The 72,089-nt window shown below is 38.6% G+C and overlaps 2 protein-coding genes and 1 non-coding gene across 3 annotated transcripts; 2 read left to right on the forward strand and 1 right to left on the reverse strand.

Moving 5' to 3' along the window:
• The first annotated feature begins 29,269 nt into the window (after positions 1-29,269).
• LOC130463348 (uncharacterized) lies at positions 29,270-57,055 on the forward strand. Its single transcript, XM_056832446.1, has 4 exons — positions 29,270-29,305; positions 29,377-29,442; positions 29,947-30,146; positions 55,423-57,055. The coding sequence occupies exons 1-4, from the start codon at positions 29,270-29,272 to the stop codon at positions 57,053-57,055; spliced, it is 1,935 nt and encodes a 644-aa protein (XP_056688424.1).
• Positions 55,934-56,040, reverse strand: LOC130464674 (small nucleolar RNA R71). Its single transcript, XR_008925036.1, has one exon. It is a non-coding gene; the product is annotated as a small nucleolar RNA R71 (small nucleolar RNA).
• Positions 57,056-57,091: 36 nt separating the features above from the next.
• LOC110787015 (uncharacterized) lies at positions 57,092-57,760 on the forward strand. Its single transcript, XM_021991596.2, has one exon. The coding sequence runs from the start codon at positions 57,092-57,094 to the stop codon at positions 57,758-57,760; it is 669 nt and encodes a 222-aa protein (XP_021847288.2).
• The last annotated feature ends 14,329 nt before the right edge of the window (positions 57,761-72,089 follow it).

The following is a 72,089-nucleotide window of genomic DNA, read 5'->3' on the forward strand; positions in this document are numbered from 1 at the left end:
TTCTGTTCCTTATTTTATCCTATGATTACATCCTCCTCCATTAATAAACTACATGCCCGTTCCACACCTTGTGTTTTTCTTTTGAGATATCCTTCAAATCATCGTGGTTATAAGTGTTACGAATTGTCCAATAATAAAATTATCATTAGCAGGCATGTCATATTTGATGAAAATAATTTCCCGTTTGCAAACTTACACACTCCGAAACCTAGTGATTATGGTTTTCAAACCAACGGTTTGTCTCCACCAACATTGCAGGCCCCTTTCCCTCAGCCCATAGCACCGCCTAATGAGCTCGTGTCTGGGAAGAATAGGTCGGCCGTTGGATGCTCCCGGGTTTGTTCAATCAGCCGTGGACCGCCAACAGTCTACCCATCACGGCTATTCTCAGGCTCAGCTCCATTCTCTATCCCCAACTCCTCATTTGCAACATGTACCACAATCCTCTACAACCCACTCTATCTCACCTACCGACTACACCCTTCCTTCTAGCCCATCACCGCAGTCCCACCAACTAACCCCAACATCTCCTACACCTTTAGAACAGCAGCCCCTGATGCCTTCCCCTTCCAGCGGCCCACTCAACATGACCTACCAACCTTCAATGGCTTCTTCTCTACATTAGGCCCAATCCTCTCAAGTCTCCCCTTAATGACTACTAGAGCCCAACATGGAATTTTTTAGCCTAAGAAACTTTTTAGTCTCCATACTTCAGTTACCAAATCCCCTCTTCCTCGTAACCATGTAGCTGCTTTGCTGACCCGAATTGGAAGTTGGTCATGCTTGATGAATTTTATACTCTAATTAAAAATGAGACGTGGGAGTTGGTGCCCTGTCGTTCTAATGTTGATAGTATTAGTTGCATATGGATTTTCTCTAACATAGAAAAGTCTAATGGTGATTTTGAGCGGCATAAAGCCCGTCTTGTTGGTGATGGAAGGTCTCAATAGGTTGACATTAATTGTGGTGAAACTTTTAGCTTGGTTGTCAAACCGGCTACGATTCGTACCGTTCTTAGTATTGATTTATCTAAGAAATGTCCTATCGTCAGTTGGATGTGAAGAACACTTTCTTGCATTGTAGGCTTAAGGAAACAGTCTACATGCATCAGCCAATTGGGTTGTGTGACCCAACTCATCCAGATTATGTGTGCTTACTGAAGAAGTCTGTATGTGGTCGCAAACAGGCAACACGGGCTTTGGTACAAACGATTTGTTGGTTTTGTTACCACAATTGACTTCTCTCATAGTACTTCTGATAACTCATTATTGTCGTGGGAACGACATGGCTTATTTGTTGCTATATGTGGATGAAATTACTTTGACTGCTTCATCTGATTCTTTAAAGCTGTCCATTATGACTCTTCTCAGTTCGGAGTTTTCCATGAATGAGTTAGCTCATATTAGTTATTTTTTGGGTATTGATGTCGCCCGTCATGCAGGTGGTTTATTCCTATCTCAACGGAAGTATGCCGAAGAAATTATTGAACGGAAAAATATGTTTCATGTCGTCATCTGCAAATCCGGTTGACACCAAGGCAAAATTGGGCGCAGATTCTGGCTCCCATGTTTCGGATCCATCACATTTTTGCAGCCGAGCAGGTGCTTTGCAATCTCACTTTTACTCGGCCTGACATTTCTTATATTGTTCAGCAGATTTGTCTTCATATGCATGACCCACTTGAGGGTAACATACTTGCGCTAAAGCGCATTGTGCGTTACATACAAGGGACTATCTCTTTTGGTTTACATCTGTACCCCTCATCTGTTTCTAGCCTTGTTTCATACAGAGATGTTGATTGTGGTGGGTGCCCTGACAATGGACGTTCCACATCCGGATATTGGGTCTTTCTAGGTGACAACTTGATTTCTTGATCCTCAAAACGACAACCCACATTATCTCGGTCGAGTGTCGAAGCTTAGTATTGAGGGGTTGCCAATGTTGTTGCGGAGTCATGTTGGATCGTTCAGTTAGAAGGCTAGTTTACTATATTGTGACAACATTAGTGAGATTTAACTTTCAAGAAATCCGGTACAACATCAACGCAATAAGCACTTTGAGATGGACATACATTTTGTACGTGAGAAAGTTGCACGCGGTCATGTTCTTGTTTTACATGTCCCTTCCCGTTATCAGATTGCCAATATATTCACAAAAGGGCTTTCGCGCGTACTTTTTGATGATATAAGGGACAGTCTCAGCGTACGACAACTTTCCGCTTCAACTGTGGGGGTGTAATAGATTATGTAAATAATCTAATTATGTATATCCGGATGTTTTGCATAAATTCTAATTATGTACAACATATCAATAGAGAATAAACTAGTTTTTGGGCCCGGACGATGCCACGGGTTACTACACTAATAACTTCATATTTAGTTAGATTGTTTTGCAAGGATAACATGAAACATTTCATGTCCTAGTGGTGAAAGATTTATTGTTTAAACTCAAGGTTGGGGGTTCAAACCTTATACAAACAATGTTTAACATTTTTTATGTATATAAAAATTACATGAAGTGAAAAACTCATTAACAGAGCGCCACGTGTAACGCATACTTTCTTACAAACGCTTTTTAATATATATTATAGATAGATTAGAGAATAATTAACCCATAATTGGCGCATAATTAGTGTGATTACTTCTTACACATGTAATATTTCGGCAAAATACTGCCTTGCCTTGTTGTACAAATGCATTACAAAGCTCTTGTGCCCTAGAGTACAGTTGGTTCTTCGTGATATCATCTCAAAGAATCAGGGGGCATTCATTTCAGACAGAAGCATCCTTCATAATGTGCTCATTTGTCAGGACGTGGTGAAGCACTATACAAGGAAGGGAGGCCCTAAAAGCTGTATGATAAGATGGACATTGAAAAAGCATATGATACAGTAGATTGGAGTTTTGTGGAAGAAATTTTGAAGGCCTTAAAGTTCCTTGAGAATTTTAGTAAGTTAATTCTAGTTTGCCTGACTTCAACCAAATACTCACTTCTCATTATGGGCATCTCTCATGGTTACTTCTCAGGCAAGAGAGCTCTTAGACAGGGAGACCCTCTCTCCCCCTTGTTGTTTGTGGTTTGTATGGAATACCTCTCCCATACAATGATGTATATATGCACCTTATCACAGTTTCATTTCCACCCTAGATGTGCTGGCATGGCTCTGAACCCTTTATGTTTTGCTGATGATGTTCTCCTTTTTTGCAAAGGAGATCACCAATCCATTTTCTGCATGATTCAAGGTCTGAATCTCTTCTCCACTTCCTCTGGTTTAATGGCAAGTAAGGAGAAAACAATTTTTTACTGTGTTGGAATGGAGGAAAGTGATGTTAATAGGATTGTTACAGCTTCTGGTTTCTCTCTTGGCTCTCTCCCTTTTAGATACCTGGGTGTCACAATCAGTTCAAAAAAGCTAAGAGTTGCAGACTGTGAACAACTGGTGGACAAAATCATTGCAAGAATTAGAGTGTGGAAATCTAGGCATATCTCTTATGCTGGAAGATTAGTGTTAATTAATGATGTTCTCATGAGTATTCATGTCTACTGGGGGCAAATTTTCATCCTCCCCAAAGCTGTTTTCAAACAGATAATCTCTATCTGCAGGGTTTTTCGCTAGTCAGGTGATGCTGCCAGTTCAAAGTATGGGTATGTGAGTTGGGAGAAAATGTCTGAGACTGAGAAAGATGGGGGACTTGGTATTATAAATATCATGTTATGAAACAAATCAACAATAGGGAAACTGGTGTGGAATCTTGCACAAAAACAAGACTCCTTGTGGGTAAAATGGGTTCATGAGGTGTATGTGAAACAAGTGGATTGGTGGGGATTTGAAGCTCTAAAATCTGCAGGCTGGAGTTTCAAATGCATATGCAAGGTGAAAAATGAACTTTTGCAAACTGTGGGGTGTAATACATGGCCTGTTGGCCAAAACTACTCCATTTCACAGGTGTATAAGGGCATGCCTCCTTACTGGTCTACACTAATTTGGATCAGGAATGTGGTTCCTAAACATAGATTTATATTGTGGTTGACAATGTTGCACAAACTCCCCACATGTGCCAGACTTCATCATATTGGTGGTGGTGCAGCTGACGATTGTGTGATCTGTGGGAGTGCTCCAGAAGATCAGGATCATTTTTTTGGATCTTGCATCTATGTTATTAGATGCTTCACTGCTATTATGCAATAGGTACATGTTCCTTACTAGGGCTTGATTACTTGTGCAGATGGATTAGGAATGGGTACAAAGCTTCCAAATGGAGGAGACATGTCATGTTTGTTGATGTTGTTGCAACTGTCTATATGATATGGCAAGTTAGGAACAAAGGGTACTGGGAGCACACAATCTGTGAGATTGACAAAACTGTAAAGCACATTCAATTCCTTGTAAAAAATAGATGCATTCATACAATAGGGAAGAAGATTAGTCGTGTAGATAAGGAGTGGACTGGCTCCTTATAGTGTCTTTTATGTGGTTGTTTTTTCCCCCAAGCTCTTCTTTAGGGTCCCTCCTAGAGGGTTCGTTTTGTAAGAGTTAACTTATAGGGAGTTTTGTTTATTACGCTTGTTAATATACTTTACTTTTAACAAAAAAAATATGGCCTTGTACATTGTGTATATACTCCTAATCTATGAATGAAAAGAGATACGGAGTTATCACTTCTTGCACATATTGTTTCATAAATAATTCGAGGAATTGAATAAGAAAGAGTAGAAATAAATGACTTTCTATTTGTATTGTTGGGTGTTCCTTTTTTGTGTATGGTATTGGTAGTACTACGTAGTATGGTACACTTACTGTTCATTAGGGATATACCTTTTGACAGAGGGGATGAAGTATAATATAATGCAGTTCTATGGGTAAAATTTCTTAAGGTACACCGACATGACCACATAAGTACATCACATTATGTATACGGAGTAATCCATATTAGAGGGAGGCTACATCGCTGGTAACCAGCGACACAATTACCCTATATCCGGGGTAAAATTGTAATTTTCGCTCAAGAGTTGAAAAGTCAAAAAAAGTATTATGTCTGGGCAACAATGACAGTAATTAGTACAACAATGACAGTATTTATGCAAACGATGACAATACTTATATAACACTTGTATACATACTTTTGCTCATTCATTTAATATGCAACACTTTTATCCATTCATTTAAGTGGTCTCTTTACTTTTTATATTTCATTACAGTTGTATACATAATTTCCTTTTTTTGGGTGATCGATTATGACAGTATTTTAATACAACAATGATAGTATATATACAACAATGACAATACTTATATTACCAATGACAGTATATACCAAGTTAGCAACATTTTTACACATTTATTTAAAGGTGGGCCATGTTTTCAATTTTTTTTTTTTTTTTAAGGTGGGTATGGGGTAATTGTGTCGCTGGTTACCAGCGATGTAGCCCCCCTCCTCCATATTACTCCCCCGTCTCACAATACTTGCTCCGCTTTTCTTTTTGGACCGTCCTTTTATATTTGCACCGCTTCTATAAATAATTTTTTAATAATACTATATTATTTCTCACAATTACCTACTAACCAATACCTACAAAAAATCATTTAAATATTCATAACCCCACTAATCCTTACACATTTTCCACTAACTATATTTAAAAAATATCCTACTATCAACTTCCACACATTAAATTAATAAATCAATTCAAGTATCTTAAACTCGGCACCAGTTAAACCGGTGCAAATATTAAGGGACAGAGAGAGTAATAACGTATCTCGTATTTCGTAAGTACGTTAAATTAAGCTAATGATCTTCCTTTTAGATGTGAATTAGCATGGTTTGCACCTTTAAAAAAACTAAGTTTTTAATATTCCGAACAACCGTTACTCTCTCGACACCCTAAGCTAATGTTCATATGAAAATGAAAGCCAATATGATAAATTATTACTTGTACAGTTGTACTTCCCGTTGTTTAGGGATTATATATTAATGATTATAAAACCTTAAAATAATCAATGCAACATTTATAACTTAAATTAGATAATCCTGAAACAATTATATTAACAACATTTATCAAATAGTTGAAATAATTTGAACTAAAAAGAAAATACACAGAATTTATATGTTTAGGAGGACTAGAAATTATAATTAATTATCTCAGGATGCAAAGAATTGATGGGTACTTACTTCTAACTTCTTTATGACTCAGAAACGTAGATTAATAATAATAATAATAATAATACTGTAATAATAATAATAATAATAATAAGACGTCATGCACGCAGTTGATTAATTAATCATTGTACTAATCAAATAATAATGGGACTAATCAAATAATAATGGGAGAAATTAGATTATTGAAGCAGTGGCGGTGCTAGTAAGGGTTCAGTGGGTTCAACTGAACCCTTACTAGCTAAAAAAAAATCAGGTAGATTTAATTAAAAACCAAAAGGGTTCAAGTATTATTTAACGCGCTACATGGCATAAACAATAAGGGAGCTGCAGCGGTTTTGGCTGTACTAATCAAAATAAAGGTCAGAGGTTCGACTCTCTATATTGTGTTTTTCGGCTTTTCCTTTTCTTTCTTTTTTTTTCCTCTAAAACAATAACTCTTAACAGCCCGCGACTCTGACTGCTGTTAGACTCTAACAGTCCCCAAAATCCCCGATTCCTAATATTCTAAATTCCTAAGTCTCCTCTCTTATTGAGAAAGATTTTATTTTTTTCTAGTTAAGGATGATGATGTAATAGATGGCTTTTAAAATATGAAAACTCGTCGAGTTCAATTGTAATTCTTTTAACGTTATTTTCATAGAATATGTGCCCCACGAATTATTAGTTGTAATTTGGATTTTGGATTATGAATTTATTATATGCGTCCGAGGATTTCGAACCCTTAACAAGAAAATCCTGGCACCGCCACTGTATTGAAGAATCATTTCCACGTGATATGCAATTATAATTGTATTAAAAAAACAAAGAAGAGGGAAGGCTTACAACTTGTACCGGAGAAGGAAGGACAGGTCCTATTCCTGGTTGATCCACTACCGTGCCCGGATACTCACCACCAACATCAGCAGCACCTGAATCTGGTGTTTGTGAAGGCGGACAAGTTTCCTCCTTTTCTTTCTTTTCTTCTTCTTCTTCACCGCTATTAGTAGTTATAGCGGTAGTCTCAGTAGAACCTGAGTCAGCATTAGAAGAAGCAACATCAATACCATCAGCTGAAACTGGTGTTTCTGAAGGCACACCAATTTCCTCTTTTTCTTTTTCTTTTTCTTTTTCTTCTTCTTGTTTTTGTTCTTGACCAGGAACACCATCAGTTATAGTCGTCGTCGTCGTCGTAGTCTCGTGAAAACCCGAGTTGTCAGAAGCAGAAGAATTAGAAACATGAGTAATAGAACAAGTTATAGGAGGAATAACGACGACAGACGACGAACATTCGTTGTCGTCTAGTCGGAGACCTAAACACCTTAGAATAGCTCTTACAACATCTTCGACGAATACAAAAGGACCTTGTAATAACATGTTCAAGTTATTTCCATACTTGTGTTGTTCTTCCTTGACCACAACCTTGTCCTCCATGGGGTTTGTTTAATTTCACTCTCTTAATTACTTTGATTTTTCTCAACTCTGCTGCCTGGCTTTAAATGAAAGGATTTATTATGGGGTTGTTGTGTTCAGTCTCAGCTCTTTAATGTCCAAGTTTTCCATATGCTACTGTACGTGTCACACCATTTTATACTATTTTATTCTATATATATATATATATATATATATATATATATATATATATATATATAGAACCAACAGCTGTTCCATTTGTTGGCAGTCAATTCCAGAGTTTCACTCTGTCGATAGTTTTCTAAAGGTTCACATTTACTCCCTCCGTCCCGGAATACTCGACCCGGTTTGATCGGCACAGAGTTTAAGGCACTTAAGTTGACCTATTTAATTTAATAGATAGTAGTTGATAGTGGGGTATTATTTTAATGTAGTTAGTGGGAAATGTGTAAAGGGGTGGGGTTGGGGGAGAGTAGGGGTTGAATTTTTAATTATTTTTTGTATGGAGTAGGGGTAGGTGGGTTAATAGGGGTGGAGTGAGAAATAATATAATATTGTTAGAATATTTTCATTTTTAGAAACAGGTCAAGTATTAAGGGACGGCCCGATAAGGAAAACAGGTCAAGTATTCCGGGACGGAGGGAGTAGTACGTTTACCACCTTCTTTTATGGTGAACAAGTATGTTACACCACGACCTTACTTAAACATGATATGTTCCTTGACCACAAAACCCCACCAACTTCGTGTAAATGGTAAGACACCGAAAAGAAGACATGTAATTAGAGCTGTCAAAAATCGACCCGACCCGAAAACCGACCCGAACCCGACCCGGAAATACTGGGTCCTGAACAAGATTATGTGACCCGTAACCCGATTTTATCCGAACCCGAACAACCCGAAAATGAATGGGTCAAAACCCGACCGAACCCGTTTTAGACCCGACCGATTGAAAATCATTGTATTTATAGTAATAAATGAGATTATGAGAAAATTTAAGCATAAAAGACACGTTGTTTTTACTATTGTTCTGTGTAATATGATTTTAATTTGAATTATACGCCATTTTATGATTGAATTTGACAAAATATAAACTTTCGTAGGAAAATTGTTAACTTGTGCCAATATTTTGTATATTTTTCACCTAAATTAATGAAAATATAATGCGCGTTTTAAAATCTCTCAACCCGTTGGGTCGACCCGAACCCGAAAGTTCTGGGTCTTGAACAAGCATTTGTAAACCCGAACCCGAAAGTGACCGACCCGATTCAACCCGAACCCGAAAGTAAATTTTTACAACCCGACCCGACCGACCCGTTTGACAGGTCTACATGTAATGCATAGTTAACTGTCACTTTATTTATTCTTATCCAATTTTAATTTAAAAGTGGCTATAAATAGATAGATAATGAGATCAAAACCTAGATGCAACATTCCGATTGTCTTTCTGCAACAAAGGAAAGCTGGTCGAATATTGATAACACGCGACCATTTTAAAGCAGGTAAAAAAAAATTCTTCGGTAATAGTATGGTTTGTTTGAAACATAAGAATTAAGTTTTCCAATGGCACAAGATGGCCATAGGTACAAAATTAAAGTGTGTGAATATTTGAATAAATGAGATATTAAGTCTTGCAGTATTTTCCAAAAAAGTCTCTAATTTTGGCTGAACTTGATTTGATATAATAAAATATTTGGTCGCTCTTTAAAAAAAATCTTGCAATATTAGGTTACTTTTCAAATTGTTTCGTTTTTAAGTATTAACTTATCATTAACAATTTATTTTATATAGGCATATAACGAGATTACTCATCTAATGTGGTATATGTTATATTTATATCTAGATGGAGACACCACGTCGAGTTATTGAACTTAATATGAAAACCATTTTGAACGAGATTTTGACACACTTAAACCCCCCACCTATTCCTTAGATGGAGACACCCGTAATGCAATTAAGTTCTTACAAGATTACTATCGTATTTACGTAGCTGATGTCAACTATTCCTTATTCAAATAGATGAAGGACAATTGTATTAAATTAATTAGACAAAATGCGTGAAGATTTGATAATGGACAGACTCTTTTTACCATTTCATAACACGTGTAGTAATTACAACAAGAATTAAGGGTATCATTGTTGTAATAATAAAATAAAGTAAAAATAGTTTGTGTGATACAATATAACATGCAACATCTTTATATTTACTTGTGTTTTATGTACAATATAATAATCAATGACATGTAGTATATTATATACCAGGTGTATACAAACTAAAGTTTATTATTATAATAAATCACGTCGTAATTTTTGTGTCCGTATCGTAATTCTTATTGTTGGGGCTGATTCTTTATATTTAGTACACACTTACATAATACTTCCTCCGTTTTAAAAAAATCTTTACACTTACTATTTGCACGGACTCCGGTGCAATGTTTGACCGTTATTATATCCAATTTTGTATGGAAAAAATTTATAAAAAATTAATATTTTCAAAATGAATAACGAGACCAATCTAACAAGATCTTACATGTAATATTTTGATGTATATAATAGTGGGAATTTACGGTCAAAGTTTTCATACTTTGGACACATTTTTCAAAGCGTAAAGAACTTTCTGAAACGGAGGTAGTATATACTTTCTCCATAATATATATAACAGTACCAATGTAATAATTTTGTTATGTATACATAGTTTTTTCCACACCCATTCATTTTACCTACTCCCTCCGTCCCAAAATTATCGTCCTGTTTGACTAAAAACACGAATTTTTAGAAAAGTGGAATATAGTGTGTGGAAAATTGAAATATAGTAAATTGATGTTGAAAAAGTAGAATATAGTACATGTAAAAAGAATAAAGTACGCAGGGAAGAGAAAATAGTACATGTAAAAAGAAATAAAGTATATTTTCTTTTTGTTTTGTGGTCCCAAGTGAGGGTAACATGGGAAATACTTCATGTTCAAATAAGAAAATAGGACTATAATTTTGGGATGCTCGTTTAGGAAAGCAGGACAATAATTTTGGGACGGAGGGAGTACATGATATTAGGTTTTGCGAGTGACAGGACTCCTCAAGATATAAAATGGAACTCCAAACACATTTAAACCTAAAAGAATCATCTTTGCTTTGTCTACCATTGGAGAAATCTGTAATGCTTTCAAACCATCTAGGGGAATTCGTCAGGGTGATCCTCTTTCCTCTTACATTTTTGTGTTATGCCTTGATAGATTATCTACTATCATTGAGCAAAGGGTTAATTCTCATAGTTGGAGCCCCATTGCTATTACTAGAAATATAAAAATTTCACATGTTTTTTATGCCGACGATGTGTTCCTGTTTAGTACAGCTACCAAAGAATCTTTAAGTAATATTATGGATGCTTTGACTTACTTTGGAGAAAAGTCTGGATTAAAAATTAGCATGGCCAAGTCAACTCTCATTTTCCCTTCCAATCTTCATCATTCTATCAGAAAAGAAATTGCTGGAGATTTTGGTTTCAAAATCTCATCTTCTTTTGGGAAATATCTAGGTGTTGACATTCGACCTCATAAGTTGAAAATTTCTAATTATTTAGGTCTCTTAGATAAATCAATGGACAGGGTGAGGGGTTGGCAAGCTAAGCTTCTAAATATGGCAGGGAGATGTACCCTAATTAAATCTGTGCTAAATTCCTATCCTCTTTATGCTATGCAAACTAATATTCTCCCTGCTTCCATCACCCATGCCTTGGAAAAATGTTTTAGGAAATTTTTTTGGAATAAGGTAGAAAGAAGTAGGTATATGTCTAGGCTTTCTTGGGACAAGATTACAAGACCAATCAATGAGGGTGGGCTAGGAATTAGGAGATTGAAGGAATGGAACCTTGCTTTTATGGCCAAATTGGATTGGGCGATTTTAACTAATCCAGATAAGTTGTGGGTGAAAGTTTTAAAAGAAAAATATCTCAAACATGCAAATCTTTTCAATTGTATTCCTAATAACAATCAATCTCCGTTATGGAGAGACATTCTCAAAGGTCGTCCTATTCTTGAAAAAGGCATCATTATTGGTATTGGGAATGGAGACACTACCTCCCTTTGGTATCATCATTGGATTGGGGCTCAACCATTGTATAAAATCGAAGGAGTTACAATTCCTGATTCTAAGGCTCACTGGTTGGTTAGCCATATTATTCGAAATAAAACTTGGCATCTTAATGATATTGAGCATCTCATTCCATCCCACATCAAATCCTTAATCCTTTCCTATCCCCTTTCAAATAACTGTAAGGAGTTAGATTTCATAAGATGGATTTATTCTAAAAATGGTTGCTTTAACATCAAGACAGCTTATCATTGTCAATTCAGTGCCATTCATTGCCCTACTTTAAATAATGTTTCTTGGCACAATATTTGGAAAATTCCAGGTCCTTATAAATACAAAATGCTTCTTTGGAACTGTGTCCACCAGATTTTACCTGTAACAGAGAGTCTACATCAGTTTTTACCCCAGCTTTCTCCTATTTGCTCCAGATGCCGCTTAAAGTCTGAAAATCATTTGCATCTGTTTAGGGATTGCCCCCAATCCAGTATTTTATGGACTTATATTTTTCAACGTGTTTGGTCTACCTCTAAGTTTGATTTTTATACTTTTTACAATTCTGATTGGAATGCTTGGATCACCTTTAACCTAAATAATTCTATTAAATGGAAAAGCTTGTTTATTACAGCTATATGGAAGATTTGGCTTTCCAGGAATAGGGTGGTGTTTGATCTCAAAATGAAATCTGCCTTTTCGCTTTATAATGATTTCTATGTAGATTGGACTTCTGCTAACAATTGTTCACAGGGTAAGGAGTTAGGTGCAAATCAGGTTCCAGGATTGACTAAGAAAACTTGGTTTCCTCCAAAAGATGGAGTGATGAAGTTAAATGTAGATGGTGCTTGGAAGTCAAATGCAGTGGCAGGAGGTGGAGGAGTTTTCAGAAGGTCAACAGGCTCCTGGTTTGTTGGATTCTCCAGTAAATTCACTGTTAGCTCCCCTCTTGCTGCAGAACTTTATGCCTTAAGGGAGGGACTAATTATTGCTAGAGATTTCAAGTTTGAGAAGTTGGAGATAGAAACTGATGCTTTAAACATCAAAGTGCTTTTGGGAAAGATTAAGGAACAAGATCATCATGAGCTGGGTCCTGTTTTGAGGGAGGTTGCCAATCTTCTTACTCAGTATTGGGTAGGAAACCTCTCTCACATTCCTAAATTTTGCAACAAAGTGGCTCATTCTTTAGCTGCTCATTCGCTCATCATGGCAGTGGGAAGCAAGCTGCATTACATTATCCCCTCCTGTGCAAGAAGTGATTATGAAGCTGATTTTGAAAACGCAAATCCAGAATATGTTGAAACAATTAGAAGAAAGGCAAGGGATGATGCAATCGCAATTGTGGGTGCTAATCCTTCAATTGATAATGCAGTTCATTTGAATCAGGGGGAAACATCAGGAGGAGCTGCGCAACTAGTGTTTGGTTCTATTGTTACTGACATCAAGGAAGCAAGAGACAAGTTGAAAAAGGTTGATAACAAAATTCAAGATACGGGTAAAGAGACAGCTTTCGTTCCTTTTGTTGTTGGTGGTTCAACAATGGATACAGCTATTGAAATTGTTGAAGTAGAGGAAGGGGAGATTACCAACAACTGAAGTGTGTGATTTTCAGCAGATTGATCACGCTTTTTGGTGGAAGATTTTGCAGATCATATGGAGATTCCTGCTTCCTTTGCTTGATGTTTCTTTATTACAACCTTGTTTTAGTTATTTTCGTAAGACTACTAAGGCTATGGTGTGTTAAGTTTTTAAGCCCTTTTTGGCAAGTTTTTGGTTCTCTAGGGGTTGCTCCAATGATGGAGGTGAAGTCTTTTCTTTTGCAACTTTGAAAGTTTTACCCTTGCTATGTAAGGGTTTTTTCCTATGTACATTTTAATATGTGATTAATATATTGACGTCGGCTTGAGTTAAAAAAAAAATGCTTTGTCTACCATTAACTAGCCTCTAGTCCCCGTTATCTTCCAAATTCGTACAAAATTATCTTATCTTTCTTTTCCTATTATCACAAACCCCGCTACCTCTTAATCGTTCCAAAAACATAAGAAGTTTTTATAAGGAAAATAAATCATGATTGAACATCATACACACCTTCTCTATCACAAGTATATTTCTTCCACGTAATGCGTACGTATATGATTTACACAATGAGTAACCATTATTATATTCTGGTGAATAAGATATTAGTGCCAGCAAAAAAACGACTTTGAGATGACATAATTTTAACAAAGAGACCATCTAATATGTCGTCATGAATTGTGTATATATTTTACATTAACTTGATTTTTTTCGAAATGGCAACTATTTATGTTAGAAAGAAATTTGATCCTCTACACTTATATAAATGATAAGAAAGACGAAATATAAATCTTGAAATGTGGTGGCAAAATTATGGTATTCTTAATATTGACATTGTATTTTAAGTCATAAAAACCTAGCATATGTTATGTGATTAGTTAATAATGTGATTGTATAACTTGAACATGATAATTTATTATTTGTTGAAGTTCAAGGAGAGTTCTCTATCTACTAATAAACTAATCCAGGTTATAGTTTTAGGATTGAATGTGTTAGGTTTTCGGTAAAATTAGGATTCACCTATGTGGAGTACCAACACTTTAGCAATGTGTTAAGAATGGTCCATATAATTTCAAACAATCACAAATTTTTAGTACTATGGGTGTGACTCCTATTTAAATACACAGGGAATACTTATTATTAACATCAAACTCTTTGAATGTTTACTTATTTAAGCATATGAGTTATTATTATTATTATTATTATTATTATTATTTTATTATTATTATTATTACTCTCAAAGTCAAACATTTTACAAATAATTAGTGGGCAACCGAGATACAATCTGGGCCCCCACTCCTCTGGCTATAGCAAAACCTGTCCTGGTGAAAATATGAGCAGCAGCACGAGCCCCAATGTCCTGTATTCTAGAAAACTTCTGAATCCGCTTCAGCAACGCAACAACATCTTATCCAGCTCCCCCAAAGAAGAGAAAGAGAACGGAAGAAAGCCATAACCAATGGCCCTGCAACGTGCTTCGTACTTGACCTGCTTCCGAATAGCCGCATCAGTCACAACCCGACCCGGGGCAAAGCCAGACAACCCAGACTGTGTCAAAGAAGAAGATCCCGTCAAGTCAACACACACATCACAGCCCTGATCCCAAGAGTAGAGCAACACGTCTGCTGGTCGGAGAGCTCCATCGTTCCCTCCAGATAGACCAATATCAATCTCTTTCCGCGCCAAGATCCCAGACCGATAACAAACATCAACAAGGGTATCCCGAACCACATTATGTCGATGTTTAATACCCACGATGCCAACACATGACACCGCATGATCACCAAAGATGTCTCCCGCAAAAACCCTGGAGCAAGCAGAACATGGCACCGTAGCAGAGAACAAAGGAACCCCCAACCGGTAACACAACACACATCGATAAGCCTTAGCATTCATCGTCTGTCCCAAGCCTGATATGGGTACCGCACGAAGCCAAACAGAGGTGTGATCTCCCTGCTGCGATTTCCACAAAGCCGACTGCCGAGACGATAAAGAGAAGGTGGATTCTGCAGATGCAGTAACCTTTGTGAAATATATATCTGCCAATTTCTTCATAAGTTTAGGAGCAGCGACCTCACTAGGGTTACTCATAATGTCATACTCCACCGTTCCACTGAATAGACTCAACGTATCTTCAAATGCTCGACCAGGACCAACAATATCAGCATACCGTAGAAGCTGTGTCTACAAACCAAAAGACTGCAACCGAGAACCAAGAAAAGGATAATGCCGAACATCACCCGCGGAATAAACACCAAGCCCGCCAAAATAAAAAGGTAAGGTGGCAAGTCGCCACTGCCAATCGCCAAATCCAGTCCCCGAAGCAGTAACAATACGCTCCAAAGAAGATCGAAGAGCCTCATCGAAAGTGCGCTGAGCAGCCTCAAAAATACCAGGAGGACAAGTACGCAAAGCAAAGTAGAGTTTAGAAACTCTTGTACATGCCCTAAGTAACAACAACTCACATTGAGGATCACCAAGCTGAGCAACCTTATCCATAAGCCCAATGGTCTCGATTACCCTCTTCATCACAAGATCACCACTAAAAATGGATCGGAACTAGAGGGACCACCTAGCAACTTAACACCATGCAAAGGTCGAGCAATATCAGGGGAAAGACTCCCACAAGCCTGCTACGAGGGTCCTCCATAGGCCAGAAAACCTCGGTCTTCTCCACATTAAGATGTAACCCGAGGCAAGGCCCGTCCTCCATAATCAACTGCAGAACCTTCCCCACCACCAAGGTATCACCAATAATAGTGTCATCATCCAAATACCATGCCTGTACACATACATCAAACGCGTCCCTGATTTTACAAGCCAGGGGTTGTAAAACCAAAGCAAAGAGCAGAGGACCAAGGGGATCACCCTGCTGCACACCCTGAGATGACCATAACGTATGTTCCCCATAATACAATCTGGCTGGAAAATAGTAGCAGAATTCAACCAATCGCGAAATGTCCGGACAACGAAGATGAACTTCACGCAACATGGCCACTCGATCAACTAAATTGAAGGCATTTTGAAAATCCACCAACAACATTGAAAGACCCACATCAGAGCCCCGATCCTCAATCACCCTATTCACAGCATGAAGAATTGCCTCACCACCCGCAGATACCGGCCCCTACACCAAATTGAAGACCATCAAAATAACTTCCCAAAGACGGACCAACCATTACAACACCAACCTTCGAAACCAGACGTCGCCAAACAGTACCAACAGCAATAGGTCGAATACCACCACCTGGCTTGACAAGAGGGGTTAGGGGAGCACTAGCAACATACTCACCCAAACCCATAGGGCATTTCCCAGCTAAAAGGAGATTAACCACCCTAGAAATGGAGTCAACTAGCTCATCAGAAACAGCCACAACAGCCCCAGTCAAGCAATCCATAAGGTACTGAGCTCGTAAACCGTCCCTCCCACAAGATGTGCCACGTGGAAAACTCCTAATCCGGTCCAAAACAACAGCAGAAGTAGCTATGAGATGATGGTCATCAACATGAATATTAGGCAAGGACGGAGCTAGAAACGTAGGGTGTTTCGACTGCAAATCCGCAAGAGTGGCCTCATTATAAGGCGCAACGCCAGAAGAAGAAAGAACATGGACTACAGCAGTGTAATGGCCATCACCAATCTTCCTACGACACTGCTTGATATTACGCTCTGCTAAATCAAGACCCTCATCAGCATCCATAAAAATAGGGGATCCAGCTGCCAAAGCTTCCCGCAAAAGAAGCATATCACCACCCGGCTCACTCCAAGTACGAATAGCATTAACAATGTTATCCTCCTGCCGTTGCCGCCTTATGGCAGATGTGCACTCACGATTACTTCGCGGACTAAAGGTCCTAAGGATACATAGAGGCAACACGAGAAGTTTAACCCAATAAGAGACGTCCTCAGGCCTGCAAATAACTCTATCAAGCGCACCTCTCAAAATCTGAGAAAAACCCAAACGACATTTAGGAGGTATGGATTTCACTGTGCAAAGCCGTCTAGAAAACAATCTGTCAAGAAGAGTGACGGTAAAACCACGATCCTGTTCTTGTACCGCAGTATCCATTTGAACATCAGAAGCAAGAGACGGTTTAGAAAAACCATAGAGCACAAACCGAAGAACACCATCCTCAACAACAGGCGGGGCCACAAAATCAGAACCATGACGACATTTAGCACGAAGAGCATGCGTCCTAAAACAATCCCCACAAAGCCAAATCACCATACGGCGGAAAGTCAACTCAGCCTCAGAATAAATAGCCAAGTCAGTGGTTAGAGAGTGTCATGTGACCACTTGAGCATCACCCTTACAATGACGATCACGAAGATGAGTGATCAAAGAGCTATTAGTAAGCCCATTTCCATCGTCGTCTTGACACCCACTAAGACCCACAAATGGACAATGAAAACGCACCACGCCAGTAAACATTAGAATAGCCCGCGGTAGCACAACCAGAGTAAATGACACAGAGCAACAATTATGCACCAACAACAAACTTATTGTTGCATGCAGTAGTAGTGAAAAATTGCCACTCAAAAAAAAATTCCTTTATTTTAATGAACCATGAAACCCACAATCACAGATCAATAACAAGCCTAACACATCAACATAATAGGACAAAACAGGGAAGAAGACAAAACAATATTCAACAACAACAACACTGTACCACAACAAAGCCAGCAACGAACTCGCAACACCACCACCACACACGAACAAGGCCACGAAAATGAACACTGCGGGTAACGGACCCTACCGGAAAGGAACACAACGAACACCACACTGAAGCTCCTTCCACGGTCGCTGGCCAAAAGAAACAGCCGACCAGAATCCCACACAGTGGCGTATCCAGGAGTTTTACTTAGGGTATGCAAATTATGAAGCCCAAAAATTAATGGTTGTTTTTAAGTTCTCAAAAAGTACTACAGAGAGGAATAAAGTGCAAAAAGAAAATTAAAATCAGTTTATGCTTATAGTTGGGTTCGAACACGGATCACTTGGCTCATAAGTATTGAATATTACCTTTAACCATCAAACCAAATCAATTCTATGATGCATAGCTGCTTCAAAATATGTTTAACCTGATGCAATCAGGGTATGCAATTACACACCCTTGGTGTATGCTAGTTCCGCCCCTGATCCCACACCACCGGAAATACCTGAATACCGCCGCAAAGACACAAAACCCGCCGGAAACTGATCAACAAAACACAAAACACACGCCTCGTTAATACCTGAATACCACCGGAAACTGCCCACGTTGCACTGAACCGACGTTGCCACAGCAGGACCAGAGACGCACCACCCCCCACGCTTGATAGTCTCCTGAAAACCGCACCCAAAAACCGTGATACTCGCCTGAAACCGCACCCAAAACCTCCTGCGAACTACACCAAAACTCCTGCAAACTGCCCCAGAACCACCAGCAAAATGCCCGGAAACCGCTGACGAACCTACTGCACCTCGCTGCCTTAATAGCCGCCGGATCTTGGACGTGTAACCTACGAACGTGGAACCCTAATTAACCATAATCGCCCCATAATCGCCCCTTTCCTTTGAGAGAATTTATTTATTATTATTGTCATTATTATTATTATTAATTTTACTATTACTATTGTTATTATTATTATTTTTATTATTATTATTTGTATTTTTTATTATTATTAGGAAATCAAGTTGGCTACCGCGTGCTTAGCATGCGGTTGCTCAACTAGTAAATATAAAGGAAATTCTCATCTGTAGCTCTCAACATTTGTTACTTAGTTTTGGTAGTCTAAAAAAATTGAATTTGCAAATATGACCCTTAACTATTGTTTAACTAATTTTATAGCATTAACGACGCTTATTTAAGTTGAATTCAATTAAATAGTTAACTATGGTTAACATTATGACAATTTCAAGCTTCTGGTAACCACCGAAAAGGTGTGAAGGGGGAGTTTTAAATTTCAATTCGATGTCGATAAACATCCATCATCCTTGCACTATCTTAGAATTTTCATTTTAACACTTTCCCAGGAGAATCAAAGTAGCATGATTATTAAACTTTGTATTTTTAGTTGTGTATAGAAATCTCCTTTTCTATTTGTCTTATATACTTCAGTTGAGAAGAAGACGAATGCTTGAATATGTAGATCCAGAATTATTATTTAATTAAAAATGGTAACATGTTAATCTGCAAATGATTTATTTGAGGAGCTCACAATGACACTCATTTAAAAACGAAGTAATTAATACGCATCTGGACCCATACATAGTACATATTTGAACACATTCATTATCTACATAAACTCTTACTAGTTACAATGGTGATATTTATAGTAATAAATTGAATATAAGTACTTCCTCCGTCCTCTTTTTGGTTTTTACGTTTTTCTTTGTGAGTTTCCCAAAATGTTCTTTACATTTCCTTTTATATCACACATAAATGATTTAATATTCTATCAAAATTTGTGTCTAATTATTATTTTAACCAATTAAATCCATTGAGTCATTTAATCTCTCACACTTTTCCGTTGGGACCATAAATTTTTCTCATTTTCCCAATAACAGAATTTTGATAAGAGTGAAAACATTATAAATAAACGTAATATTCCTCGTTTACATAAAAAACTCATAAGAATCATAATACATATTAATTAGTCGTTAAAACGCGTGTAAAATACCAAACGTAAAAACAAAAAGAGACGGAGGGAGTATATAACTAATATGCATGCGTAGGTTGCAAAAAGACAAGGTAGAAACCTCCATTCGGTTAAATGTCATGTAAACAGAAACATTTCTTTAAAAAAAAATAGTTGTAGACAGTAACATCCTCTGAAATTCGAGCTATTTGGTTAGCTTCCTATTGTCGTCATTTTTCCTATATTTTAGACGGAGTATTTTATTAACCTTGGTCACCCTAGTATTTTCTTACATGTTACATGATAAACTAATTGACTACTACGGAGTATATGTACCATTGCATGCTTCATGTAATGGTTTTGCTGTATAGTCTATAGATAATTTGCAGATTTATATTTATTGGTAGTCCTAAACGTTTGTTACTTAGTTTTAATAGCCTAAAAAAATAGAATTTTCAAATATGGCCTTGAATTATTAATTATTTAACTCATTTTATAGCATTAATAATGCATATTTAAGTTAATTTCAACTAGATGTCAAACTATGGTTAAAATAATACCTATTTTACTTAAACACCCCCACATTAATTTCTTTAATTACCTTACGATCCAATATCAACTTTTCTGATCAAACTTGAAAAATTAAAAACCATGGCATCACCTTCCTCTCAAAAATCCTAACATCAACTTACTGGCTTGCTATGACAGGTAAACTTGTATCTAGTATCCTCACTGTATTAGGTAATATACTATCTGGCCATCACCTATAACAAATCTAATTAGGGACTATACAAACTTCTACGATGTACTAGCTAGAATATCCGGGGCACACTCAACTATCGTGTTGGACTGCAGTCTGCATCTGATTATGAAGGATACATCTGCCACCGATTGGTCTTAGATGTAGTACGTATGAGGGCAAAGCATAACGCTGGCAATAATAGTCTCTTGTGTGCATAGCCTACATTGTTCTTGAGTCGAGATTTTTCTTATCTGTCAATTCCGTCAATAAGATTGAAACTTATTTGTATGTGGTATTTGTTTTTTGCCCATATTATGATTTCTTAATACCAATAAAAATATTCACAGAATTTGATAATTGTGTCAAGAAATGAGCAGTGTCACAGGAATACGTTGTCAAGTAGAAAGGTAAGTTAAAAACCTACTTAATGAAATCAAATCTATTTATAAAGGTGTTATCATGCATTGGATTCTACTTTCATGGTAGTTACTTGACTAATTTACCACGTTTTGAATGCATGCATGGTAATTACCAATGTATTTTCAAACTTTAGTTTCCAACAATACATGACTTCTTAAAAAAAGCACTGCAAAATTTATTAAAAGTCTTCAACAAGTTCATTTATTGAATTGAATGGTCATATTCCACTGTTTTCATGCTTGGTAGGTACCTGAATCATATGTCATTGATTGCATGCGTGGTAGCTACCTAGGTCTTGTAGTCTTGCAGTGTTTTGTTTCTCAATAACGCAGAAGCACTGAAAAGTTTCAAAGCATGACATTTTTAGCTAAGAATACATCTGACTGGTATTTATTTTGAATTCACACCTAAAGTTTTTAAAGTTACAGTGTTCACTAATGTAACTAGTCATAATAACAGTAACCAAATAAAACTAGTTACGTTGGTAGTGGTTACATGTATTAATCAAGACTACCACTGCTGGAACAATGGCATAGAGTATTAATGACTAAATTTTTATCCTTGGTTGTATCTGGATAGTGTGGTAATGGCCTATACGGAATACATATACTACCTAGAACAATCGAAACGTAAGTCTGTAACGTTGGAATTATATTTAAATTCACTAGAAAAATAAAATTATAATAAAAATAAAAATAAAAATAACATTTTGATGCATATTACATTATTACCTCCGTTTTAAAATGATCTTGGCGGTTGTTATTTGAACAAATATTAAGACAAATGAGAAATAGAGTGTCAAAAGATATGTGAACATAAAAAAATATTGATAAATTTAGATAAATGTGTATTACATGCGGGTTGGTGGTAGAAAAAAATGAGATAAATTGAGAAAAAACATATAAATATTGTGGGGTAAGAAAGATAAGATGGTTAATTTCCATGTTCGTAAATAAAATAAATCATAACATTATGAAACGGACTAAAACGATTAGTAAATTTGAAAAGGAGGTATTATTTGTTAAAATAATAAAACAATTGTTATTTTCTATAAATAAACAATATGAGTTTTCTGTATTAGTATTATAAATTGGTGAACATGTATGGGTAATTACCAATTATGCACATGGATTGATAACACCATATTTGTATACCATTTGGTCATTACAGAATGATGTCTTAGTAGTTGCCATCCGCAAACATGGTTCTAAATTTAAGTTATTATCTTTAGGTAATGACCAAGATATTTCCCGGTAGTATCCCACATAATAAGTCTTAAAGTGGAAGGTAAACTCTGTGGTACTCCCTCTGTCCCAGAATACTCGCACCGGTTCGAGTCGACACGTTTGCCAATGCACAATTTTGACCACCAATATCTTTAACTACATATTATAAAAACTTATGAAATATTAATATTTTGAAAATATATGTTAAGATGAAGCCAACAATATATTATATGCTAACTTTTGTTTTCATATACTAGAAATAAAATAGGGTCAAAGTGAATTAAGTGAATAGTGCAAAAATTCAAACCGATGCGAGTATTCTGGGACGGAGGGAGTAGTTGAGTATGAGATTTAGTTAAAATATTTTCATTTGGTCATTACCGAGTAATGTCAGGAGTTGTCGTCGGAAAAACATGGTTCTAAATTTAAGTTATTGTCTGTAAGTAAGGACCAAGTTATGTCTCGGTATTGACCCACATAATAAGTGTTAAAGTGGAAAGGTAAATATTGTGGTAGTTGGGTATGAGATTTAGTTAAAGGATTTTCATCTATAAAATAGATCTCCATATGTATTTTCCCCACCAAAATAACGGACATAGGTTAGGGTGAAGGCTTTCTCATGGGTAAACATTTTTAAGATTTATTTCTATTGCAATGAATACGTGTGTTGTATTTATTGGGCTCGTACGTAGTAAGTTATCATGTTACTTTAGCTCTAACTGATAACTCTTAGAGACATAGGTGTATTTACATTTGGTTTATTATTAATAAGTGGTCGGCGGGTTCATGTATGAAACTAATGGTTAAACTTAAATCAATATACTACTTAGTGGTGTTTTGCATTTAATTGCTTTGGATATGTAGTTGATTTTTGTTTTTACTAATAATAACAACAATTGAAATTGTAACGAATATTATTGTTTTAATCGCCACGTGGTAGAATGTTGTTACTATAGGTAACACACATATAATCAACTCCAATGCCCGATAAATGTTACAATAATCTTGATGAGGAAATAGACGAGTTATTTAAAACCTTTTTCGATATCGATCAATTACAAGTGACACGTGTTATTTAAAACCTCTTTCTATATTAACTACAATTGACAGAGAAAACACATTAATCTAATATTTATACGTTATTGAGAGGCTGCTTGGGATCAAACTCCAAATGAAAATTCAGCTACAATAGAATCTTACATAAATAAGAACAAGATATCGTTAACGGTTATTTTACATGTACAAGTAGTATGATTTGGAGATAAGAAAAATAGAATGGCTAAGACATCTTTAAATTAGTGTAAGAAATTGAGTAATGAGTTGATTAACACTATATTTAATGTTTATCAAAGTTAACTTGGTACGTACCTAGATAACTACTGGTAATTACCTTTAGTATATTAGTGAAATCATGATTAAAAATTCGACAAATAACGACAAAATAAGAACACATAATTGTTGGCGGGACCTTAAAAATTTAAAAAATATTCAGTTTCTCCTAAAATTTTAATTTGCGGGTCATCCGAAATTCCTTGCCAAAAGTTTGATAAAAACCCCAATATTTTATCTCTCTTCGAAAAAACTCTCTCTCTCCTAAACACCCTAAATCCCCTCCTCTTCCTCCCTCCAAAAAAACCCCTAAAATCACCCTCCAATATCTACTAAATTTTGAACTCCGGTAAGGTTTGTTCTTCGTTTTGCTTTGAAATTTCTTATTTTGCTTATATAATTATTGAATTACATAATTTCAGGTACTCCAATTAATTTTTTCGCGTACCAATTGTCGCCGACTACAATGATTATTATATACTTCCGTTCTCGTGTTCTGTTGGCAATACATTTATGATTTTGAGGTCAGTTCATCCAAAATACCAACTAATTATGTTTACGGTCTGAAAATTAGGGTTTGAAAACTAGAATTGGAAATTATTGCTGCAGATCTTGCAGATACTTTTCATTTTTACAATAGAATATTCGGGAAAAGGGTTATTCTTTTTCCTTTTATGTTGTAGGAAGAATTGTCCAAGATTAAATCTGATGTCTCACATGATTTTATACATTGATATTGGATTTCTCTCTCAATCTCAAGCCAAAAAAGTAGTAACTGAAATTATTGGTGGCCTGTGTGAATTTTGATTTGGAAATTATGGTTGCAGATCTTGCAAATCCTATTATTTTTAGAATAATTGGAGTTGAATATTCAGTAAAAGGGGTTTCCCTTTAGTTTTTGTAGAATAAATGTACTATAGAATTATGGTGTGATGGTATACCTTGATGCGCGTAGTATGTATTGTCAATCTAACATGATTTTAATTTCCCTCTCAATCTCAAGTCACGAAGTAGTTAGAAAGGGGAAATGTTGTTAAATTTGATGGCCTTTGTGGAAACATTTTGAATTGGAAATAAATGGTTTCTTTGGAACTAATTTATGCATACTGATTTCGTTTGCTTAACTACAGCAGAGGGGACTAGTCGAGGTGAACCTCCTTAGGAGTTATTTGTATTCATATTTCTGGATAGATCCAAGATTCATTACTTAAGGCGAATGCATACAAAGGGAATCACTCCTCTATTCTCTATATTGATGGTGGGGAGACAGACAAGGGAGAGAGGGAAAATGAAGTCCTTATGGATTTATGTTCACTTAATGATTTGTAAATGTATTAATTAATTCTATGGTGATATCATGTCTTAAGTTTGGAACTCTCCATCGTCAGGTTTGTTAGAATCAGATTTCTTAAAGTTGCTTGTAAGTTGGCAGTGACCAACCGACAGTGTGGTGACTACTCTATATGAACTACGTTGTTTAAAGTACAAGATACAACAATGCAGGGTTAAACACAAAACCCTATTACATTGATGATTTCATATTGTCGTAGTTTTTCTAATTTTGGTTCACCATTATTTTCGAAGAGGATCTAATTCAGGTTTATTAATAAGTAACATAGGCCCTAGAGATCAACTCGTCAATTATTCTAAATGTAAAAATTTATATTTGCAATTTTGGTACTTGAATCCCCACTATAAATACCTTATGTGAGTGGTTACCAACTAATGACTCGGTAGTCACCAAGGAGAATATATGGCTGTCACAAAATGTTAGGATCCCATTACATTTATGGTCCTTAGTAACAACTTGATTACCCACTATAAAAACTTTATGTGAGTGGTTAGTAATTAATGACTCGGTAGTGACCAAGAAATATATATGGCTGTCATGAGTTTATATTTGAGTTTGGTAATGTCCTGTTCATACTTGGTAATTGCCATAAACTTATGTTTTCAAATGATTGTGCAAAAGTTATGGTAATTTTTTGTACAAAATAAGTTGTGGTTCTTGGATATGATATTCAAAGACAACTTTTAATCTCTAGAACTAGGTCTTGGACATAATCGTTCTCGTATTTTAACAGTCGTATGAACAATTTCTATTGTAATGAATACTTGGCGTACTTATTGCGTTTGTCGTGGAATACTATTAGTTACTAAATAGTACATGGTGACTATGTAACTTTCACTCTCAATAGTAATGCCTAGAGACATTAGATTTTCCATTTGGTTCAACCATATTAGAAAATGGCCTGCGGGTTCACGACTTAAATGAATAGTAAACTAGTTTTTGGGCTAGGGCGATGCACAGAGTCATTACTTGGATAACTTTAACTATGTTTTGTTGCCAAAAATAACCATAATTAACTCAAACTCTTATTAACTTATTGATTTTTTCATCACATTATATTTCAAACACAAAAATATATAATGTAGCATAACATAGTTAGGTGGATAAGTGATTAACAACTGAATAAAGTGGTCACGTGGATAAGTCATTAGAATTTAAATTAATAATAAAGTTAAAATTAACTATATTCATATTAGTCACGTGTATTGCCTTTGTATGTGTAGTGGAGTGTTGTTGTTTTTCTAGATCTATGTTATACTAATGTTGATATTATAGGAAAAATATAGATTAACACCTCTAATGGTTGAATAATGTTCCACCAATAACCATAACTGGGAAAGACACATGTTCTTTAAAATCTATTTGGAAATCAACTAACATTAACACATTTACCACACATTCTTTGTGTTCACGTTATTAAGAGGCTGGCTGGTATAACGGTCGAATTGAATAATCGAGTAGATGTAACGAGACTTTACATAAATTTGAAAAAGATATACTTAATATTTATTTAAAACACATGTACAAATAGGATTCATTAGACATAAGAAAAAAAGGATCTTTAAGAGATCTACACTTCAGTATATGAGATTGTAAATTGAATTAATTTTTAATATTAATTGTCTATCGATGTAGTGTTGGTAGTGACTATTAATAAAGTTAGTAAGTACTGTGATAAAGTGGAATATTTTTAGGACTTTGAAGAAAACAAAACTTAAATTTTCCGCCCATGATTTAACATTGAAGCCCTTGTTTAATTTTTGTTTTCGCGGGTTAGACAAAAAATATCCACAAAATTTTAACTTATCCCGCAATTATTTTCTCTCTCCTCGCATAACTTCTTAACTTCTTTCTCTCTCATAAAAACCTCTCTCCTAAAAACCACTGCATTCATCTTCCAAAAACTTCTCAACCTCCACATCTATTACGGTAGTTATTCGACTTGCTCTTTTTTCCCTTTTTCATATTTCTTCTTTAATTTCTTTGCAAAATAGTCTCCTGTTTATTATTTCAGGTACCCCGGTCTTGATTTCGCGGAAATATTGTGGGCGACTACATAGCTTCTCAGGAAATTCGCTTCTCGTTTTCTGCTGGTATTACACTTGAATTCCACGTCAATTAAACCAAAGTATCATAAAATTTGTAATTTAAGGATTGAAGGTCTACCAATTAGGGTTTAGGGGGATAAGGGTGTACAGCTTAGGGTTGGTTTGTATTGTGTATGGTTATGACAGATGAATTGCCTTAGAGTAAATATGATGTTCATTCTCACATGATTTTGTACAGTGGTGTCTAATTTTCCTCTGATTCTCAAGCCATAAAGTGGTTAGAATAGGATAAATGGAGTTTGAACATGTTCTTAATAGGGCAGATAAATTGTTACTCTGGTAACTGATTGATGAATACTGATTTTATTTGCATTCCAAGTATTTTTGTATCTGTTGTTTTAATCAAACTGGCTATCTTTATAACAATGGAAATGGCCAACAATGATGTTTTTTTCCTGTTATGAGTGTGATATGTGTACTCAATTGTTGAGGGCCTAATTAACTCTCGTTTAATACAAAGGTGAAATGGTAAAGCCAAAGAAATTAACAGTTAAACGGAAAGCGCCTGCTACCAAAGCAACGCCCTCTAAGCGTTCAAAACTGACAGGTATTACCAATGCAGTGAAACATGTGTCTAATTGGAACAATAAAAAACAGTTTGCAAAATGTGCTCGACATGAAAACGGTAGCGGTAGAGATTTAATACCTGATAAAAGGTTCATGAATAAAGACTACCAACAACTATACCAAAAATAAATTCGGAAAATGATCAGTTTGGGCAGGGAAGAACATTGCTTTCAGTCTCTCAATAAAGGCAAAGCGGAAATTGTGCATAAGTCGTCGCCAAGGGTGGGATGTGCTCCTACAGTATAAAGGGAAGATATGGGATGATCCTTTGAGATAGTTCTACACCCACATCAAGGCCTTGGGTGAAGATGATGGGATTCTCCGTACACGGGTGAGAGGCGTAGACATTTATCTAAATGTCGAGACGCTGGGCCGTATTCTTGGAATTCCGCATGACGGAATCCATGATGGTCCTGCGATGGAATGGATTAAAAGTAAAGATTTTGATGTCCAAGAATGCGTGAGGCTCGTGCTTGACGACAATGCTTCCATGAGAGACACTAAACCTGTCATGAAGGAATTGCCATCGATAAATCGACTACTACACCTTATGGTTCATGGATCCCTCAATCCTCGTCCCGGTAGAAAGTCATCCCTGACTTATGTTGATGTCTTAATTATGTTTTGCATTCTTGGGGAAAAGAAGATGAATCTCCCTAGAATGATTACCATCAATATTCAGAGTGCACATAAAGAGAACAAGCCAAATGTTATGCCTTATGGTATGTGGTTGACAAAGGTGTTTAGACACTTAAGATTGATATTAGTAATGATGTCGCGCGAAGGAGTACATGACATTCATTTTCTATCAGTACGCTCACCACAAATATGAATTGTACATATGATGTGTTCAACTGTGTATGGGTTCAGACAGATAGTACCCAAGCAAGTGTTGGTGAGGTGAGTAATCAAGAATCTGACCCACATCATGGTGGCAGTGAACGGGACAATGCGCAGGATCAAGATCCAGACGAAAATGTGAACCATGTAGATCATAATGTGTCCGCCTTTGAGTCATTAGTACGGGCCAGCATGGTCGAGTCGATGTTAAGGCTTCTGCACCCGGATGTATTTACTGAGGAAGTCATGAACGACATTCATGATGCGTTATATACATGACTAAAAAATTTAGTACCACCCCGTCAAAATGAGGAAGAACCCCTTGAAGAGGATTGGTTTCAAGGGAGCAACATTGAAACTGATAATTACGGTTAATTTATATTCTTTTTCTTGAAATATTGTGAAATTTATGTTACCTTATTGGTTATCCCATCTCTGAACTTGTGCACTACAGATCTTGATGGCAGTGATGATAGTTCGAAGAGTGATGAGGACGGTGATGACGTTAGCAGAACTGGAGAAGATGATGACGACGCTATCGAATCTGGAGGAGATGATGACGACAATGCATAAAAAAATATAATAACGTATTGGATGGCCATGATGACTCGTCTCACCATGTTATTAGTCTGAAAACGATGTTACTTATGTATATGGTGATAAATCTCAATTAGCAGATACTCATTAGCTTTTGGTTAGTACTTGTAAGCTTATGTCACCGGACGTGACCAAGTATTTTTTTGGTTTGTGTTTTAATTAAGTCTGTGATGCTTTGTCTATCCCCGAGTTTAAGTTTGGAAATGACCATGCCTATGTTAAGAACTCTTTATGCATAATGACTCATCTTGGTAGTTACCGTGAGATTGTTTGCATATGTCGTTGTGTATACCTGATGGAGATATATTTCTGGTAAACATATGAGCATCGTTTTCTAGTCAATGTATGAGAACAATTTCTGATAGTGTCCTGATGTTGTAAAGGTAAGAAAAAACAGGGATGGAAGCAAAACAGGGAAGGGAATGCAACAGAGGTTGGAGCCAGATGTGGTAAGATCGACAGATGCATAACAAAGCATACCGTTATTCACAATTTTAATACATGTAATCACAATTATAATAAACACATCCATACGATGCAACAATAGCTCGTGCCCTGATTTAAATGAAACAACAAGTGTCATTGAATAATTAATAAAAACATAAACATTCAATATTCAATTTGATTTTACCTCAAATAACTAATTTGTTAACAAATTAATGACATTCTTAACCGGATCGCACCGTCCAAGCATATATATGGTGACTACCATGAAGAACTAATTTGTTAACAAATTAAAATTGGGATTCTGACTAAGTGGGTAATGACATGTATACCTTTTCCTATACACGTTTACAAAAGAGGGTTACCTATTTGAACCGATGCTATCCCCCAAAATATTTTTATAGGTGCCCAAATAAGGAAATGTGCAACAAACAAAGCTGTAACTACCAATGTTGTCTTGGCCCCCAATAAAAAACAATGGTTTTGTTTTGTATTGGCTAACTTCATAGTTGTCGATGGCTTCAGAAGCCTCAACACTAGTATATGTTCCTAGCATTAAATCCCCCAAAAGGAAAGATGGATCACAGAGGCAAATGTTAGAGGTGGCAGCCGGAGTAGTCGGTGGTGACTGGTTGAAGTCAATGGACTTATGCTTCTCAGGACTGTTGGATTTCTCTTCTGGCTTTGTGGCTTTTGTTTTTATTCCCCTGTCGGCTTGCAAAACATTAGGATCACCGATTCCGACCTATGTGTCTTTCTTTGGGATTCCCTCGGCTTTCTCATCATGGGTTTCTAGAGAAATAAATACCTTTGACAAAACATTCTTTAACCATAGTGACCCATTGTAAGATCAAGATGCCAACCTACAAATTTGTATGCAAAACCCATTTAAATAGGAAAACCGACCAACGAACGCAGTATCGGTCTGCTCTTTAAATACGTCTAGTGTGTGACCATAAGACAAGTGTGCATTGGCATATTTCCTCCATCTTCGAATTATACAACCCCTTGGTATCTCGGTCATGCGTCTATATTTCATTACAACAAACATGTGGTGACAGGGTATGGCCACTGTAGACGCCTACTTTTGTCCCCATTCCCAAAAGGGAAGGTTCGATGATGAGAACATAAATCTCCACTTGGCAACGCATCTCCTATAAAATAACGAATCTCGATCACTCTTTCATTCAGCAAAAGCTGCTATTTATAGAAACCTGCTAAGAATAGTAACTGTCGTAAAAGGTAGTTGTTAAAAGTGGCAAAATCATAAAAGATTGAAACCTGTCAGAATTAGGTGTTGCACTCCAACATAAATCCTAAAAGATATAGAATTTGCATTCCTGGTATAATTCAAAAATAAGAGTTACGCATTAATGAAATTCCTAACGAACCTAGAGTTCGTAACGGGCCCAGACGCATTCCGTCATAAGTTAATACGCACTAAAAGACTCGGATAAATCTTAAAAGCTCCGTGTTCTAAGAGTCAAAATCTGACAAAGAACTCGGCCCAGATCCCATTTTCAACGCCTGGATCTGGGCGCCGAAATCTTCGGCGCCCAGCCTTGGGCGCTGAAAATGCCTGGGGCCGTTTTATCTCCGGATTCTCTTTGGATTCGTATCTTAAAATCTATCTTTCCACACACCCTTTTCCTATAAATACAGCCTAAAAACCGACGTGAAAAGGACACATAATTCCATAACCTGAGTATTGACTCTAGCCTTAAGCCTAAGCCTCACGCTGCGAAATTGATCCAGCGTTCTATCGCAATCGACCCAAAAGTCGAACAGAACGCATCCTGCCCCTTGTAGCTTGATGAATTAAGCGTAAATACTGGAACATTGCTTAGAAACCCGAGATTCGTTAAATAAAAGGAGAAATAGCAAAGCCAAGTGGTTAGTTTTCTGAGAACCACAACGCACCTCTCAAGGGTGCGTTGTAATGTGTCCCTCGTATGATTTAATCGCTTTCATCACCCTCTTATAAAATTGTCAAACTATTAATTTGATTGATCTATCACGCCTAATAAGATAATACCTTGGACAATTGAATTATCATGCTAGGTACCTTAAATCAATCTAAATAAGATAATCACGATCGATTTAGTATTATGTGTTGCATATTGCTAAAATCAATTCAGAATAGTTTAATAGTTTAACGCATGTCCCTTCAATTATTTATGCTGAGCTAGTAAGGATAATCTTCCTCTGGAGTATTATCGGTGAGCACTCCTCTCGGTAGCTACAGTCCCCCGAACTCTCAATCTCTGCCTTGCAGGTGTACGTTGAGCGATTCCCACACCAGGGATCACAAGGGAACCTATGGCCGTCGTGGTCGAACATAATGGCACTCCCTTTATGTCACGATAACCGGGTTTTCTCAATTTTTCTCATTGTCGTTAAAAACTAAATGGCGACTCCTATATTACTAGTCGATTGGGTGTAAACTCACAGGAAATCCGATTACACTTGATCTGACAACGTCACGCCCACGAGGGACGAGGTCACGCATTAGCCTCGTGCTTTTTCGACCCCATCACAGTGGCGACTCCACTGGGGACGTTAATGAAATACTCGTGCTCGTAGGTAATCAAAATAGCCGAAGGGTGAAACGATCCTACCCCGCGTTTATTTCCCTATCAAGTTGGGACGACCTGAAAATCAGCATATTAATGTGAACGGACAGAACCGCATAACGAATCTTGGCTCCCTTGGCATGTTTCATCTCGGGAGTTGGGAATAAGGATACCCATCGCCACCCGGGGGGTGCATACGCTTCGAATGTTGTCCACTCGGCACTTTCGCTAGTAGTACACCTATCCCAAACCCAATCGCTCGCCCACTAGGTCCCTCTCATTGGTGCATGCCCCCTTGGCTTACATCGTGATTGGCCTCTTGGGACGAAATTCGCTCGTGAATGTACTTTCCCGACCGGGGCATGTGTTGGATCGACGATAGAGGAGGTACCAAGCCGGCGCAAATATTACCCATAGAAGCCTATCATAAACTACGTGACATATTATTTTGCTTCATGTTGTAATGTTAGTTATGTGTAGCGAATTATGTGATTGTGTGTGACAAATAATACTAGAAAACCAACGACCCTAAAAATTGCCCAAATATTCATAAACACCAATTGGCCAAAGAGTTATACCAAAATACGTGTTCCGTAGCCCCGGGCGATCGCCACAAAAATAAGCGACGCCCAGGACAGCCTGTAACGGATGCCACAACGCTGCACAACGCATAAAGGACGTTATTAGGCGAGCACGAAAAATTAAGCCGTATATACGAAAAAAGGATACGCGAACAGAATACGAGTACCAGTCAGGGACGCATTTTCAGCGCCCCTGGCTGGGCGCCGATCATTTTCAATGCCCAGAGCTGGGCGCTGAAGTTGCTGTCTGGCCTTTTGATCAGGCACAGCAGCTTCGGTACCCGCGCAAAAAGTATACGTAGCAATAAAAAAAAATTCGTAACAAATTTTCTACGAGAACGTATGAAAAAAGGCACTCGATTCTAAGAACGACTTATAAAATAAACAACTCCTTGTGTCGTCATTAGGCCTCCTATGACGACAATGTTCGGCACCAAAACCGAGCATGCTAATTAAAATAACTTTGATTGTCACACGGGTAAATGTTTCGAAAATCCAAAGAATGACCAAAAGAAGAGCCAAAAGTGTACCAACAAAAGTGAGAATAGAAAACCAGTAGAAAGAGTCAGAAGTCTAGACTAAGTAATGCTTAACTTTGGGCCTAAACTTTAGCTTGTCTTATGCATAGGGCTGGTTCTGCCACTTAGCGCCGATCTGAAAATCAAAGGTTAGTGCGTCTCGAAGCTACATCACCAACACAAGGTCTAGTAACTCCAAGCTCCATCCGTCATTCCCCCTTTCAAGGATCTTCGCTTCCCCAACCTCGATTCGCACCCTCAAACACGTCCATGGAAGAATTACGAGACCAAATGGTCCAAATGACCCAACTTATGAATCAACTGAAAATGGAAAACGAATCCTTAGCGCCTGCGCAAGCCAAAAATGACCTCGATAACGAGAAGAAGATCGAAAAAATGGTTCTGCAGCAAACCATGGGGAGCAAGTATTTCTCCCTCGATCCTAAACCTTTTCCGGGCAAACTACCGGAAAAGTTCAGTTCATCTGACTTACCAAAGTTCAAAGCCACGGACAATCCCCGTGATCATCTCTTGAGCTTTGTGAATGCCATGAACTTGAAAGGTGTGGACAAGTCCATGTATTTGCCTGTCTTTCCTTTGTCCTTGGAACCTGTGCCACTCAAATGGTACTACCACCAGGACCCTAAGCTCTTCCCCACTTGGGAGGACTTTGTCAATGTCTTCATCAAGCAATACTCGTCAAACATGGATTTTCAAGTCACCATGCGCGAGTTGGAAGTCCTCTTCCAAAAGAAAAATGAAGGTTTCATGACCTATTTTGCTAGATGGAGAGACCAAGCGGCCCAACTAATCAATAGGCCTCCTGAAACTGAATTGGTCCAAAAATTCATTGATAACCTGGACCCAACTTATAAACAACCCTTAGGTACTTGGGCCTTGATACCTTCAAAAGGGTTTATGATGTAGGAATAAAGATCGAGGATGACCTCGCAAAAACAGTACAAAGTAAGCCTGCATACAAAAGTAACACCTACAACAGGGGCCACACGCCTCAAGCCCAAGAGGTCCACGCTGTAGAAGAAACCCCAACCCGATGGAACCCTGGAAGGTGGACCCGAGATCGAATGTTTTCCCCACTCGGGTCGACTCTGGTACAAGTCTTCCAAAGACTAACCAATTAAGGAAAGCTAAGGCCCATAGGCCCCACACCCGACCCTTCATTCAAAAATAAATATTGGGTCGAGGGCACCTATTGCAAATTCCATCAGGGAAATGGGCACGATACTGAAAACTGCTAGAATCTAAAAAACACGATCCAGGATATGATAGAGGATGAAGTAATACCTCTTCCTAACGTTGGCAAACCCAACAACAACAAGAGCCCACTCGGTTCTTGTCACATCTCTCTCGATCAACCAGAAAATAAGAACTTTGACCCTACGGTGTATATTACGCCTCAAGGTGCACCACTCGCCATGGTCCCTATGGATCAAATCGAGAGAGAAGTGTGCGGTGTGTGGGATGATGACGCTGAAGATGTCTACCTGTCTCAAGTGTCGGGCCAAGACCTCTTTACTGAAACTTGGCCCGGGCATGCTCCTATTGACACCACCCCTCAAGAGTCCGAAGTTGACAATCTCACTCGGTCCGGAAGGGTATACCAACAGGATATTCGCCCACCTCCCGGGGACGATATCCCAGTCAGACAGACTCCTGAAAACATACAGCACGCCACCGTCGCAGAAGTCATCGAAAATCCTCTCTTAAAGCAACTAAAAAGAACTAAAGCCGAGATTACCATCTGCAATCTCATGTGCACTTCAAAGGAACATCGTGAAAAACTTATTCGCTCACTTGACCTCATCTCAATCCCTACGGATATCACACCTGACTTGTTGGTTAACCACGTCACAAGAGATGTTAAGGAAAAAGCAATAGTTTTTACTGACAAAGACTTACCTAAAGAAGGAGGCGCCCACAATAAGGCCCTCTACCTAGTGGTTGGATGCAAAGGACAAAACATCCCCCTAGCACTCGTAGATAACGGTTCAGCGGTAAATGTTTGCCCATTGCGAACCGCCCATTGCTTGGGGCTAGGAAGCGATGAATTCCAAATCTCCACGCAAGGGGTACGAGCTTATGATAATTCTCGAAGGCCTGTGTTGGGAAAAATCAGCCTCACAATACAAACCGGGCCCGTGGCACGTACCACGGAGTTTCAAATAATCGACATCAAGCCCACTTTCAACCTCCTCTTAGGACGCCCTTGGCTCCATGACTTAGGAGGTGTGGCTTCTACCTTGCACCAAATGGTTAAACTTAATCATAACGGGGTAATTCTGGAAATACGCGCCCCTCCTCTTGACGTCAGTTGTACTATGGTAGGAACGGCTGAAACTGCAGAAGACCTTTACAGTTTTCAAGTGGATGAAGCCATCCAAGTCATTGAGGACTATAATTTAGCATTTCTAGATCCACGTGCATCCCGGGTCATCCCTAAAATATTACTAGCTCAAGGCTATTTCCCGGGAACTCCATTGGGCATAAGGAAGAAGAACTACATGTTCCATTCCCCACCCAACAAATCTACTCCCTTTGGCCTAGGCTATGAACCAACGGAGGAAGATATTGCTTACCACTTGTCTAGGCTACGCCTTAAGCCAGCCAAGACAAAACAAGCCACCCTTCTTCCCCCATATCAAAGAACCCTTAACGGTATGTTTGTCCGGGAAGGAGAAAAACACCCATGTTGTGACTTCCCTGAACCCTTCGTTCAGGATGGCCTGCTAAAACCCGGATTTGAAATTTTTCATTACTGTCATACTTTGGATGAGGCACCCCACCTCACCAAGACTGAAACAGCTGAAATATTGGACAACCAAGCTCTATGGACATTGTTTAACGAATCGAGGCCTATGGAGGACGAGACTGTGATGACTACCCTAGCCCTACAAGAAGAAGGTTTCGATCCAACTCGGTTAATCGCTCCTACATCAACACTAGAAGAGGCCGAGAACGGATGGGTGAAGACATGTCAGTGGGTCAACGCAAAGGGAATAGAGTTCAAGATGAGTACAAGCGAAGGACCAAGGTTCTACGAGACTAAACCCAAGGCTTGAGCCGTAGAGAGCACTTTAGCAAAACGCCTAGTAGTTCTTTAGATGATAGAAAGAATAAAGCTCTAGATATGGTCCTAAGAACCCTTAGAATATTGATTAATTTATTTCAGTGTGTTTTCCTTACTTTCCAAATTAATAAAGGCGTAAATTTCTCCTAAAATATTATTCTAACACTAAATAAGCACTAATCATAATTGCAAATATAAAAATCAAAAAATGTAAGGAAGCGGCCCATTGTAGGCCCAATAGCAAGGCCCACTCGGTCTTGAATCGTGACATCGAAACCAATTCCCAAAAATCCACAAAATAAACCACACCATCCCCTTCATATTTCCAAGACATAAAGGTCAAACCCGTGCAACCCAAAGAAACCAAAAGAAATCAAATCCAAACAATTGCTCAAAAAAAAAAAATTATAAAACATGAACCCATCATCCCCATCATTAACAACACGCACCTCAACCCACCCAAAAAGCCTACACAAAGATCTTCATATCTTCCGCACCCTAACTCCATTTTCAAAGCCGTTTCGAGTCACGAATAGAAAAAATTAATCCAGACAAAAATGCGTCTAACGCTAACAGCCCAAAAAGCTTCCGAAATAGCGTCAAAATTGATTTCTTACGAATAAAAAGTAAATGAAACAAAGAAAAAGGAATAAACGCAAGAACATGTGAAGGAAAAGAAGCAACACGCCAAGAAATCTCCCCAGGAATCACTTTCAGCGCCCTAAGCTGGGCGCCGAAATCTTTAACACCCCAGCCTGGGCGCTGAATCTCTCTGCTTGCCAAACTTTGCCTAGAAGTGCTCGTCATTTTATCCGCACATACACGGAAAAATAACGAACACTTGGGGGGTACAGCACGTATTCAGATATACGTACCAAAAAACACTTGAAAAGATTTTTGCGCAAATACATGTACTCAAAAAATAAAACAAATTTTTGGCTTACGGCAAAGCAGCAGATTAAAATAATAATAAACTTCACTTATTATACCGTTTCGAACGATATGTTTCCATCTCAGAACGTACTTATCAAATTCGGCATCCTGGAATTTATTCTAGCTAGAACTACGCGCGACCTGATTCTAAGTTAAAGTTATTTAACAAGGATACGTAGGCAATCCTATTTATGGATTCGGTCTAATCAAATTAAAAGTATAATGTGCATAAGTGTTGGAAATGAGCAAATAAAAAAAGAGAAGCAAAAGGAAAACAAGAAAAATAAAATTACGCTTTAATTAATATAATAAGAAGGAAAACAAAAGTGCTAAGGAATGAAAAACAAACACAACTTAAATAAATAAAGGGCACCTACACCCTAACAAGAACTACACTACTCGAGTTCTTCCGGATCATCAAATAAAGTTTTGTAGAGGGCAATGTTCGCGGGGTCCACCTCCACAGGCTCCTGCACTGCCCCTATATCAATCTCCATAAGAACAGGCTCCTTGACACTAACTTCCAAGGATGCCAAGGCCTCAGAAACAATTTCAGTTTGAACAACTATAGCCCGCTCAGCCTCAAGGGCACACACAATGGTAGGGGAAGGATTATCAACATCAATTGGATTAGCCACTGGTTCTACTAGGGGCTGAACTTTCCTAACTCATACATTATTCCGGCGATGATCTCCGCGAGAGCTTGCATTTCTTTTGTGAACGGCAGGCCCCTTCATGTTAGGCACCTTTTTAGGCCTAGAACTGGAATGGGGAGGAACTTCCTTTCGCTTTCGATCAGGACGAGCTTTTACAGTCTTAATACCATGGTCGCGAGGATTAGCAGAATCACGGCTCTCATACTTAGCCCTACCTCGAGGTATCAAAAGCTCACCCGGCTCTTCATTTCGAGCCTTAGTTCTCACAGCCTTATCATCGCAACTCATCCACAACTTGTAGTTTTCGGAAAGACCCACATAGCCATCTCTAGCCACGGTCCAACGCGGGAGGCCACCATAATACTTAGCCCACGCTTGAACCCGTGCTTGTTAAAAGACCGCTACTTTAGGTGGAACGTATCGGAAAACGGGATAGTCTGCTTAAGCCGTATTGTCGCATGACTCGGTAGGGAAAGATATAAACGGGCCGAGATAGCCCCAACAAAGAAACATAAACTAACACCTCGGAACCCCTCGTCATATTAGTCAAACCCCACCACGGTACCACCCACTTAATAGAGCATATGCCATGAGTGAAATAGGAGGCCCACTCGGCCTCATCCTGGCCTTGGTGCAAATACTTTCGGTTACCCAAGGCTACAGGATCGGCAGGAGCTTCTAGAAGCCTAAGCCGTTCCATGAGCCAAATCTGCAAAAAACGGGTACGATCAGAAAAATAATAATAAACGAAAGTCCTGCCTGGGGCGCACTTTCAACGCCCAAGAACAGGCGCCAGAAATTCCGACGCCCAGCTCTAGGCGCTGAAAATCAGCTCCAGGCAGGGGGCTATCGAGGCAAACGAAAAAAGAAAAGAAAAAGAAAAAAATGCATATTACTTTGCGCGAATAAACGATCGATTACCTGCAGCAATAGGGGGCTCCCCTTAAAAATTTCAGACTTGGCATCCTTTTTTAACTCATCCGCACTCAGTAAGGTCTCGGCAACAACCAACGGCATAATGGAATACCAACTTTCCATCTGACTGGTCAAAGGGATCAACCTTATGTCACCGAACTCGCCATTGTTATTCGACAGTAAATAGTGGTTCAACAAGCAGAATACAAGTGCTCGAATATTCAATTTCTGTTCGGTCATTTTTTACTAGGTCTAAAGTGATGTTTTACAAGTTTTGCCAAATTAACCTTATCACCCACAACGATCTCATCGAGCATGTTAGCATCTAGTCCTAGGAAAGCCCCTATAGTTGTTTTACCCTCTTCAACAGTGCCAGGGGTAGCAGGAGTAGCATTGGTAGGATAACCAAGGACCGCGGAAAATTCATCTGGCAAAGGGCATACTTCATTGCCCCGAAAGACAAAAACATGGTGATCAGAATCCCAAAAGTTCAGGGCCGCATACAAAAAATTATAATCAATATTAATTTGTTGTAAGCCTAAGAATGCCTCTAAGTGGTATCCTTTCAACAAAGTCTTTTCTGTGGGATTAAGGGCTCTTAGCCAGCGCCTAACAACTCGTTGGAGGGAGAAGGGAGGAATCGACATGGCAAGAGTAGGGAAGAATAAAAGCTAAGCAATTGCAAAAGAGAGCAAGATTGAGAGTGGTGAAAAAGAAAGACGTAATTAACCCCTATATATACACGAAAGCATCAAGTGACATCCTAATCCCATTCGGAAACGCGTTAAGAAATCCGGGAACTGCCAAAATAGAATATCCAACGCCCAAGGCTGGGCACCGAAATTTTTAACGCCTGGCCATGGGCGCCGGAAATGTAGCCCAAGGTCCGGATCCTTCAAAACGTGGAGCAGGAAAGGACTTAAAACCGTGTTAGTAGACACGAGGCCCTGTTGTAATCAAGATCAAGCCCAAAGCACCTTTAGAGCCCAAATAGTGAAAACAAATGTTGAAGCTTGTCGAAACTTAGACTCATCTCAAGGAAAAAAATATGTGTACATTTTTCAAGGCAATATAGAAAAAATAAAAATCAGGGTCATTCTTCGAAACACAAAAACAAAAAATCAAGTCGTTGGTTTCTCAAATTAAAAATCGTTTATTTGTCAAAAAGATCAATCCGGGCCGAAGTAAGCTCGATGTGCTAATTATTGGAAAACAAAGCAAAACTTTATCGCCCGGAAAATGAAGTCGCACTCCACGACTTCATCAAAGTACCATACCACTACAAAGATCGCTCGCACATACGAGTACGGTCCCAAACACGATTAAAGACGTTATAAAATACGCACTTCTCTTTGACAAGAAATGACCGTCAAGCACGAGTGCTTGGGGGCTCGAAAGAAAATATATATTTCAAAAGAGAGTATGCAAAGTTAAAACAATATTCCCAGACTACGCTGTACGAAGCCCCGTGTTTGGATAATCTCAAAAGATAAAACCGGATTACGACCTCAAGACAAAGGTCTCCATTGATACTTATACATAGTCCCCGAATCAAGGACCCAAGTAGTGGAAAAATTGAGTCGTAAAGACTAGCTCAAAACCATGAAAAATGATGACCATGAGACAATGGTCCGTCTAAGCACGTTGTCAACGCACATTCAGGTTACAACTAAATCCGAGCATCCCTCGAAAGAATTCGCTCTTGCAAGAATGAATAAAAAGAAATTCTCAAAAGAAATCACAAGAACAAATGAAATAGGGACTTGCCCACCTCAATCAGGCAAGATCGCGGCACGTACCACGCGAGTCCCAAATCGAAAAGACGAATTCAGGTTCGCTCACCTCCAGCGGGCGGGGCGTCCACCCTTAGCGGACAGGGCTCGCCCACCTTCATCGGGCGGGGTCTGCGCCACTAACCGCGGAGGTCCTCAGTTTTCGAAAATGAAAAGAAAATAAATTCTTCAAAAAAACAAAAACAGGCTCGCCATCTTCAGCCGGCGGGGTCTACGTCACAAACCGCGTAGGTCCTTATTTTCAAAACATCAAAACAGATTCGTCCACTTCTATCGGACGGGGCGTCCACCCTCAGCGGACAGGTTCGCCCACCTTCAGCGGGCGGGGTCTGCGCCACTAACCGCGAAGGTCCTTAGTCGCTGCAGCGATAACATTTCCTGGTTTCCCTTTTCCAAAATCAAAGGATGGTTTCCCTTTTCCAAAAATCAAAGGATGGTTTCCCTTTTCCAAAAATCAAAGGATGGTTTCCCTTTTCCAAAAATCAAAGGATTGGTTTTCCGCTTTTCCAAAAAAGAACGATGTGCTGGATTTTCCTTCGTTTTACGTCCTATAAAAACAAAGGTGTAGACACCTACTTTTGTCCCCATTCCCGAAAGGGAAGGTTCGATGATGAGAATATAAATCTCCACTTGGCAACGCATCTCCTATAAAATAACGAATCTCAATCACCCCTTTCATTTCAGCCAAAACTGCTATTTATAGAAACCTGCTAAGAATAGTAACCGCCGTAAAAGGTAGTTGTTAAAAGTGGCAAAGTCATAAAAGATAGAAACCTGTCAGAATTAGGTGTTGCACTCCAACATAAATCCTAAAAGAGATAGAATTTGCATTCCTGGTATAATTCGAAAATAAGAGTTACGTATTAATTAAATTCCTAACGAACCTAGAGTTCGTAACGGGCGCAGACGCATTCCGTCATAAGATAATACGCACTAAAAGACTCTGATAAATCTCCCAAAAAGCTTCGTGTTCTAAGAGTCCAAATCTGACAAGAACTCGGCCCAGATCACATTTTCAACGCCCATCCCTGGGCGCCGAAATCTTTGGCGCCCAGCCCTGGGCGCTGAAAATGCCTGGGGCCGTTTTATCTCCGGATTCCTTTTGGATTCGTATCTTAAAATCTATCTTTCCACACACCCTTTTCCTATAAATACAGCCTAAAACCGACGTGAAAAAAAAGACACGATTCCATAACCTGAGTATTGACTCTAGCCTTAAGCCTAGCCTCACGCTACGAAATTAATCCGTCGTTCTGTCGGAATCGACCCAAAAGTCGAACAGAACGCATCCTGCCCCTTGTAGCTGATGAATTAAGCCTAAATACTGGAACACTGCTTGGAAACCCGAGATTTGTTAAATAAAAGGAGAAATAGCAAAGCCAAGTGGTTAGTTTTCTAAGAACCGTAACGCACCTCTCAAGGGTGCGTTGTAATGTGTCCCTCATGTGATTTAATTGCTTTCATCACCCTTTTATAAAATTGTCAAACTATTAACTTGATTGATCTATCACGCCTAATAAGATAATACCTTGGACAATTGAATTATCATGCTAGGTACCTTAAATCAATCTGAATAAGATAATCACGATCGATTTAGTGTTATGTGTTGCATATTGCTAAAATCAATTCAGAATAGTTTAATAGTTTAACGCATGTCCCTTCAATTATTTATGCTGAGCTAGTAAGGATAACCTGCCTCTGGATTTATCGATGAGCACTCATGTCGGTAGTTACAGTCCCCCGAACTCTCAATCTCTGCCCAGCGGGTGTACGTTGAGCGATCCCCACACCAAGGATCACAAGGGAACCTATGGCCGTTGTGGTCGAACATATTTGCACTCCCTTTATGTCACGATAACCGGGTTTTGTCAGTTTTTCTCATTGTCGTTAAAAACTGAATGGCGACTCCTATATTACTAGCCGATTGGGTGTAAACTCACAGGAAATCCAACTACACTTGATCTGACGACGTCACGCCCATGAGGGACGAGGTCATGCATTAGGCTCGTGCTTTTTCGACCCCCTCATAGTGGCGACTCCACTGGGGAACGTTAATGAAATACTCGTGCTCGTAGGTAATCAAAATAGCCGAAGGGTGAAACGATCCTACTCCGCGTTTATTTCCTTATCAAGTTGGGACGACCTGAAAATCAGCATATTAATGTGAATGGACAGAACCTCATAACGAATCTTGGCTCCCTTGGTGTGTTTCATCTCGGGAGTTGGGACTAAGGATACCCATCGCCACTCGGGGGGTGCATACGCTTCGAATGTTGTCCACTCGGCACTTTCGCTAGTAGTACACCTGTCCCAAACCCAATCGCTCGCCCACTAGGTCCCTCTCATTGGTGCATGCCCCCTTGGCTTACATCGTGATTGGCCTCTTCGGACGAAATTCGTCTGTTGAATGCACTACCTCGACCGGGGCACGTGTTGGATCTACGATAGAAGCGGTACCAAGCCAGCGCAAATATTACCCATAGAAGCCTATCATAAACTACGTGACATATTATTCTTGCTTCATGCTGTAATGCTAGTTATGTGTAGCGAATTATGTGATTGTGTTGAGATTGTGTGTGACAAATAATACCGGAAAACGAACTACCCTAAAAATTGCCCAAACATTCATAAACACCGATTGGCCAAAGAGTTATACCAAAATACGTGTTCCGCAACCCCGGGCGATCGCCACAAAAATAAGCGACGCCTAGGACGGCCTGTAACGGATCCCACAACGCTGCACAACGCGTAAAGGATGTTATTAGGCAAGCACGCAAAATTAAGTCGTATGAAAAAATGATAGACGAACAGAATACGAGTACCAGTCAGGGACGCATTTAAACGCCCCTGGCTGGGCGCCAATCATTTTCAACGCCCAGAGCTAGGCGCCGAAGTTGCTGCCTGGCCTTTTGGTCAGGCACAGCAGCCTCGGTGCCCGTGCGTAAAATATACGTAGCAATAAAAAAAATCGCAACAAATTTGCTACGAGGACATATGAAAAAAGGCACTCGATTCTAAAGAACGACTTATAAAATAAATAACTCCTTGTGTCGTTGTTAGGCTTCCCATAACGACAATGTTACCTTGAATGTCACACGGGCAAATGTTTCGAAAATCCAAAGAATGACCAATAGAAGAGCCAAAAGTGTACCAACAAAAGCGAGAATAGAAAACCAATAGAAAGAGTCAGAAGTCTAGACTAAGTAATGCTTAACTTTGGGCCTAAACTTTAGCTTGTCTTATGCATAGGGTTGGTTCTGCCACTTGGCGTCGATCTGAAAATCAAAGGTTAGTGCGTCTCAAAGCTACATCACCAACACAAGGTTTAGTAACCCCAAGCTCCATCCGTCATTCCCCCTTTCAAGGATCTCCGCTTCTCCAACCTCGATTCACACCCTCAAACACGTCCATGGAAGAATTACGAGACCAGATGGTCCAAATGACCCAACTTATGAATCAACTAAAATGGAAAACGAATCCTTAGCAGCAGCGCAAGCCAAAAATGACCTCGATAACGAGAAGAAGATCGAAAAAATGGTTCTGAAGCAAACCATGGGGAGCAAGTACTTCTCCCTCGATCCTAAACCTTTTCCCGGAAAACTACCCGAAAAGTTCAGTTCATCTGACTTACCAAAGTTCAAAGCCACGGTCAATCCCCGTGATCATCTCTTGAGCTTCGTGAATGCCATGAACTTGAAAGGTGTGGACAAGGCCATGTATTTGCCCGCCTTTCCTTTGTCCTTGGAACCTGTGCCACTCAAATGGTACTACCACCAGGACCCTAAGCTCTTTCCCACTTGGGAGGACTTTGTCAATGTCTTCGTCAAGCAATACTCGTCGAACATGGATTTTCAAGTCACCATGCGCGAGCTGGAAGTACTCTTCCAAAAGAAAAATGAAGGTTTCACGACCTATTTTGCTAGATGGAGAGACCAAGCGGCCCAACTAATCAATAGGCCTCCTGAAACTGAATTGGTCCAAAAGTTCATTGACAACCTAGACCCAGGTTATAAACAACACCTTAGGTATTTGGGCCTTGATACCTTCAAAAGGGTTTATGATGTAGGAATAAAGATCGAGGATGACCTTGCAAAAACATTACAAAGTAATCCTGCATACAAAAGAAACACCTACAATAGGGGCCACACGCCTCAAGCCCAAGAGGTCCACGCCTTAGAGGAAACCCCAACCCGAAGGAGCCCTGGAAGGTGGACCCGAGATCGAAAGTTTGCCCCACTCGGGTCGACTCTGGTACAAGCCTTTCAAAGACTAACCAATCAAGGAAAGCTAAGGCCCATAGGCCCCACACCCGACCCTCCATTCAAAAAAAATTATTGGGTCGAGGGCACCTATTGCAAATTCCATCAAGGAAATGGGCACGATACTGAAAACTGCTGGAATCTAAAAAACACGATCCAAGATATGATAGAGGACGAAGTAATACCCCTCCCTAACGTTGGCAAACCCAACAACAACAAGAGCCCACTCGGTTCTTGTCACATCTCTCTCGATCAACCAGAAAATAAAAACTTTGACCCTACGGTGTACATTACGCCTCAAGGTGCGCCACTCGCCATGGTCCCTATGGAACAAATCGAGAGAGAAGTGTGCGGTGTGTGGAATGATGATGCGGAATATGTCTACATGTCTCAAGTGTCAGACCAGGACCTCTTTACTGAAACTTGGCCCGGGCATGCTCCCATTGACACCACCCCTCAAGAGCCCGAAGTTGACAACCTCACTCGGTCCGGAAGGGTATACCAACAGGATATTCGCCCACCTCCCGGGGACGATATCTCAGTCAGACAGACTCCTGAAAACGTACGACACACCACCGTCGCAGAAGTCATCGAAAATCCTCTCTTGAAGCAACTAAAAAGAACTAAAGCCGAGATTACCATCTGGGATCTCATGTGCACTTCAAAGGAACATCGTGAAAAACTTATTCGCTCACTTGACCTCATCTCAGTCCCTACGGATATCACACCTGACTCGTTGGTTAACCACGTCACAAGAGATGTTGAGGAAAAAGCAATAGTTTTTACTGACAAAGACTTACCTAAAGAAGGAGGCGCCCACAACAAGGCCCTCTATTTAGTGGTTGGATGCAAAGGACAAAACATCCCCCTAGCACTCGTAGATAACGGTTCAGCGGTAAACGTTTGTCCATTGCGAACCGCCCATTGCTTGGGGCTAGGAAGCGATGACTTCTAAACCTCCACGCAAGGAGTACGAGCTTATGATAACTCTCGAAGGCCTGTGTTGGGAATAATCAACCTCACAATACAAACCGGGCCCGTGGCACGTACCACGGAGTTTTAAATAATTGACATCAAGCCCACTTTCAACCTCCTCTTAGGACGCCCTTGGCTCCATGACTTAGGAGGTGTGGCTTCTACCCTGCATCAAATGGTTAAGCTTAACCATAACGGGGTAATTCTGGAAATACGCGCCCCTCCTCTCGACGTCAGCTGTACTATGGTTGGAACGGCCGACACTGCGGAAGACCTTTACGGTTTTCAAGTGGATGAAGCCATCCAATTCATTGTGGACTATAATTTAGCATTTCTAGATCCGCGTGCATCCCGGGTCATCCCTAAAATATTGCTAGCTCAGGGCTATTTCCCGGGAACGCCATTGGGCATAAGGAAGAAGAACTACATGTTCCATCCCCCACCCAACAAATCTACTCCCTTTGGCCTAGGTTATGAACCAACGGAGGAAGATATTGCTGATCACTTGTCCAGGCTACGCCTTAAGCCAGCCAAGACAAAACGAGCCACCCTCCTTTCCCCATATCAAAGAACCCTTAACGGTATGTTTGTCCGGGAAGGAGAAGAACACCCATGCTGTGAATTCCCTGAACCCTTCGTTCAGAATGGCCTGCTAAAGCCCGGATTCAAAATTTTCCATGACTGTCATACTTTGGATAAGGCACCCCACTTCACCAAAACTGAAACCACTGAAATATTGGACAACCAAGCTCTACGGACATTGGTTAACGAATCGAAGCCTATGGAGGACGAGACTGTGATGACTACCCTAGCTCTACAAGATGAAAGTTTCGATCCAACTCGGTTAATCATTCCTACATCAACACTAGAAGAGGTCGAGAACGGTTGGGTGAAGACATGTCAGTGGGTCAACGCAAAGGGAATAGAGTTTAAAATGAGTACAGGCGAAGGACCAAAGTTCTACGAGACTAAACCCAAGGCTTGAGCCGTAGAGAGCACTTTAGCAAAACGCCTATTAGTTCTTTAGATGATAGAAAGAATAAAGCCCCAAATATGGTCCCCTAGAATATTGATTAATTTATTTCAGTGTGTTTTCCTTACTTTCCAAATTAATAAAGGCGTAAGATTTCTCCTAAAATATTGTTCTAACACTAAACAAGCACTAATCATATTCGCAAATATAAAATAAAAATATATAAGGAAGCGACCCACTTTAGGACCAATAGCAAGGCCCACTCGGTCTTGAATCGTGACATCAAAACCAATTCTCGAAATCCACAAAAAAAAAACGTACCATCCCCTTCATATCTCCAAGACATAAAGGTCAACTCGTGCAATCATAAAAGTCAACCCATGCAACCCAATGAAATCAAAGGAAATCAAATCCAAAACAAATGCAAATGTTGCTTAAAAAGAAAACTAATAAAACGTAACCCCATCATACCCTTCATTAACAACACGCACCTCAACCCACCCAAAAAGCCTACGCAAAGATCTTCATATCTTCCGCACCCTAACTCCATTTTCAAAGCCGTTTCGAGTCACGAATAGAAAAAATTAATCCGGACGAAAATACGTCTAATGCTAACAGTCCAAAAAGCTTCCAAAATAGCGTCAAAATTTATTCCTGCCGAACAAAGAGTAAAACAAATCATAGAAAAAGAAATAAATGCAAGAACATGTCATGGAAAAGAAGCAACGTGCCAAGAAACTTGCCCCGGAATCATTTTCAGCGCCCTGGGCTGGGCGCCGAAATCTTTAACGCCCCAACCTGGGCGCTGATTCTCTCTGCTTGCCGACTTTTGCCCAGAAGCGCTCGTCATTTTATCCGCACACACACGGAAAAATAACGAACACTTGGGGGGTACAGCACGTATACGTACCACAAAAAAAACACATGAAAAAATGATGTGCAAAATACGTGTACTCAAAAAATAGAATGCACTCAAAAAGTAAAAACAATTTTGTTTTTCGGCAAAGCAACAGATTAAAAATAAATAATAAACTTCACTTATTCTACCGTTTCAAATAATATGTTTCCATCTCAGAACATACTTATCGAATTCGGCATCCTAGAATCTATTTTAGCTAGAACTACGCGCGACCTGATTCTAAGTTAAAGTAATTTAACAAGGATACGTAGGCAATCCTGTTTAGGGATTCGGTCCAATCAAATAAAAAATATATAACGTGCATAAGTGTTAGAAATGAGCAAATAAAAAAGAGAAACAAAAGGAAAACAAGAAAAATAAAATCACGCCTTTATTAATATTTAAAAATAAATAAGAAGGAAATCAAAAGTACTGAGGAATGAAAAACAAACACAACTGAATTAAATAAAGGGCACCTACACCCTAACAAGGACTACACTACTCGAGTTCTTCCGGATCATCAAACAAAGTCTTGTAGAGGGCAATGTTCGCAGGGTCCACCTCCATAGACTTATGCACTACCCCTATATCAATCTCCATAAGAACAGACTCCTTGACACTAACTTCCAAGGATGCCAAGGCCTCATAAACATTTTCGGTTTGAACAGCTATAGCCCGCTCAGCCTCAAGGGCACAAACAATGGGAGGGGAAGGATTATCAACATCAATTGGATTAGCCACTGGTTCTATTAGGGGATGAACTTTCCTAACCCATACATTATTCCGGCGACGATCTCCGCGAGAGCTTGCATTTCTTTTGTGAACAGCAGGCCCCTTCATGTTAGGCACCTTTTTAGGCCTAGAAATGGAACGGGGAGGAATTTCCTTTCGCTTTCGATCAGGACGAGCTTTTACAGTCTTAATACCATGGTCACGAGGATTAGCAGCATCACGACTCTCATACTTAGCCCTACCTCGAGGTATCAAAAGCTCAGCCGGCTCTTCATTTTGAGCCTTAGTTCTCACAGCCTTATCATCGGAACTCATCCACAACTTGTAGTTTTCAGAAAGACCCACAAAGCCATCGGTGGCCACGGTCCAACGCGGGAGGCCACCATAATACTTAGCCCTCACTTGAACCCGCGCTTCGGAAAAGACCGCTACTTTAGGTGGTACCGTATCGGAAAACGGGATAGTCTGCCTTAAGCCGTACTGTCGCATGACTCGGTAAGGAAAGATGTAAATGGGCCGAGATAACCCCAACAAAGAAACATAAACTAATGCCTCGGAACCCCCCGTCATATTAGTCAAACCCCACCACGGTCTCACCCACTTAATAGAGCATATGCCATGAGTAAAATAGGAGGCCCACTCGGCCTCGCTCTGGCCTTGGTGCAAATACTTTCGGTTACCCAAGGCTATAGGGCGATAACGTTCAGGATCGGCGGGAGCTTCTAAAATCCTGAGCCGTTCCATGAGCCAAATCTGCAAAAAAACGGGTACGATCAGAAAAATAATAATGCATGGGACGCACTTTCAACGCCCAGGACCAGGCGCCAGAATATACGACGCCCAGCCCTGGGCGCTGAAAATCAGCTCCAGGCAGGGGCAAACAAAAAATAAAAATATATATATATATATATATGCGCAAATAAAAGATCGATTACCTGCAGCAATAGGGGGCTCCCCTTAAAAATTTCAGACTGGGCATCCTTCTTTAACTCATCCGCACTCATCAAGGTCTCGGCAACAACCAACGGCATAATGGAATAACAACTCTCCATCTGGCTGATCAAGGGGAACAACCTTATGTCACCAAACTCGCCGTTATTATTCGACAGTAAATAGTGGTTCAACAAGCAGAATACAAATGCTCGAATATTCAATTTCTGTTCGGTCATATTCTTACTAGGTCTAAAATGGTGTTTCACAAGCTTTGCCAAATTAACCTTGTCACCCACAACGATCTCAGCAAGCATGTTAGCATCTAGTCCTAGGAAAGACCCTACGGTTGTTTTACCCTCTTCAACAGTGCCAGGGGTAGCAGGAGTAGCATTGGTAGGATAACCAAGGATCGTGACAAACTCATCTGGCAGAGGGCATACTTCACTGCCCCGAAAAACAAAAACATGGTGATCAGAATCCCAAAAGTCTAGGGCCGCATACAGAAAGTTATAATCAATATTAATTTCTTGTAAGCCTAAGAATGCCTCTAAGTGGTATCCTTTCAAAAAAGCCTTTTCTGTGGGATTAAGGGCTCTTAGCCAAAGCCTAACAACTCGTTGGAGGGAGAAAGGAGGAATCGACATGGCAAGAATAAGAAAGAGTAAAAGCTAGGCAATTGTGGGAGAAAGGAAGATGGAGAGTGGTGAAAAAGAAAGACGTACTTGACCCCTATATATACACAAAAGCATCAAGTGACATCCTGATCCCATTCGGAAACGTGTTAAGAAATCCGGAATTAAGAAAAGAAAACTGTTGGAATAGCATTTCCAGCGCCCAAGGCTGGGCGCCGAAATTATTAACGCCTTGCCAGGGGCGCTGGAAATCTAGTCCAAGACCCGGACCCTTCAAAACGCGGAGCAGGAAAGGACTTAAAATCGTACGAGGCCCTGTTGTAATCAAGATCAAGCCCAAAGCACCTTCAGAGCCCGAATAGTGAAAACAAATGTTAAAACTTGTCGAGACTTAGACTCATCTCAAGGAAAAAAATATGTGTACATTTTTTTAAGGCAATATAGAAAAAATAAGAAAATCAAGGTCATTCTTCGAAACGAAAAAAAAATCAAAATTAAAAAAATCAAGTCGTTGGTTTCTCAAATTAAAAAGCGTTTATTTGTCAAAAGATCAATCCGGGCCAAAGTAAGCTCGATGTATTAATTATTGAAAAAATGAAGAAAACTCCGTCGCTCGGAAAATGAAGTCCGCACTCCACGACTTCATCAAAGTAGCATACCACTACAAAGATCGCTCGCACTTACGAGCACGATCCCAAACACGATCAAGAACATTACAAAATGCGTATCCCCAAGGAACCTCTTTGACAAGAAATGACCGTCAAGCACAAATGCTTGGGGGCTCGAAAGAAAATAAACATTTCAAAAGAGAGTATGCAAAGTTAAAACAACATTCCCAGACTACGCAGTACGAAGTCCCGTGTTTGGATAATCTCAAAAGATAAAACCGGATTACGACCTCAAGACAATGGTCCGTCTAAGCACGTTGTCAACCCACGTTCAGGTTACAACTACATCCGAGCATCCCTAAAAAGAATTCGCTCTTACAAAAATGAATAAAAGGAAATTCTCAAAAGAAGTCACAAGAACAAATGAAATAGGGACTTTCCCACCTCAATCGGGCAAGATCGCGGTACGTACCACGCGAGTCCCCAGTCGAAAAGACGAATTCAGGTTCGCCCACCTTCAGCGGGCGGGGTCTGCGCCACTAACCGCGCAGGTCCTCAGTTTTCGAAAATGAAAAGAGAATAAATTCTTCAAAAACTAAAAAACAAGCTCGCCATCCTCAGCCGGCGGGGTCTGCGTCACTAACCGCGCAGGTCCTCAGTTTTCGAAAATAAAATATTCAAAAACAAAAACAGGCTCGCCCACCTTCAGCGAGCGGGGTCTGCATCACTAACCACGCAGGTCCTTAGTCGCTGCAGCGATAACTTTTCCTGGTTTATCTTTTTCCAAAAATCAAAAGATGGTTTATCATTTTCCAAAAATCAAAAGATGGTTTCCCTTTTCCAAAAATCAAAGGATGGTTTCCATTTTCCAAAAATCAAAGGATAGTTTTCATTTTCCAAAAATCAAAGGATTAGTTTTCCGCTTTTCCAAAAAAGAGCGATGTGCTGGATTTTCCTTCGTTTTACGTCCTATAAAAACAAGGGGGTTTTCTCGTTTGGCTAACCCTGAAAATGAGAATCTTTAAAACATTTTACCTCGTGATTGCGCTTGGCCAGGCCTAGTTACACTTTATAGCTTTTATTTCGAAAACATCTTTAGACACTTCCAATGACAAAGTGAGGGAGTTTCTATACTATCAGTTAATAAATTCCAATGACGCGTGAGGAATGTGTTAACACTTCAAGTGATGACCCTTAAGTCAAATGTTATCACTCGGGGGCTCGTGAGACCCTCGCAAAACAGGTCACATACACCATGGCTTGTATGACGCACTCCGTCTAGTACTTTGACCATCGTCTCATCTCGAGACTCAGTCAAAGTGGGGGCTAACTATAGACACCTACTTTTGTCCCAATTCCCGAAAGGGAAGGTTCGATGATGAGAATATAAATCTCCACTTGGCAACGCATCTCCTATAAAATAACGAATCTCAATCACCCCTTTCATTTCAGCCAAAACTGCTATTTATAAAAACCTGCTAAGAATAGTAACCGCCGTAAAAGGTAGTTGTTAAAAGTGGCAAAGTCATAAAAGATAGAAACCTGTCAGAATTAGGTGTTGCACTCCAACATAAATCCTAGAAGAATAGAATTTGCATTCCTGGTATAATTCGAAAATAAGAGTTACGTATTAATTAAATTCCTAACGAACCTAGAGTTCGTAACGGGCCCAGACGCATTCCTTCATAAGTTAACACGCACTAAAAGACTCGGATGAATCTCCCAAAAATCTCCATGTTCTAATTAAGAGTCCAAATCTGACAAGAACTCGGCCCAGATCACATTTTCAACGCCCAGCCCTGGGCGCGGAAATCTTTGGCGCCCAGCCCTGGGCGCTGAAAATGCCTGGGGCTGTTTTATCTCCGGATTCCTTTTGGATTCGTATCTTAAAATCTATCTTTCCACACACCCTTTTCCTATAAATACAGCCTAAACCCAACATGAAAAAGAACACACAATTCCATAACCTGAGTATTTATCCGGCGTTCTGTCGCAATCGACCCAAAAGTCGAACAGAATTCATCCTGCCCCTTGTAGCTGATGAATTAAGCCTAACTACTGGAACACTGCTTGGAAACCTGAGATTCGTTAAATAAAAGGAGAAATAGCAAAGCCAAGTGGTTAGTTTTCTGAGAACCATAACGCACCTCTCAAGGGTGCGTTATAATGTGTCCCTGATGTGATTTAATCGCTTTCATCACCCTTTTATAAAATTGTCAAACTATTAACTTGATTGATCTATCACGCCTAATAAGATAATACCTTGGACAATTGAATTATCATGCTAGGTACCTTAAATCAATCTAAATAAGATAATCACGATCATTTTAGTGTTATGTGTTGCATATTGCTAAAATCAATTCAGAATAGTTTAATAGTTTAACGCATGTCCCTTCAATTATTTATGCTGAGCTAGTAAGGATAACCTGCCTCTGGAGTTATCGATGAGCACTCCTCTCGGTAGTTACAGTCCCCCGAACTCTTAATCTCTGCCCTGCGGGTGTACGTTGAGCGATCCCCACACCAGGGATCACAAGGGAACCTATGGCCGTCGTGGTCAAACATAATTGCACTCCCTTTATGTCACGATAACCGGGTTTTTTTCAGTTTTTCTCATTGTCGTTAAAAACTGAATGGAGACTCCTATATTACTAGTCGATTGGGTGTAAACTCACAGGAAATCCAACTACACTTGATCTGACGACGTCACGTCCACGAGGGACGAGGTCATGCATTAGCCTCGTGTTTTTTCGACCCCCTCACAAAGGGGGGGTTTTCTTGTTTAGCTAACCCTGAAAATGAGAATCTTTAAAACGTTTTACCTCGTGATTGGGCTTGGCCAGGTCTAGTTACACTTTATAGCTTTGATTTCGAAAACATCTTTAGATACTTCCTGATAACACAATAATATACGCATTTTATGTGTCATATTAGTCCATTGTTTGTCTTATTTCTTTAATATTTTAATCTTAAAGTGTCATTATTCGTTATTTTCGATGTTTCTCTCCTCGTGTTTGTTTTATTTTGTTTTGTAGGAAGTAGCTCAAGTTGGTAGACCTTGGAGAAGATGTTGGTAGAGCGAGTACGTTGTTTAGGAGTCACCCACGTTTACAAAGTGTTTACATCGTGATACAAACAAGACTTCAAGACAAATACAAGAACAACGGGCAGCCAATACCACGGCATGCCCGCGGCATACTGTACATGCCACACTCGAGTTGTGGCAGTCTTCCTTCGGTCCCGTATTAAACGTTTAATGAGCAAATTATTAGAGTTTAATAACTAGTATACTTCTTATTATATCTTGGTATAAATACAAATAGTGTAGAAGACCTAAACTCTTCTTGGATAATTGGTATTCGGGACGCCCAGTGGCGGTGCCAGGATTTTCTCATTAAGGGTTCGAAATCCTCGGACACATATAATAAAATATTAATCCAAAATCCAAAATTCAAATTACAACTAATAATTCGTGGGGCCCATATTCTATTACAATAACATTAAAAATAATTACAATTGAACTCCACGAGTTTTCATATTTTGAAAGCGATCTATTACATCATCATATTTTGGGGTCTGTTACTGTGTTAGAGTGTTAAGTGTCGTGGGATGCTTTAGAAACCCAATAAAAAATTAAAAAAAAATACAACAGGGGAAGCCGAAAAAAAGAGTATAAGGAATCGAAACCCTGACCTTTGATTTGATAACTAATGCAAAAACCGCTGCAGCGCCAGTAATGTTTGTGTTATGTTGCGCTTTCACTATTACTTAACCGGTTTGGTTTTTTCTTTAAATCTGCCTGATTTTATTTTTCGCTAGTAAGGGTTCAGTTGAACCCACTGAACCCTTACTAGCACCGCCACTGGGGACGCCGCTTATTGCTTGGAGCTGCGTTTTCTTTGTTCGTTGTTTTTCTGTTCATTAATTACGTAAGTTTGGTTGGGTTTTGATGCCTGCCACAAGGAAACAAAGTTTTTGACAAGTAATATTTCTTTTCCTTTTTTCTCTTTAATTTTATCTATTAGCTATATTTTCTTTTTGCTTTAATCATTAATTATGTTTTCCTTCTTAGTTTACTTTTGTTGTTTAATTAATATGTGTGAGTAGACTATAATCTAGGGTTAAGTAAACCCTAATAATGATTAACGTATGATTTATTCTTTTAATCTCCAAATTAATTGTTTAATTGTTCTTGCTTAATTGATTGTATAATTTCCAATACTAGATTAGGGATAATTAGTATTGTTATCATTCCATTGTCTTTATTGTAACGGGAGTTGGGTTTTGACGGATTTGAATATTTCAATTAAGGACATGAATTTCTCCACGGGAGTAGGTAGAAGGGATTGTTAGGAAATTATGGTATTGAGTTTAATGTCTTTAATTTGCATGATTACACGGGAGTAGGTCTTGATTGCATATTAGGGAAGCCATTGATACTCGGGAGAGGTTTATGGTATTATATAAGTTTTACCTTTCCTTGTGAACATTTATTTAATTAGTTTGGGGTAGGAATTTATCTTTACATTGATTATGCTAGTGGTGATGCTTAACTCTAGGTGTTTTTAATCCTTGATTTTAGTCTTATTATTAATTACGTTCTTATCTAGAATTAGTTTAATTATTCACTCTCAATCATTGTTTGGTTACTGACTTAGTATTAATTCAAGTCAGTTTAGCTAGTTTTTAATACATTAGTCTCTTGGGATTCGACCCTTACTTACCCGACTAAATAGTTAGGAGGTCTAGTTAGGTTATTTTTTATAGGCAAGCGACAACCTTGTCAAATTTTGGCGCCGTTGCCGGGGGACTAACGGTATTAAATTAGTTATTTTTTTGATTTATTTTTACTAAGTACATTAGATTTGGTTATTTGCTTCGGCTATTATTCTTGTTCTATTTGATATTTTGTTTCCAGTTTCTCTTGTTGCATGCACACTCGACGTACAGGTTCACAAAATTTGATTCCTATTGATCTTGAAATCGAGGCTACTGCACGTAAGCAAGGGACTAAGCGGAGACATAATAAGAAGAAGGAAGCAATGGGTGGTGAAGCACCTGCCAAATTTCTTTGGGAATATGGTATACTGGACACAACCACCGGTATACTTTCTAGTATCGTTAGACCAGCCGTCACTGCATCACATTTTGAGCTGAAGCCCGAATTTATCCAATTCATATCAAATGATTTATTTTCAGGATCACCTAATGATTGCCCTGTAAGTCATATTGATAGCTTTTTGGAGAAGTGCGATACAATGAAAATCAACAATATAAGTGACGATGCTATTAGACTTCGCCTTTTCCCTTTCTCTCTCCGGGATAAGGCAAAGGAGTGGTTGAGAGATGAAGGTGCAGGCTCATTCGATACATGGGATAAGCTAGTCAAGGCATTCTTAGTGAAATTTTTAGGCCAAGAGAAAACTGCCAGGCTAAGAAATGAGCTAACCACCTTTCGTCAAACCGATGATGAGTCATTGTATGAATCTTGGAGAAGGTTTAAACGTTTACAAAGGCAGTGTCCTCATCATGGGATTCAGGAGTGGTTTTTTATTCAGACTTTCTACAATGGGCTGACACATGAATACCGAATCTACATTGATGCTGCATCAGGGGGTTCTATCACGGAAAAGAATCCAACTGAAGCTAAGGCATTGATTGAGAAGATGGCAGCCAATGATAACTATCATCCCAGTAGTCGGAACAGTGTTAGAAAGGGAGGTAAGTATGATTTAGATGCTCTAACTATATTGACTAGTACTGTGCAGGCTTTATCACATAAGATCGATCAATTTGGAGCTGGATCTTCATCATTGGTTGCCTCGTGTCAGATTTGTGGGGTGCAAGGACATACCCCAATTCACTGTCAGTTAAACACTTCAAGAAACACTTACCACTCTAGTGGAAATAATAACTTTCACCCATTCAACACCAATTTCACCCAACAATCTGGTTTTCAACAAGGGTCACCCATTAGTCCACCGCAACCTCAAACTTCTAAACTTAACCTTGATTCTATTTTGGAGACTCTTGCTACTTCTCAAGTTCAACAAAAAGAATTATTGACCAAGCAGTTTGAGTTACAAGCCAAGCAGAATGAGCACTTTGAAAAATCCATCCAACAACTCCTTGCTCAAAATAAGGTGATAGAAACCCAACTTGTTCAACTTTCACAACAAGTGATTCATTTATCAAAACCTCGAGATCCACCAAAAATCCAAAATGCGCAATGTAGTGCGATCTTTCTTAAAGATGATGGAGCGAGTGTGGAAAGATTTGTTGAGAAAGATGGAGAAGTGCTTGGAATGATCAAGGAGAAGGGTGTGAGAGAAAAGGTTCCCATTTATGTTGCTCCACCCCCGTACGAGGAACCTGTGCCCTTTCCTCAAAGGTTGACTAAGGGTTTGCTAGATAAGCATTTTGGGAGATATTCTGAGACCCTTAAGAAGGTATATGAAACTATCCCTTTTTCTGACCTTTTGATTCAAATGCCTAAATTTGCTAAGTTTTTAAAAGAAATATTAGCCAATGATAGGAATTGTGATAAATAAGAAAATGTGATTGTTAATGAGTTGTGTTCCACCTTGATGCATGAGAACCTACCACCTAAACTGAAAGACCCTGGAGTTTTTACTATTCCCTGCATGATCAATGAAACATATTTCTATAGGGCCTTATGTGATTTAGGTGCTAGTGTCAATTTAATACCTTATTCGCTATATGAGAAATTAGGTTTGAAAGAGCTTAAACATTCTCCTATATCTCTTCAAATGGCTGATAAGACTGCTAGATTCCCTAAGGGAATAGTTGAAGATGTGTTAGTCAAAGTTGGTGAATTTTCTTTTCTTGTTGACTTTGTTGTAATGGACATGAAAGAAGACTTTGATATTCCTTTGATCTTTGGTCGTCCATTTTTAGCTACAAGTCAAGCTTTAATAGATGTCCCAAAGGGACAAATGATAATTAAAGCTCAAGATAACCAAGTCGTATTTAAGATATTTGATGATCCGAATTTCACTTTTGATGGGGATACTTGTATGAGAATTGATGCTACTAATCCCTGGGTTGATAAGTGTGTACAGAATAAAACTTACTTTAGCAAAGAAGACATACCCATATCATCCAATGGGTCCGACTACCAGAAAAAAGGTGTTGGTGCTGATCTTGTTGACTCTAGTCTAAAAGAGTTATTGGGAGGCAGGTATAATTTCAGGTTTCATCGTGGAAATTTCTCTTCCCTAGACGATCCTGGTTGAATTACAAAGGAGGTCGAGCTAATGACCTTATAAACAAGCGCTTTTGGGAGGCAACCCAACTATTTCATTTTTTCTACTTATTTTTAGTTTAACTTTTTATTTTTCCTTTGCAAAAAAAAAAAAAATATATAGAAAATTAAAAACACAAAACATTTCGTTTTTTTAGTGACATTTCTACGTTACAGTACTTAAATTCCTCTAGTCTAGATAACTTACTTTCTTCCATTTTTTTTTTTTGTTTCAACTTTAGGATTAGATTGCAGTATTTATTTGTCCTTTAGTGAAGTACTTTATTTCTTTTTTTTTCTCCGTTTTACGTGTTTTCATTCTTGCAGATGACCCATTACTTCATGTTTGCTTGCAGCAAAAATTTCCCACATTATAGGATTAGGGTTAACTTTTCTTTATTTTTACTTTATTTAATGTTAATCTAACCTCGTTTAGTGTGTTTGTATTTTCTTTTGCTTTCCTTTGTCTTCTTTATTTGTTTTGGGTTGCATGTACTTATTTCGCTGAAGGGAGAGACTTAACCCAGCAAATTCCCCCACAACGCCGTGGGTAGTAGTCACAAACCACGGATCTTCCGTGAGTTCCTAACAATAGCAGCTAAGGAAGCCAGTATAACCCACGGTGCTGCCGCGACCGAAACTTTTCGCCACTGGGTGGCTGTGATCTCAACTGGTGCTTGATGGTATTAAAGAAAAGAAAAAGAGAGAGATTAAGAAAACCTTGCAGCAAACTCCACGGACTCACCGCGACATTACGGCCCAAGACACGGTCTGGCTGCGGCCCGCCGTCAATCGACACTTATAAAGGAGATTGTGAGCCCTAATATCATTGTATCTCTTGGAATCCCTGTTCTCTTGGAGTTGGTGGGGGCGTGAATAGTATTTAAGAAGTTGGTAATTCATTTGATTCTAATATTGAGATAATTTGTGTGAGCATATTACCTCAATGGCTCGTAGTGCCGGCTCAAAGCAAAAGAAAGTCCCTGCCCATCCAGGTGCTAAGGGAAAGAAAATCTCTAAAGAAAAAGGCCCGAATATGTAACCCTCCTCAGTGAGGCTTTGTGAGTATCTTTCCCCTTTTACTTACGTTCATGCTTTACTTTTGCACTGCGGACATTGCAACATTTAAGTGTGGGGGAGGGTACCAATATGTACATATTAGTTTTTGTGTTTATTTTTATTATTTTATTTGTTAGTTCTATTTTTTTTAGAGTCTTAGAGTCTAGGTATAATGATCATTTCAAACCGATTCATGAAGCAAGTAAATTTAAAAGAATAAAAATGTTTTTTCTATGTTTTTGTCGTGAGTTGATTGACATTGATATGAGTAATTCGGTAAGATGAGTAAATCCTTTCTTGGCAATGGTTTGTGGTTAGAATTACCTTCCGGGCCCCGACTCGACTGATGCATGTATCTTGAGTAACTGGTGAGATCTTTGAGCCATATATAGACTGACACATTCAAATCAGTCTCTATTTTTCATGTGTGATTAGATATTTTCCTCTTTTGTGGTACGATTCTTGGACCTGCGTTGGTACTATTCGAGACTTTGTGATACATGTGCGGGGGGATGAATGAAGATTCCTTTAGTTAGTTAGAGCTTCAGATTTTAAGAATAGGTTTGCTCATGCAATTTGTTTAATTTTTTTTTTCATTTTACATTCTCCCCTAAGACGAACCATGTTGAGCTTTAATCCCATTTCTTGACGCCCTACATTACATGCCTTAGAGCCTTTTCGTATGTTTTGTTTGGATTTTTGCGGAGTAAAGCTACCACTGTGTATGATTTATATGGAGGCATGGAGATTGTGATATGAAAGAAAAGTTCTGTAATTTGTTGCTCAAATAAAGTTCTATTTTATTGGAAAAAAAAAAGGAAAAAAAGGAAAAAAAGAGAAAAAAAATGATAAATGAAAAAAAAGAGAAAAAATATGAAAAATGAAAAAAAAAAGAGAAAAAAAAATGAAGTGAAAAAAAAAAAGAAAAAAAAAATTGTCATGAATAAATAGAGGGTCGTTTTGGTTGTTTAGAAGGAAGAATGGAGGAGATTGAACCTATAAATTGGAAATTGTAGTGTTGATCGGAGTATAATTTATTTTCCTTGTTAGGAAATGAGCACCACATTCCCAAATGACATCGTCTCACCCTATTTTAACCAAGCCTACCCTTTTTAAGGAACTTATGATCCCCGTGTATGTATTACCCAAGTAAGTGGAGAAAGACGAGAGGCAAGTCTAAAGAGGAAGACTACATAGAGTCGACGTGCTTGAATGATAAATAGGTTGAGTGATAATCCAACTACCTTTTAAACACATGAGAGACACTATTTGTTTTCTTTTGCACAACTAAAGTGAGAAGTTACATGCATATGACTGAGTTAGGGGAAGGAAGCGGTAAGACTGGTTGGTCATTGAAGGGTGTCATCCATTTACTGTTTCATTTGATGTTCGTTGATTTGTGACAATTAACATAGTTCTTGAAAGAAATGATTTCATATTTTCAAAATTGTTACTTGATTTTATTTATTGGTTTGGATTTTCACTATTTGGCTTTGTAGGTATGCCTTCTGAAATCCTTCACGAGACCTTACTCGTCCACTAGGGTAGCTTAGGGGTTTAAAGGGCTTGTTGCACATGCTAAGTGCAACCGTGATTCCTACGACAGTGAGTTAGAATTTTATTGCTTTATTAGTGTGTTTTTAGTTTGTTTACTCGAGGACGAGCAAAGGTTAAGTGTGGGGGAATTTGATAACACAATAATATACGCATTTTATGTGTCATATTAGTCCATTGTTTGTCTTATTTATTTCATATTTTAATCTTAAAGTGTCATTATTCGTTATTTTCGATGTTTCTCTCCTCGTGTTTGTTTTATTTTGTTTTGTAGGAAGTAGCTCAAGTTGGTAGACCTCGGAGAAGATGTTGGTAGAGCGAGTACGTTGTTTAGGAGTCACCCACGTTTACAAAGTGTTTACATCGTGATACAAACAAGACTTCAAGACAAATACAAGAACACCGGGCAGCCAATACCACGGCATGCCCGCGGCATACTGTACATGCCACACCCGAGTTGTGGCAGTCTTCCTTCGATCCCGTATTAAACGTTTAATGAGCAAATTATTAGAGTTTAATAACTAGTATACTTCTTATTATATCTTGGTATAAATACAAATAGTGTAGAAGACCTAAACTCTTCTTGGATAATTGGTATTCGGGACGCCGCTTATTGCTTGGAGCTGCGTTTTCTTTGTTCGTTGTTTTTCTGTTCATTAATTACGTAAGTTTGGTTGGGTTTTGATGCCTGCCACAAGGAAACAAAGTTTTTGACAATTAATTGACAAGTAATATTTCTTTTCCTTTTTTCTCTTTAATTTTATCTATTAGCTATATTTTCTTTTTGCTTTAATCATTAATTATGTTTTCCTTCTTAGTTTACTTTTGTTGTTTAATTAATATGTGTGAGTAGATTATAATCTAGGGTTAAGTAAACTCTAATAATGATTAACGTATGATTTATTCTTTTAATCCCCAAATTAATTGTTTAATTGTTCTTGCTTAATTGATTGTATAATTTCCAATACTAGATTAGGGATAATTAGTATTGTTATCATTCCATTGTCTTTATCGTAACGGGAGTTGGGTTTTGACGGATTTGAATATTTCAATTAAGGACATGAATTTCTCCACGGGAGTAGGTAGAAGGGATTGTTAGGAAATTATGGTATTGAGTTTAATGTCTTTGATTTGCATGATTCCACGGGAGTAGGTCTTGATTGCATATTAGGGAAGCCATTGATACCCGGGAGAGGTTTATGGTATTATATAAGTTTTACCTTTCCTTGTGAACATTTATTTAATTAGTTTGGGGTAGGAATTTATCTTTACATTGATTATGCTAGTGGTGATGCTTAACTCTAGGTGTTTTTAAACCTTGATTTTAGTCTTATTATTAATTACGCTCTTAGCTAAAATTAGTTTAATTATTCACTCTCAATCATTATTTGGTTACTCACTTAGTATTAATTCAAGTCAGTTTAGCTAGTTTTTAATACATTAGTCTCTTGGGATTCGACCCTTACTTACCCGACTACATAGTTAAGAGATCTAGTTAGGTTATTTTTGATAGGCACGCGACAGCCTTGTCACTTCCAATGACAAAGTGAGGGAGTTTCTATACTATCAGTTAAAAAATTTCAATGACACATGAGGAATGTGTTAACACTTCAAGTGATGACCCTTAAGTCAAATGTTATCACTCGGGGGCTCGTGAGACCCTCGCAAAATAGGTCACATACACCATGGCTTGTATGACGCACTCCGTCTAGTACTTTGACCATCGTCTCATCTCGAGACTCAGTCAAAGTGGGGGCTAACTGTAGACGCATACTTTTGTACCCATTCCCGAAAGGGAAGGTTCGATGATGAGAACATAAATCTCCACTTGGCAACGCATCTCCTATAAAATAACGAATCTCGATCACTCTTTCATTCAGCCAAAGCTACTATTTATAGAAACCTGCTAAGAATAGTAACTGCCGTAAAAGGTAGTTGTTAAAAGTGGCAAAATCATAAAAGATAGAAACCTGTCAAAATTAGGTGTTGCACTCCAACATAAATCCTAAAAGAGATTGAATTTGCATTCCTGGTATAATTCGAAAATAAGAGTTACGTATTAATTAAATTTCTAACGAACCTAGAGTTCGTAACGGGCCTAGACGCATTCCTTCATAAGTTAATACGCACTAAAAGACTGGGATAAATCTCAAAAGCTCAGTGTTCTAAGAGTCCAAATCTGACAAAGAACTCGGCCCAGATCCCATTTTCAACGCCTGGATCTGGGCGCTGAAATCTTCGGCGCCCAGCCTTGGGCGCTAAAAATGCCTGGGGCCGTTTTATCTTCGGATTCTCTTTGGATTCGTATCTTAAAATCTATCTTTCCACACACTCTTTTCCTATAAATACAGCCTCAAAACCGACGTGAAAAGGACACACAATTCCATAACCTGAGTATTGACTCTAGCCTTAAAGCTAAGCCTCACGCTGCGAAATTGATCCAGCGTTCTGTCGCAATCGACCCAAAAGTCGAACAGAACGCATCCTGCCCCTTGTAGCTTGATGAATTAAGCCTAAATACTGGAACATTGCTTAGAAACCCGAGATTCGTTAAATAAAAGGAGAAATAGAAAAGCCAAGTGGTTAGTTTTCTGAGAACCACAACGCACCTCTCAAGGGTGCGTTGTAATGTGTCCCTCGTATGATTTAATCGCTTTCATCACCCTCTTATAAAATTGTCAAACTATTAATTTGATTGATCTATCACGCCTAATAAGATAATACCTTGGACAATTGAATTATCATGCTTGGTACCTTAAATCAATCTAAATAAGATAATCACGATCGATTTAGTATTATGTGTTGCATATTGCTAAAATCAATTCAGAATAGTTTAATAGTTTAACGTATGTCCCTTCAATTATTTATGCTGAGCTAGTAAGGATAACCTGCCTCTGGAGTATTATCGATGAGCACTCCTCTCGGTAGCTACAGTCCCCCGAACTCTCAATCTCTGCCCTGCGGGTGTACGTTGAGCGATCCCCACACCAGGGATCACAACGGAACCTATGGCCGTCGTGGTCGAACATAATGGCACTCCCTTTATGTCACGATAATCGGGTTTTGTCAGTTTTTCTCATTGTCGTTAAAAACTGAATGGCGACTCCTATATTACTAGTCGATTGGGTGTAAACTCACAGGAAATCCGATTACACTTGATCTGACAACGTCACGCCCACGAGGGACGAGGTCACGCATTAGCCTCGTGGTTTTTCGACCCCCTCACACCCACATATTTCAACTTCATGTAGCAGCAATACGTCTTGTAGAGCTTAGCACTGTATATTACAACGTACTGTGCGTTCCTGTACTCAGTATTACTCAACCAATAAATAGTAGTTACCCCATCCAAATGTGTCTTATCCTACTTCAACCGCACAACAATATGCGATGAATCGTAGATCATCTCTTTGAATAACATGCCGTACTAGTTTCTTGTGTACACTGTTGCAGCATATGTTTTCACACCTCATAGCACCGCTTTGATAACCGGAGTTGTGTGCTTTGTTTGGTCGTTGAGGCCTAATTATGTGAACCTTATATATATCTTTCAACACTTGATCATACAATTCTACAAATTTGTACAACATAATTTTTTGATTAAAAATTGTCTTCATTGAGCTGTTCATTGATTCACATAGTTGTGTACATCTCATACCTGCATAAAACAAAAGAAGTATAATGGGTAGTGACCTAAATATGGTTTGGTAGGTACCCTATCAATATATAAAGGGGGTGTGAGTTTAATGTAAACCCTGATAAGGTTTTTTTACTGAACTACTTACCTCCAAATAAATGACCATGCCTGAAACATTCCTCCCATTTTCCCTTGTCATTGTAGAGTCCCTGTGCCCAAACTTCTTTCTCATAAACGTACGCGGTAATTACCTCCTTCCAACCCTGCTCAAACTAGGTGAGCGTACGACATATGTCAACACATTTCATGAAACCACTGCAGAACTTTTTTGAGGTATGTCCATTTACATTCCTTATTAAATGCCACAAACACAACCTATGTACTGCCTTCGGGAAAATAACTGATATTGCATTTTCCATTTCCTTGTCCCCATCAGTCAACATTATGTGTGGAGCGATGTTATCCCCTGCTTCATCCAACTGCTCCAATATCCACTTGAATGTCTCCTTGTTTTCATGGCTAACTAGAGAAACGGAAAAGAAAAAAAAAACACTTTTCGAATGGTGATTTACACCGACAATCACCACAAGCGGCTTGTGGTACACATTTACTTTGCATATGTTGTCAAAAGAAACGACGTTGCCAAATGCCCTGTAATCATTATGGGACGTCCCATCACACCCAAAGAGTTTATCCAGAGCATTATCTTCGTCTCGTGTATATTTCAAGAAAAACCCAGGGTCTGTATTTTGTTTCCTAAGCAGGTATGCAAACACGACCTCCGTGTCCCCTTCTGGAATATCTTCATTTTGAATTTCTTGACAAGCATTGTACAATTCCTTTTTTAAGAAAGGTACTTTGTGAGGACCACCCGCTTGTTGAACCAAATTCCTCTTTGAAGAAAATAATGCCCTTAGTCCAAGTATGCATTTAATGTTAAGTCTAATAAATGCGGTTCAGTATTAATTAACAAGTTAATAATTCAGTGAGATCAAGTGAACTTTATGCCTAGCTAGAGGCCGCTTCAGTTCAAGTGGAATTAATGATATTAATCCACAGCTTACTCTTGACTGGACCCGTAGGGTCACACAAATAGTACGTAAACGGATCAAGTATTTAATGGCATTAAATACTCCATCTATGGATATTCGGAATCGACGGATCTTGGTTTCAGTGGAGCTGAGATCGTCAAAGGCAAACACGGAATACTCCGGAAACGATGATATTGCCGGAAACGGAAATGTGGATCGTATCGGAAATATAAATATTATCCAAGTCGTAGATGTTGCCGGAAACGGAAACATGGTACGTATCGGAAAATATTATCGGAAATGGAAATATGGCCGGAATCTGAAATATTGCCGGAAACGGAAATATTGTCGGAATCGGAAATATTATTGGAATCGGAAATTAATTCTGGAAACGGAAATATTAAATATTTGTTTGAAACGGAAATTAATTCCGGAATCGGAAATGTTAAATATTGTTCGTATCGGAAATGAATTCCGGAATCGGGAAATTAATAGGAAGCGCGTCGTACGAATTATCATCGGACGAGACTTGCTAGAAGAAGGGCCAACACGAAGCCAGGCCCGCGTCCAGCAAGCCAGCGCGCCACACAAGACAACCAAGGCCACGCCAGGCCCAGCGCAAGGCCAGGCCCAGCAGGCCAAGGCTGCCAGCATGGCTGCGCGCGCAATGGGCTGCGAGCATGGCTGCTCGCATGGGCTGCGAGGCTCGCGTGGGCCGCAAGGCTTGCGTGGGCTGAGCGCCTGCAAGGGCTGTGCGCGGGCCCGTGCGCATGGGGGCCATGCTTGTGTGTGTGTTTGTGACCGATACAAATCCTAAATCTAATGGGATTCGTTTAAAGATTAAATTCCTAATCCTAATGGATAAATTAGTTAATAAGAGTTTAAATAAAATTCTAATTAAGCAAATTAGTTTCCTAGTAGGATTCCAATTTCCAATCCATACCCCTATAAATATGTGGCCCTGGTTCACAATTTATATACAAGTTTCAAGTATTCAAAGTGACTTTTTGAAAGCAAAAATTCAGCCAAACAATTGCCCCATACCAGCCGAATATTACTAGTACCTTAAGGGCGATTCTAGTTGGTCAATCTAAAGGCGGATCCGGACGTGCTGTGGACTATCTACGGAGGGACGACACTTGGAGTCCTAAAGACTTGTTCTTGTTCGGTTCGGGCGCAGCAAGGGAGGGCACGCTACAAAGAGTATGCATTCTAAACTATATTAATTGGTTATGTGCAATTAATTTGAATCCTGGCATATAGGTTTTTCCGCATGATTTATGTTGTTCATATGTATCATAACCTACCAGTGGTATCACGAGCCTCTAAATAATTCCATAATAATTTCTTAATATGGTTAAATTTTACAAATTTTCAAAGAATTAAAAGGGGTGATTAATTTTCGTAATTGTTAATTAATTGCAAATTGCGTTTATTTAATTATATGTACGCAGTTTTTCGGCAGTTTCTTCGTTACTCAACGAATTCGAGTGATTTTTGTGTCAATTCCGCATGTAAAAGGCATTCTAAAATTTTGACAAAAATAATGTTTCTCGGCCGAACCCAGAATTCCCATATTCGAAGCTTAACTATGACTTTTCGGAGGTTTTAGTTTTTCGAACGCAAAAGTTTGTAATTTTAAGATGTTAAATTAAATATTTGCGATTCTTGTTGTTAAATCTTGAATCTTTGATTGATCTACTGTATATGTTTAACAATTTGAATGCCTAAGCTTGTTAATTATACAACCTAATTTGTAATTGTAATTAATTTGTTGAAATTCGAATAATTTAGAATTTGATTTGATTTTCATAATTAATTGACGATTTAATTAGGTATCCATGATTAAAAACCACCATAAAATTTTTTTATTTATGATAATTTTTAAATTTTTATGACCTAGATTTGAATCCATGATAATCGGAAATTAATTGATTAATAAATTTTCGATTTTTTGCCCTAAAATTATGAAATTAATATGATTTATTAATTTGTCATTAATTTTGAATTAAAAATTTTAAATTTTTATGAAAAACGCTCATAAATGTTGCACGCACAAAGCAATGGACGCTACGTGTTACCCTTAAGGGGTGTTGTATAGTGCGGGCACGCCGCCCGTGCGGTACGAATGCAGCGAGCAACAAGCAAGGCGCGCGCGCAAGGCCCAACGCCTGGGCGTGTGTGCTGTGCGATGGGCTAGGGCGATGGGGCAAGGCACAAGCAAGCGAGAGAGATGCGTGTGGGCAGCAATGGGGCTGCGCCACAGCGCACGCTGGCTCGCCCAGCCAGCAAGACATAACGCGCAAGCAGGGAGCGATCCCTCGCCCGGCGCGCGCTGCCTTGCGCAACAAGCAGACGCGACGAGGAATGGAGCTGTGCACAGCGTGGCCTGCGATGGCTGCGTGTGCGTGTGGCGCTGCTGCTCGTGCCTTGTGCAGTGATCAGTCGTGCGGGGCAAGGCAGCCTCGTGGCTCGATGGGGCTTGGGCGCAAGCCCAGGTGCCTCGTCTTGTTACGATTGACGCGTTTTTATTTTAATTTTGAATTTTCAGTTCGGAAACGATTTTAATTAATTTAAATTGTTTTCTCGGATTTTAATCTTGAATAATCTAATTATTATAAATTTTAATTTATATTAATTATTTTACTAAAATTAAAACCTTGAATTAATTTAAATTCATTTTAATTCAACTGAAATTAAATTAAAAAGGGGATTCAATTACAAATTTATATGAGCTTTAAATTTTAATTAAACTTGTATGTTTCCGGTTAGACTAGAAATACATTTTTATGTTTAAAATTAGTAAAGCATATAAAGTTATTGGTTTAAGTGGGAGCCTTTAGTCATAAACTCTTGATTAGGTCTACAATCCTTTAAGGTTAAAACAACTTGATTAAGAATTAATAAGGACTGAATAATTGGTAGATTATTGGTGCCCTTGATTAATTGCTGTAAATATTTATGTGATGCATAACATGTGTTTTACTAACCAGCTATGTGGGCCATTCATGATAACGAATGGGTGAATGGTATATATTGTATATGTACTGTTTTACATGTTATTGAAAAGTGACTAGTATGGCCCAAATAGGATAGAAAATATGGTATGCGTACCATTAATTTGAATGTAATATTGGTCTAATGCACCAAAGTTTTTTCAACGGTTTTTTCATGAAATACCCCTGAGGTTTCACGAAATTCACCAAATACCCCTTCGTCTTTCAAAATACATAGTATACCCCTATTTTTTCGTACTGTTCACCAAATACCCCTATTATGACTTTTCGTTAGTCCTCCGTTACGTCATGTTTATAATTCACCAAATGCACCTATTTATAAACTTTTTGCATATTATACACATATTTGTAAACTTGTTTGCACCAAATACCCAAACTGGTGTTAAACTGCAAAATTTAAATCTAACGGCTAGTTTACATTTCTAATTTTCCTAACAATGACGTAGAGCAGTTTGTAAAAAAAAATTAGCAATAAAACAGGAATTATATTCCATCAATAAACAGGGATCAATACTGTATTCTTCCAAGATCACTTCAGATATATGACACTGCTTAAAAAACTTTACAAAAATGTGTTAGGACTTAGACATACTCATTACTACTGTTTTCGCACACTAGAAGCAACATGAAGGTACCCGAAAAGAAAAAATGAACAACTGAATTCCTAATATAAGACGGGTTGTAAAGTGGGTTGAAGAACACAAGCACAACTAGCAAGAACACATATTCCATCCCTAAAATCACAACTCTGTCCTTGTAGCTTTCTAGTTTATTCTTGTCATTTGCTCTTTGATTTTGCTTTTCGGTTATGTCCTTCTGGAAAACCTCTTCCTTGTTGACTGTGAGCTTCGAGGTGCATCGACATGCCTCAAGGCCATCAAACTATCCAAGTCAGCCACTGCAATTTAGAGAAGGAAACACGTTTTTTCAGTTATTCCAAGTAAACTATCAGATATTCCACTTGCAATCAAGAGAACAAATACTGACCATCAGATATTCCAAGTAAACTATCTTCTCTTTAACAGTATACCTCCACCATCAGAAATACTGATTTCATCGAAAAATAATTTGTTCGAATTTATTTGGAATAACTAATTGTTCGAAAATGACCATCATAATCCTTTAAACCAAAATTTAAAAGAACTTCCAAGAATCCAACAAAAGTAAAACCAAGAATACATTCTTATCAATATCCGGAGCTAAGCTCTTGTCGAAAACTAGTTCTCAGTAATTCTAATTAATGTTATTAGGTTTAAGGGTAATACATTAGGCAATGCACATTCAGAAAGATCAATTCAAACATCAAAATTTTGCATAATTCAGTCAATTACAATAAACAATTAAAATTAACCACCACAAATTGAAATTATGATATATCAAATAGAAATCAAGGTACAAGAAACAAATCACGAAATTAAATCAAAGAATGACATAAGATCCGATTAATTCTAATAAACGATAATAGAAAAAAAAACCTAAATTTTCTGCAACCAAGAAAAGAAACAGAGGAATCAAATTAAAAATATTGGTAATCAAACATGCGACAATAAATCAGAAGAGAAAGAAGAGAAATTACCGAACTAAACTTGTTTTCTCTTGGAATACTGACTGCCTTCAGATTTGTTCTTGGCGGAATAGTGATTTGTTCTTCAGATATTCCAAGAAACACTAACCATTAGAAATACCTCAGCCAACCCGATTTGTTCTAATTCTCTCTCCTCCGCTCCGGCCGTCTTCTCCTCCCCTTAATCAACGTCTCTCGCCTTAACAAAATCTCACTCATCGACAATGTCAATGGAGGAGATAGAGAGTTGACCTGGTCACCGATGCCATCGACGGTGCAACCGAGGAAGTCGAACCTTGGGCCGAGGTTGGCGAAGATGGTGACGGCAGTCAGGAGTGGTGTTGGTTCAGTGGGAGGAGAGAGAAAGTTTGGGTGGGTTGAGGGGGAGGGGGAGGAGAGAGAAATATTAATTTCAGATGAATGGGGACGTAAGCCGCATAAGTCCATAAGGGCAAAAACGTAAATTATTGCTAACGGGTGACTAACGGGCGTTAAGTCCAAGTGTATTTTATGAACAGTATGGAAAAATAAGGGTATACTATGTATTTTGAAACACCAGGGGTATTTGATGAATTTCGTGAAACCTCAGGGGAATTTCATATGGTCTGCGTACCATCACATAGTTGTAATTAGTTTAATTATAGCTGATCCTATTTGAAGAAAATGGCGCCTCCCATGGTGAAATTCAAGAAGGAGTTTCCAGTCCATTTTCCAAGACGGACTTTGAAGTTGAAGCTTCAAGATGAAGTCGGGCCATACTAGATCACATTTATATCTTATGCATGTTTTAAGTTATTTATTGCTTTAAATATGTCTTAATTATGCATGAGATTGTGGCTTGATTATGTTGCATGATTAAGGATTTTAGTTCACTTAAAATCTAACCAACATAGTAAGAGCCTTAAGTTCTAAACTTAAAAATTGAGTTAAAAGGTGCCATGCCAAAATAACACTTACTTGGATAACCTTTACATCAATCTTAGTAATAGTTTCCCGCCATAGCGAGGTGTTACTTATTGATTCTAAAGGGGTAAGGTACACAAATAATTGTGAGTACATGTTAGTTTTGGTGAAACTCAACGATATAAGTAAAGAGTCCTTTTATGTCGTGGCAAATGCGATAGGTTTACCTAATAAATTCTTAGACGTACCTATCAACCAAGAGTAGTTTCTAGACTATTAGCAAAGGCTTTGCTTACCTAAAACATTTTAGAATTGAGTCTAAATACATATATGCTTAATTCTTTAATGATTTAAGGATCTTGGAATCATATTATTCACACCTGCCGGAACAATAAATTCGAATAAAATGCTAATGACTTGTTTAAGCTGCATGATTGCTTTAATTTTCAAGTTATTACTCATGATAAATGTTTAGACTTTGCATGCTTCAATGTATGTTTTAATTATTGTTTATAATTAAATATCTTGCACTGCAGTAAATCCTTTTAGAAAGGTAACAGTAAATTTCTTCGATTGGTTGTGAATCCAAGAACGATTCACGGAAATGAGAGAGAATGAGCAATTTAAAATGTACGTTTCTTTTAGCGACTTTTATGGTTGTTTTCGAATATCAATCGAATGGCAAACCAATTGGTGCTTGTAGATTCAAAATACAATGTAGTTTTGAGATCATAAAGCATTGAGTTTAAACGCTCAGCCTTACCAATGGTTAACAACCTAATATCTTTTATCCATTTAATTCTCGAATGAGTCTATTCCCTAGACATTCGAATAGATCGATGCTTAGAGAACTTTAGAAGCTTCTGGTAAGATCATCTAGTTGAAGCAAAATGTTCAACATAAATAAAATGGTAAGAACTTTGTTGGAGTGACATTGGACATGTCTAAACAAAGTATAAAAGTCAAGACTAGAGAATTCAATTCTTAAGGCTATAAGAAAGGGTACAAGAAATAGGAAAACAAGGAACAAATGAAAGGAATTTACGATTCCGTTTCTACCTATAAGTTCATGTTTAAAGAAAAGTGACCTAGCAATCAAACTTCCTTGGTATCATATACCGCTTGAGGTTCTTACTTTGGTAATGACTCAAAACAATTGAAGCTAGAATACACTAATGACCTACAAGTGGGAAATGAAGCATGGCAATGCTACATTAGTTGTAGGATCATCTAGTTTGTTTTAAGTCCTTTCAAAGGCTGGAACTTAATGGCTATTTTGTTCCATAATCAGCATACCTAAATTTTTGTTTTCAAACGCAGAAAGACTCACTCAACAAAGACAAAAACAATGTTTGTTTGTTTATTTGAATGAAATAGTCATTTACGGGTTGAGTCAATATGCTTGATTAAAACAAACAACTCTTTAACAATAAGAACTTTACTAGGTTCAAATCAATCTCTTGATTTGAGTTCCACTAATCTTTGGCATTATTACTTAGACCATGTCAACAAGTTAACATTTAAAAGCTCTATTTTGATGAACTTTTGAAAGTTGA

This window comes from Spinacia oleracea, chromosome 6 (genome assembly GCF_020520425.1).
Source record: "Spinacia oleracea cultivar Varoflay chromosome 6, BTI_SOV_V1, whole genome shotgun sequence".
NCBI lineage: Eukaryota > Viridiplantae > Streptophyta > Magnoliopsida > Caryophyllales > Amaranthaceae > Spinacia > Spinacia oleracea.

What these genes read in the sequence shown, in the direction of transcription:
- LOC130463348 (XM_056832446.1), top strand. Translation starts at nt 29,270, where the DNA reads ATGTCGTTGTGTATACCTGATGGAGATATATTTCTG. An exon ending in CTGATGGAGATATATTTCTG is followed by an intron (nt 29,306 to 29,376) that starts GTAAACATATGA and finishes GATGTTGTAAAG; the next exon opens with GTAAGAAAAAACAGGGATGG. An exon ending in AGAGGTTGGAGCCAGATGTG is followed by an intron (nt 29,443 to 29,946) that starts GTAAGATCGACA and finishes CTAACTTCATAG; the next exon opens with TTGTCGATGGCTTCAGAAGC.
- LOC110787015 (XM_021991596.2), top strand. Translation starts at nt 57,092, where the DNA reads ATGCATGAGAACCTACCACCTAAACTGAAAGACCCTGGAGTTTTTACT.